At 47.3% G+C, this 63,754-nt stretch overlaps 1 protein-coding gene across 1 annotated transcript; it reads right to left on the bottom strand.

The window, feature by feature from the left end:
- Window positions 1–25,921: 25,921 nt before the first annotated feature.
- Window positions 25,922–60,380, bottom strand: LOC122923698 (sideroflexin-4-like). Its single transcript, XM_044274548.1, has 11 exons — window positions 60,366–60,380; window positions 58,735–58,789; window positions 50,783–50,808; window positions 50,657–50,710; window positions 50,525–50,584; window positions 50,396–50,452; window positions 50,229–50,319; window positions 50,036–50,151; window positions 26,967–27,040; window positions 26,150–26,267; window positions 25,922–26,060 (listed from the first exon to the last, which is right to left on the bottom strand). Exons 1-11 carry the CDS (start codon window positions 60,378–60,380, stop codon window positions 25,983–25,985), a joined length of 744 nt encoding a protein of 247 aa, XP_044130483.1. The 3' UTR covers window positions 25,922–25,982.
- Between the last annotated feature and the right edge of the window lie 3,374 nt (window positions 60,381–63,754).

A 63,754-nucleotide genomic window follows, 5' to 3' on the forward strand; every position in this document is an offset into this window, starting at 1 on the left:
ATAAAAAGTTGCAAAATCAGTTCATGAATCCCACACAGTTATTTCCTGTTACTCATTGACGCTTTTATTGCTGCAGCTTTAGAACATCTCCACGAGATGATTGTAATAAATTTCAGAATCTCCTGCTGGATTTTCCTCCTTATACCGAATTCATCACATATAATAAGGGTACTGTCTATTCTGCCTCTGGCATCGGAGACTCGCACGCGGTGCAATTATTGATATGTACCCGGTCTGCTATATAGATACAATGGCTGCTGATAGCATCGATACAGGTAAATGCTAGGAATGGTCATCAATTAATGGAACCTCTACTTTTTATCCTTGATTATTTTAATGTTTCATTATTTTTGAGTAATAAATAGTTATTTTTATTCATCTATCCCAGTGGACATTGTCTGGAAATCTCCAGGCGGCTCCAGTCAGAGGTGGGCCGATCAGTCCGCACATACAGTATAGTACAGCATATTATAGTATAGTATACTACAGTATAGTACAGCACAGTATAGTATAGTATACTACAGTATAGTACAGCACAGTCAGAGGTGGGCCGATCAGTCCGCACATACAGTATAGTACAGCATATTATAGTATAGTATACTACAGTATAGTACAGCATAGTATAGTATACTACAGTATAGTACAGCACAGTCAGAGGTGGGCCGATCAGTCCGCACATACAGTATAGTACAGCATATTATAGTATAGTATACTACAGTATAGTACAGCACAGTATAGTATAGTATACTACAGTATAGTACAGCACAGTCAGAGGTGGGCCGATCAGTCCGCACATACAGTATAGTACAGCATATTATAGTATAGTATACTACAGTATAGTACAGCATAGTATAGTATACTACAGTATAGTACAGCACAGTCAGAGGTGGGCCGATCAGTCCGCACATACAGTATAGTACAGTATATTATAGTATAGTATACTACAGTATAGTACAGCATAGTATATTATAGTACAGCACAGTCAGAGGTGGGCCGATCAGTCCACACGTACAGTATAGTACAGTATATTATAGTATAGTATACTACAGTATAGTACAGCACAGTATATTATAGTACAGCACAGTCAGAGGTGGGCCGATCAGTCCGCACGTACAGTATATTATAGTATAGTATAGTATACTACAGTATAGTACAGCACAGTATATTATAATACAGCACAGTCAGAGGTGGGCCGATCAGTCCGCACGTACAGTATATTATAGTATAGTATAGTATACTACAGTATAGTACAGCACAGTATATTATAATACAGCACAGTCAGAGGTGGGCCGATCAGTCCGCACATACAGTATATTATAGTACAGTATAGTATACTACAGTATAGTACAGCACAGTATATTATAGTACAGCACAGTCAGAGGTGGGCCGATCAGTCCGCACATACAGTATAGTACAGCATATTATAGTATAGTATACTACAGTATAGTACAGCACAGTATAGTATAGTATACTACAGTACAGTACAGCACAGTCAGAGGTGGGCCGATCAGTCCGCACATACAGTATAGTACAGCATATTATAGTATAGTACACTACAGTATAGTACAGCATAGTATAGTATACTACAGTACAGTACAGCACAGTCAGAGGTGGGCCGATCAGTCCGCACATACAGTATAGTACAGCATATTATAGTATAGTATACTACAGTATAGTACAGCATAGTATAGTATACTACAGTATAGTACAGCACAGTCAGAGGTGGGCCGATCAGTCCGCACATACAGTATAGTACAGTATATTATAGTATAGTATACTACAGTATAGTACAGCATAGTATATTATAGTACAGCACAGTCAGAGGTGGGCCGATCAGTCCACACGTACAGTATAGTACAGTATATTATAGTATAGTATACTACAGTATAGTACAGCACAGTATATTATAGTACAGCACAGTCAGAGGTGGGCCGATCAGTCCGCACGTACAGTATATTATAGTATAGTATAGTATACTACAGTATAGTACAGCACAGTATATTATAATACAGCACAGTCAGAGGTGGGCCGATCAGTCCGCACATACAGTATATTATAGTACAGTATAGTATACTACAGTATAGTACAGCACAGTATATTATAGTACAGCACAGTCAGAGGTGGGCCGATCAGTCTGCACATACAGTATAGTATAGTATACTACAGTATAGTACAGCATAGTATATTATAGTATAGTATACTACAGCATAGTATATTATAGTACAGCACAGTCAGAGGTGGGCCGATCAGTCTGCACATACAGTATAGTACAGCATAGTATATTATAGTATAGTACAGTATAGTACAGCACAGTCAGAGGTGGGCCGATCAGTCTGCACATACAGTATAGTACAGTATAGTACAGCATAGTATATTATAGTACAGCACAGTCAGAGGTGGGCCGATCAGTCTGCACATACAGTATAGTACAGTATAGTATACTACAGTATAGTACAGCATAGTATATTATAGTATAGTATACTACAGTATAGTACAGCATAGTATATTATAGTATAGTATACTACAGTATAGTACAGCACAGTCAGAGGTGGGCCGATCAGTCTGCACATACAGTATAGTACAGTATAGTATAGTATACTACAGTATAGTACAGCATACTACAGTATAGTACAGCATAGTATATTATAGTATAGTATACTACAGTATAGTACAGCACAGTCAAAGGTGGGCCGATCAGTCTGCACATACAGTATAGTACAGTATAGTATACTACAGTATAGTACAGCATAGTATATTATAGTACAGCACAGTCAGAGGTGGGCCGATCAGTCTGCACATACAGTATAGTACAGCATAGTATATTATAGTATAGTATACTACAGTATAGTACAGCACAGTCAGAGGTGGGCCGATCAGTCTGCACATACAGTATAGTACAGTATAGTATACTACAGTATAGTACAGTATAGTATATTATAGTATAGTATACTACAGTATAGTACAGCACAGTATATTATAGTATAGTATACTACAGTATAGTACAGTATAGTATAGTATACTACAGTATAGTACAGCACAGTTCTGTAAATCTCCAGGCGGCTCCAGTCAGAGGTGGGCCGATCAGTCTGCACATACAGTATAGTACAGCATAGTATAGTATACAGTATAGTACAGCATAGTATATTATAGTATAGTATACTACAGTATAGTACAGCATAGTATATTATAGTATAGTATACTACAGTATAGTACAGCACAGTCAGAGGTGGGCCGATCAGTCTGCACATACAGTATAGTACAGTATAGTATAGTATACTACAGTATAGTACAGCATACTACAGTATAGTACAGCATAGTATATTATAGTATAGTATACTACAGTATAGTACAGCACAGTCAAAGGTGGGCCGATCAGTCTGCACATACAGTATAGTACAGTATAGTATACTACAGTATAGTACAGCATAGTATATTATAGTACAGCACAGTCAGAGGTGGGCCGATCAGTCTGCACATACAGTATAGTACAGCATAGTATATTATAGTATAGTATAGTACAGTATAGTACAGCACAGTCAGAGGTGGGCCGATCAGTCTGCACATACAGTATAGTACAGCATAGAATATTATAGTATAGTATACTACAGTATAGTACAGCATAGTATATTATAGTATAGTATACTACAGTATATTATAGTATAGTATACTACAGTATAGTATACTACAGTATAGTACAGCACAGTTCTGGAAATCTCCAGGCGGCTCCAGTCAGAGGTGGGCCGATCAGTCCGCACATACAGTATAGTACAGCATATTATAGTATAGTATACTACAGTATAGTACAGCACAGTATAGTATAGTATACTACAGTATAGTACAGCACAGTCAGAGGTGGGCCGATCAGTCCGCACATACAGTATAGTACAGCATATTATAGTATAGTATACTACAGTATAGTACAGCATAGTATAGTATACTACAGTATAGTACAGCACAGTCAGAGGTGGGCCGATCAGTCCGCACATACAGTATAGTACAGTATATTATAGTATAGTATACTACAGTATAGTACAGCATAGTATATTATAGTACAGCACAGTCAGAGGTGGGCCGATCAGTCCGCACATACAGTATATTATAGTACAGTATAGTATACTACAGTATAGTACAGCATAGTATATTATAGTATAGTATACTACAGCATAGTATATTATAGTACAGCACAGTCAGAGGTGGGCCGATCAGTCTGCACATACAGTATAGTACAGCATAGTATATTATAGTATAGTACAGTATAGTACAGCACAGTCAGAGGTGGGCCGATCAGTCTGCACATACAGTATAGTACAGCATAGTATATTATAGTATAGTACAGCACAGTATAGTATACTACAGTATAGTACAGCATAGTATAGTATACTACAGTATAGTACAGCACAGTCAGAGGTGGGCCGATCAGTCTGCACATACAGTATAGTACAGTATAGTATACTACAGTATAGTACAGCATAGTATATTATAGTATAGTATACTACAGCATAGTATATTATAGTACAGCACAGTCAGAGGTGGGCCGATCAGTCTGCACATACAGTATAGTACAGCATAGTATATTATAGTACAGCACAGTCAGAGGTGGGCCGATCAGTCTGCACATACAGTATAGTATAGTATACTACAGTATAGTACAGCATAGTATATTATAGTATAGTATACTACAGCATAGTATATTATAGTACAGCACAGTCAGAGGTGGGCCGATCAGTCTGCACATACAGTATAGTACAGCATAGTATATTATAGTATAGTACAGTATAGTACAGCACAGTCAGAGGTGGGCCGATCAGTCTGCACATACAGTATAGTACAGCATAGTATATTATAGTATAGTACAGTATAGTACAGCACAGTCAGAGGTGGGCCGATCAGTCTGCACATACAGTATAGTACAGCATAGTATATTATAGTATAGTATACTACAGTATAGTACAGCACAGTCAGAGGTGGGCCGATCAGTCTGCACATACAGTATAGTACAGTATAGTATAGTATACTACAGTATAGTACAGCATACTACAGTATAGTACAGCATAGTATATTATAGTATAGTATACTACAGTATAGTACAGCACAGTCAGAGGTGGGCCGATCAGTCTGCACATACAGTATAGTATACTACAGTATAGTACAGCATAGTATATTATAGTACAGCACAGTCAGAGGTGGGCCGATCAGTCTGCACATACAGTATAGTACAGTATAGTATACTACAGTATAGTACAGCATAGTATATTATAGTACAGCACAGTCAGAGGTGGGCCGATCAGTCTGCACATACAGTATAGTACAGTATAGTATACTACAGTATAGTACAGTATAGTATATTATAGTATAGTATACTACAGTATAGTACAGCACAGTATATTATAGTATAGTATACTACAGTATAGTACAGTATAGTATAGTATACTACAGTATAGTACAGCACAGTTCTGTAAATCTCCAGGCGGCTCCAGTCAGAGGTGGGCCGATCAGTCTGCACATACAGTATAGTACAGTATAGTATAGTATACTACAGTATAGTACAGTATAGTATAGTATACTACAGTATAGTACAGCATAGAATATTATAGTATAGTATACTACAGTATAGTACAGCATAGTATATTATAGTATAGTATACTACAGTATATTATAGTATAGTATACTACAGTATAGTATACTACAGTATAGTACAGCAAAGTTCTGGAAATCTCCAGGCGGCTCCAGTCAGAGGTGGGCCGATCAGTCTGCACATACAGTATAGTACAGCATAGAATATTATAGTATAGTATACTACAGTATAGTACAGCATAGTATATTATAGTATAGTATACTACAGTATAGTACAGCATAGTATATTATAGTATAGTATACTACAGTATAGTACAGCATAGTATATTATAGTATAGTACAGCACAGTATATTATAGTACAGCACAGTATGGTATAGGACAGTATAGAATAGTATAGTACAGCACAGTATAGTATAGTACAGCACAGTATAGTATAGTACAGCATAGTATAGTACAGCACAGTATATTATAGTATAGTACAGCACAGTATAGTATAGTACAGCACAGTATAGTATAGTACAGCACAGTATATTATAGTACAGCACAGTATATTATAGTATAGTACAGCACAGTATATTATAGTACAGCACAGTATATTATAGTATAGTACAGCACAGTCAGAGGTGGGCCGATCAGTCTGCACATACAGTATAGTACAGTATAGTACAGCACAGTATATTATAGTATAGTATAGTACAGTATAGTACAGCACAGTATATTATAGTATAGTATAGTACAGTATAGTATAGTACAGCACAGTATATTATAGTATAGTATACTACAGTATAGTACAGCACAGTTCTGGAAATCTCCAGGCGGCTCCAGTCAGAGGTGGGCCGATCAGTCTGCACATACAGTATAGTACAGTATAGTATACTACAGTATAGTACAGCATAGTATATTATAGTATAGTATACTACAGTATAGTACAGCACAGTCAGAGGTGGGCCGATCAGTCTGCACGTACAGTATAGTACAGCACAGTATATTATAGTATAGTATAGTACAGTATAGTACAGCACAGTATATTATAGTATAGTATAGTACAGTATAGTACAGCACAGTATATTATAGTATAGTATAGTACAGTATAGTACAGCACAGTATATTATAGTATAGTATACTACAGTATAGTACAGCACAGTTCTGGAAATCTCCAGGCGGCTCCAGTCAGAGGTGGGCCGATCAGTCTGCACATACAGTATAGTATAGTATACTACAGTATAGTACAGCATAGTATATTATAGTATAGTATACTACAGTATAGTACAGCATAGTATATTATAGTATAGTATACTACAGTATAGTACAGCACAGTCAGAGGTGGGCCGATCAGTCTGCACATACAGTATAGTACAGTATAGTATAGTATACTACAGTATAGTACAGCATAGTATATTATAGTATAGTATACTACAGTATAGTACAGCACAGTCAGAGGTGGGCCGATCAGTCTGCACGTACAGTATAGTACAGTATAGTATACTACAGTATAGTACAGCATAGTATATTATAGTATAGTATACTACAGTATAGTACAGCATAGTATATTATAGTATACTACAGTATAGTACAGCACAGTCAGAGGTGGGCCGATCAGTCTGCACATACAGTATAGTACAGTATAGTATAGTATACTACAGTATAGTACAGCATAGTATAGTATACTACAGTATAGTACAGCACAGTCAGAGGTGGGCCGATCAGTCTGCACATACAGTATAGTACAGTATAGTATACTACAGTATAGTACAGCATAGTATAGTATAGTACAGTATAGTACAGCACAGTCAGAGGTGGGCCGATCAGTCTGCACATACAGTATAGTACAGCATAGTATATTATAGTATAGTATACTACAGTATAGTACAGCATAGTATATTATAGTATAGTATACTACAGTATAGTACAGCACAGTCAGAGGTGGGCCGATCAGTCTGCACATACAGTATAGTACAGTATAGTACACTACAGTATAGTACAGCATAGTATAGTATACTACAGTATAGTACAGCACAGTCAGAGGTGGGCCGATCAGTCTGCACATACAGTATAGTACAGTATAGTATACTACAGTATAGTACAGCATAGTATAGTATACTACAGTATAGTACAGCACAGTCAGAGGTGGGCCGATCAGTCTGCACGTACAGTATAGTACAGTATAGTATACTACAGTATAGTACAGCATAGTATATTATAGTATACTACAGTATAGTACAGCATAGTATATTATAGTATAGTATACTACAGTATAGTACAGCACAGTCAGAGGTGGGCCGATCAGTCTGCACATACAGTATAGTACAGCATAGTATATTATAGTATAGTATACTACAGTATAGTACAGCATAGTATATTATAGTATAGTATACTACAGTATAGTACAGCACAGTCAGAGGTGGGCCGATCAGTCTGCACATACAGTATAGTACAGTATAGTATACTACAGTATAGTACAGCATAGTATAGTATACTACAGTATAGTACAGCACAGTCAGAGGTGGGCCGATCAGTCTGCACGTACAGTATAGTACAGTATAGTATACTACAGTATAGTACAGCACAGTATAGTACAGTATAGTATACTACAGTATAGTACAGCATAGTATAGTATACTACAGTATAGTACAGCACAGTCAGAGGTGGGCCGATCAGTCTGCACGTACAGTATAGTACAGTATAGTATAGTACAGTATAGTACAGCACAGTATAGTACAGTATAGTATACTACAGTATAGTACAGCACAGTATAGTACAGTATAGTATACTACAGTATAGTACAGCACAGTATATTATAGTATAGTATACTACAGTATGCACGTATGTATCAGCCTTAGCATTGGCTTGGGCGCCCGTAGGAAGATCGGGGAAGCCGATACATCAATAGATTAGTAACATAACTTTTATTGTAGATTTTCACTGTGTCTGCTGTAAATCGTGTTGCGCACAACTGTATTTTTAACCCCATAGTGACATCATTCATTTTAATGATTTCCCCCTTTTGTGTTCCAGCCGTCATGACTTACATTTTTTCTTCTAAAATGTTTTATTTCGCGGGATGAGTTGTATATTTTTAGAAACCATTTTGGGGTATATAAAGTGTAATAAATAACTTTTATTATTTTATTTTTAGGGGGAAAGATAAAAAAGCAATATATACATTATTTTGTGAACGTGAAGCTAAAAATGAAAGTAAACGCAGGTTTTAGCCACCATTATTCCCGACTCGATTTCTAACAGTGATTTCTCCTCTGTTGCTTGGACTTTATCTGTCATGATGGTCGTGTATAAAAGCCTGGGATGCTTGTTGCATATTTCTAGCTGCTACCATTCAGGAGATAGCAGCATCTAAAGCAGCCCGAGCTGAGCTCCGCCAGAAGAGAAGTACTTTTCCCACAGCCCGAGCTGAGCTCCGCCAGAAGAGAAGTACTTTTCCCACAGCCCGAGCTGAGCTCCGCCAGAAGAGAAGTACTTTTCCCGCAGCCCGAGCTGAGCTCCGCCAGAAGAGAAGTACTTTTCCCGCAGCCCGAGCTGAGCTCCGCCAGAAGAGTTAAGTACTTTTCCCGCCGCCCGAGCTGAGCTCCACCAGAAGAGAAGTACTTTTCCCGCAGCCCGAGCTGAGCTCCGCCAGAAGAGAAGTACTTTTCCCACAGCCCGAGCTGAGCTCCGCCAGAAGAGAAGTACTTTTCCCACATCCCGAGCTGAGCTCCGCCAGAAGAGAAGTACTTTTCCCACATCCCGAGCTGAGCTCCGCCAGAAGAGAAGTACTTTTCCCACAGCCCGAGCTGAGCTCCGCCAGAAGAGAAGTACTTTTCCCACAGCCCGAGCTGAGCTCCGCCAGAAGAGAAGTACTTTTCCCACAGCCCGAGCTGAGCTCCGCCAGAAGAGAAGTACTTTTCCCGCAGCCCGAGCTGAGCTCCGCCAGAAGAGAAGTACTTTTCCCACAGCCCGAGCTGAGCTCCGCCAGAAGAGTTAAGTACTTTTCCCACAGCCCGAGCTGAGCTCCGCCAGAAGAGAAGTACTTTTCCCGCAGCCCGAGCTGAGCTCCGCCAGAAGAGAAGTATTTTTCCCGCAGCCCGAGCTGAGCTCCGCCAGAAGAGAAGTACTTTTCCCGCAGCTCGAGCTGAGCTCCGCCAGAAGAGTTTAGTACTTTTCCCGCAGCCCGAGCTGAGCTCCGCCAGAAGAGAAGTACTTTTCCCGCCGCCCGAGCTGAGCTCCGCCAGAACAGTTTAGTACTTTTCACACAGTCCGAGCTGAGCTCCGCCAGAAGAGAAGTACTTTTCCCACAGCCCGGGCTGAGCTCCGCCAGAAGAGAAGTACTTTTCCCGCAGCCCTAGCTGAGCTCCGCCAGAAGAGTTAAGTACTTTTCCCATATCCCGAGCTGAGCTCCGCCAGAAGAGTCAAGTACCTTTCCCACAGCCTGAGCTGAGCTCCGCCAGAAGAGTCAAGTACTTTTCCCACAGCCTGAGCTGAGCTCCGCCAGAAGAGTTAAGTACTTTTCCTGCAGCCCGAACTGAGCTCCGCCAGAAGAGTTAAGTACTTTTCCCACAGCCCGAGCTGAGCTCCGCCAGAAGAGTTAAGTACTTTTCCCACAGCCCGAGCTGAGCTCCGCCAGAAGAGTTAAGTACTTTTCCCACAGCCCGAGCTGAGCTCCGCCAGAAGAGTTAAGTACTTTTCCCACAGCCCGAGCTGAGCTCCGCCAGAAGAGAAGTACTTTTCCCACAGCCTAAGCTGAGCTCCGCCAGAAGAGTTAAGTACTTTTCACACAGTCCGAGCTGAGTTCGGGCAGAAGAGTTAGACCTCTTGCAGATAAAAGTCGCGGATTAGGTCCGGAAGCGTTGCGGGAAAATTGCGTGATTCTGCAAACAAGTTCAGTGAGTATTGTCTGCGATTGCGTTCCAGTGTTCAGTTTTTTGGACTCATCCAATATCCCCTCCATATCCCCTGAACAAAAAACAAAACTGGAAGCCCCCTTCACCTTAACTGAACTTGGTAAGGCTTTACGCCAAATGCCACCAGGGAAGAGCCCAGGCCCGGATGGCCTTCCGGTCTCATACTATAAAACCTTCCATGAACTCCTCCTCCCTTATCTTCTTAAAGTCTGCAACCTGGCGCTTCGTGGAATCCCACTATCTAGAGACATGACAGCGGCTCATATCACACTCATCCCTAAAGAAGGGAAATACCCCAAACAATGCTCTAATTATAGGCCCATATCCCTCCTAAATATAGACCTTAAGCTCCTGGCCAAAATGTTAGCCAATAGGCTGGCAAATCTTCTCCCCCATCTTGTTCACGAGGACCAGGTTGGCTTCATCTGCAACAGAGTGGGCAAAGATAACACTTCTAGAGTGATCAATACTCTGTCATGCAAGGCGTATTTCTTCCCCTCTGCTCCTCCTCAGCACTGATGCTGAGAAAGCATTCGATAGGGTCAACTGGACGTATCTAAAACATGTGCTGGTGAGGTTTGGCCTTCCTGGTCCCTTTGTCCAAGCTACCTTTGCCATGTATGAGCAGGCAACAGCCCTGGTTCTGGTTAATGGAAATCTCTCCTCTCCATTTGCTATAAGTAATGGGACTCGCCAGGGCTGCCACCTCTCCCCACTTGTATTCATCCTGGCATTGGAGCCACTCTTATCCATTATAAGGATGGATCGGGAGATTGAAGGTCTATGTTTGGGAGGCAGGGAACAAAAAATTGCAGCATTTGCAGATTATGTACTTATGATGACGGTGAACCCGTCAGTCTCTTTACCTCGCATCCAGACTCACCTCAACCTTTATAGCACAGTTTCAGACTTCAAGATCAATGCCAACAAATCCCTAGTTCTTTGCTCGGGTATTTCCCACTCAACCAAACGACAATTAATGAAGAACTCTCCCTTCCACTGGTCCTCTCCCACCATCACATACCTAGGAATCCAAAATAGCCCAAAAATAACAGACCTCTTCTCGCTTAACTACATTCCTTTGAGATCCAACATTTTTAACGCCATAGACAATCTGGCCCAATCCAACCCCACATTGTCTTGGTTTGGTCTCAGAAATTTGCTCTCATCCCTAATCCTCCCCCGCCTCACTTACAGCAAGTTCTCCCTATCCCCATCCCTAAACATTACTATACTTCACTACAAAAAAAGATTAGAACCTTCATCTGGAATGGGAGGAAAGCGAGACTCATTCTCCCTCCTCACAAAACCTAGACAAGTCGGAGGTATAGGTCTTCCAAACCCAGAACTTTATGGCAAAGCTATCCTCCTCTCCCGAGCGGTAGCCTGGCTACGCCCCTCCCCGCAACCTGCAGCAGTAGAAATCGAAATTGATATATTAAATAGTCCAGCCAGAGCACTCTTGCTTGGGCATCAAACTGTCCTACCTGGTCCGTTGACCCACTACCCAATTGTAAAAGCCACTCTAGAGGCTTGGAAGTGGCTCTCCACATCTCATTGCTCCATCCCCTTTCCCTCCCCACTCCTAACGATAAGACGTACTAGGCACATCCCCTCCTGCCTTGAGAACGTCCGCTTCCCAAGGGATACAATCCTCATTAACTTCTCTAATCTTGCTGGTGTGCCCTACTGGTGATCTGATAGATTTAGAAGCCACTAATACTCTACTTAACCCGCATCCATGTGACCTCTTCTCAGTCTTATACCTCAGAGCTTATATAAAACAGCATGTCCAATTGGGTGACTTACAACGACCCTTGGTCTGGCTCGAGCCAGTAATCTCCCAACCCACTGCCCCTAAAAGACTTATTTCACAAATCTACAGCAGGTTGCGTCTCCCACCTATCCTAGTCAAACCATCTTTCATAAAACAATGGGAACTGGACTGAAATACTACAATCCCGTTCGCTCCTCTTCATAGACTCCTTGAATCCCCCCATAGGGCCTCCCGCTGTGTCCGAACCCAAGAGAACGGATACAAAATTCTCATCCGGTGGTACAATACGCCAGATAAGGCGTCATTGTTCTCGGAGAATGCTTCGGACACCTGTTGGAGGTGCCTCCGGGAGAAGGGGACCTTTCTCCACATTTGGTGGACTTGCCCCCTTATCTATAAATGGTGGTCCGAGACATTTTCTTTGGCCAACAAGATTTGCCACACTTCCAGCCAACCTTCCCCGCAGCTAGCCCTGCTGTCTCTCTCTCAGGAAAAGGGTCATATCCAACCACCCTTTATCTTCTCACAAATGCTGATAACTGCTTGCCTCTTGCTTCCTAAATTTTGGTTGCAGACCCTAACCCCCCCAATGGAACAATGGTACCAGAAAATGGACCAACTCCATAGGTTTGAGGAGTTGTCCTCTTGGGAAACGCGCACGCACATTACATTCCTCCAAAAATGGCTCCGCTGGTCAACTCCTAGAGCTCCCAAGAACACACGTAACCCTCATTTATCATGAGATAGATATTGGATATCAGCACATTCCACTCAGGCCTCCCATGGCCATGGCCAACAGAGCAAAAGACTCCCACCCTACATCTTCATTAGCCGGTAGCTATACAACAAAGCTAGCCTGTACTACAACGCTATTACGCACCCCTTTTTGCTACCACCTCTGGATGCCGTACCCACTCACTTATTTGACTACTTAGTTCCATCATGTCTGACAGGTATCAACTTTGTATCTGATGTATACTTGCAATGTGCTTACTAGTATATCACTGAGGCCTGCGAGCCTGTGCCTTGGTACCCTGTTACCCCCTTGTTTTTCTATTGAAAATTACAATAAAAATATAAATAAAAAAACAAAAAAACATTGGGATCTGATTGCAGCGGTCAGCTGAGGTCTGATTAATATTGGGGTCTGATTGGAGCGGTCAGCTGAGGTCTGATTAATATTGGGGTCTGATTGGAGCGGTCAGCTGAGGTCTGATTAATATTGTGATCTGATTGGAGCAGTCAGCTGAGGTCTGACTAACATTGGGATCTGATTGCAGCGGTCAGCTGAGGTCTGACTAACATTGGGGTCTGATTGGAGCGGTCAGCTGAGGTCTGATTAATATTGGGGTCTGATTGGAGCGGTCAGCTGAGGTCTGATTAATATTGGGGTCTGATTGGAGCGGTCAGCTGAGGTCTGATTAACATTGGGAGCTGATTGGAGCGGTCAGCTGAGGTCTGACTAACATTGGGATCTGATTGCAGCGGTCAGCTGAGGTCTGACTAACATTGGGGTCTGATTGGAGCGGTCAGCTGAGGTCTGATTAACATTGGGATCTGATTGGAGCGGTCAGCTGAGGTCTGATTAACATTGGGGTCTGATTGGAGCAGTCAGCTGAGGTCTGACTAACATTGGGATCTGATTGCAGCGGTCAGCTGAGGTCTGACTAACATTGGGGTCTGATTGGAGCAGTCAGCTGAGGTCTGATTAATATTGGGGTCTGATTGGAGCGGTCAGCTGAGGTCTGATTAACATTGGGATCTGATTGGAGCGGTCAGCTGAGGTCTGACTAACATTGGGATCTGATTGCAGCGGTCAGCTGAGGTCTGACTAACATTGGGGTCTGATTGGAGCGGTCAGCTGAGGTCTGATTAACATTGGGATCTGATTGGAGCGGTCAGCTGAGGTCTGATTAACATTGGGGTCTGATTGGAGCGGTCAGCTGAGGTCTGATTAACATTGGGGTCTGATTGGAGCGGTCAGCTGAGGTCTGATTAACATTGGGGTCTGATTGGAGCAGTCAGCTGAGGTCTGATTAATATTGGGGTCTGATTGGAGCGGTCAGCTGAGGTCTGATTAACATTGGGATCTGATTGGAGCGGTCAGCTGAGGTCTGATTAACATTGGGGTCTGATTGGAGCGGTCAGCTGAGGTCTGACTAACATTGGGGTCTGATTGGAGCGGTCAGCTGAGGTCTGATTAACATTGGGATCTGATTGGAGCGGTCAGCTGAGGTCTGATTAACATTGGGGTCTGATTGGAGCGGTCAGCTGAGGTCTGATTAACATTGGGGTCTGATTGGAGCGGTCAGCTGAGGTCTGATTAACATTGGGGTCTGATTGGAGCGGTCAGCTGAGGTCTGACTAACATTGGGGTCTGATTGGATCGGTCAGCTGAGGTCTGACTAACATTGGGATCTGATTGGAGCGGTCAGCTGAGGTCTGATTAACATTGGGGTCTGATTGGAGCGGTCAGCTGAGGTCTGATTAACATTGGGGTCTGATTGGAGCGGTCAGCTGAGGTCTGATTAACATTGGGATCTGATTGGAGCGGTCAGCTGAGGTCTGACTAACATTGGGGTCTGATTGGAGTGGTCAGCTGAGGTCTGACTAACATTGGGATCTGATTGGAGCGGTCAGCTGAGGTCTGATTAACATTGGGATCTGATTGGAGCGGTCAGCTGAGGTCTGACTAACATTGGGGTCTGATTGGAGTGGTCAGCTGAGGTCTGACTAACATTGGGATCTGATTGGAGCGGTCAGCTGAGGTCTGATTAACATTGGGGTCTGATTGGAGCGGTCAGCTGAGGTCTGACTAACATTGGGGTCTGATTGGAGCGGTCAGCTGAGGTCTGACTAACATTGGGATCTGATTGGAGCGGTCAGCTGAGGTCTGACTAACATTGGGATCTGATTGGAGCGGTCAGCTGAGGTCTGACTAACATTGGGATCTGATTGGAGCGGTCAGCTGAGGTCTGATTAACATTGGGGTCTGATTGGAGCGGTCAGCTGAGGTCTGATTAATATTGGGGTCTGATTGGAGCGGTCAGCTGAGGTCTGATTAATATTGGGGTCTGATTGGAGCGGTCAGCTGAGGTCTGATTAATATTGGGATCTGATTGGAGCGGTCAGCTGAAGTCTGATTAACATTGGGATCTGATTGGAGCGGTCAGCTGAGGTCTGACTAACATTGGGATCTGATTGCTGGTCTGACCTCGGGTCTAATAAAAAATATTTATTCTTATTGTCCTCCTCTAATAACTAGGGGCGTCTTATGGGCGAAAAATCAGTAATTAAACATTTCCTATAGCGCCACTTATTTTGTTATTTCTTTGACCGGCTCATTAAGAAGGCCGCACATGCTCAGTTTCATCTTTCAACTGCATCCTGAGCTGTGATAGGGAGAGAGCTGCAGTACAATGGACACGCCCCCTGAGCTGCAGCGGAAAGGACACTCGCCTTGAGCTCCACGCCTCCTGAGCTGCAGCGGAAAGGACACTCGCCTTGAGCTCCACGCCTCCTGAGCTGCAGCAGAAAGGACACTCCCCTTGAGCTGGCAGCTTGATATAAATCTAGCAGAGCAATGAATGAGGAGATCTCTGGACCCATGTGAGGAAGGTACTGTCAGGTACTAGATGATACTATAAGGGGAGAGCCCCTTTAGCACCCCCTGGAGGAAGTCTCTGGTCTGCATGAATCCATTCTCTCCCTTTCCGCACGGCACAGAGACTCCATTCCACCAGTCCGCCCTCGCGCTGACCATTATGACCCAGGAAGGGGCTGGTGCTGCTGTGGCCGGTCTTGTCCTTATACTGGTGTTCCCGCCATCATACTTCCTAAAGCAGTGGGTGTCCCCCCAGGTCTGTGTGGGCGACATTCTCTTTACTGCCCACACCCTGGGGCACTTAACCCCTTCCCAACTGCCCCAAGTAAATTTAAGTCGGCAGTCGGGCATTTAAAATGGCGCCCGCTCGTGAGTGGAGCTGGATGTAGAGTGGGGCAACTTCTGTACTCAGGAGTGGGACGGGGCCTACGGAGGGCTACCTCTGGGGCAGTATATTGTGCTGCACTGTGGTATCTGGTTCTGCTGGGGCAGTATATTGTGCTGCACTGTGGTATCTGGTTCTGCTGGGGCGGTATATTGTGCTGCACTGTGGTATCTGGTACTGCTGGGGCGGTATATTGTACTGCACTGTGGTATCTGGTTCTGCTGGGGCTGTATATTGTACTGCACTGTGGTATTGTGCTGCACTGTGGGATTCGGTCCTGCTGTGCAGGTATATTGTACTGCCTGTGGTATCTGGTTCTGCTGGGGCGGTATATTGTGCTGCACTGTGTTATCTGGTTCTGCTGGGGCGGTATAATTGTGCTGCACTGTGGGTATCTGGTTCTGCTGGGGCGGTATATTGTGCTGCACTGTGGTATCTGGTTCTGCTGGGCGGTATCTTGTGCTGCACTGTGGTATCTGGTCTGCTGGGCAGGTATATTGTGCTGCACTGTGGTATCTGGATTGATGGGCGGTATATTGTGCTGCACTGTGGTATCTGGTTCTGCTGGGGCAGTATATTGTGCTGCACTGTGGTATCTGGTTCTGCTGGGGCGGTATATTGTGCTGCACTGTGGTATCTGGTTCTGCTGGGGCAGTATATTGTGCTGCACTGTGGTATCTGGTTCTGCTGGGGCGGTATATTGTGCTGCACTGTGGTATCTGGTTCTGCTGGGGCGGTATATTGTGCTGCACTGTGGTATCTGGTTCTGCTGGGGGCGGTATATTGTGCTGCACTGTGGTATCTGGTTCTGCTGGGGCAGTATATTGTGCTGCACTGTGGTATCTGGTTCTGCTGGGGCGGTATATTGTGCTGCACTGTGGTATCTGGTTCTGCTGGGGCGGTATATTGTGCTGCACTGTGTGATCTGGGTCTCTGGGGCGTATATTGTGCTGCACTGTGGTATCTGGTTTCTGCTGGGGCAGTATAATTGTGCTGCACTGTGGTATCTGGTTCTGCTGGGGCGGTATATTGTGCTGCACTGTGGTATCTGGTTCTGCTGGGGCGGTATATTGTGCTGCACTGTGGTATCTGGTTCTGCTGGGGCAGTATATTGTGCTGCACTGTGGTATCTGGTTCTGCTGGGGCAGTATAATTGTGCTGCACTGTGGTATCTGGTTCTGCTGGGGCAGTATATTGTGCTGCACTGTGGTATCTGGTTCTGCTGGGGCAGTATATTGTGCTGCACTGTGGTATCTGGTATCTGCTGGGGCAGTATATTGTGCTGCACTGTGGTATCTGGTTCTGCTGGGGCGGTATATTGTGCTGCACTGTGGTATCTGGTTCTGCTGGGGCGGTATATTGTGCTGCACTGTGGTATCTGGTTCTGCTGGGGCGGTATATTTGTGCTGCACTGTGGTATCTGGTTCTGCTGGGGCGGTATATTGTGCTGCACTGTGGTATCTGGTTCTGCTGGGGCGGTATATTGTGCTGCACTGTGGTATCTGGTTCTGCTGGGGCGGTATATTGTGCTGCACTGTGGTATCTGGTTCTGCTGGGGCGGTATATTGTGCTGCACTGTGGTATCTGGTTCTGCTGGGGCGGTATATTGTGCTGCACTGTGGTATCTGGTTCTGCTGGGGCGGTATATTGTGCTGCACTGTGGTATCTGGTTCTGCTGGGCGGTATATTGTGCTGCACTGTGGTATCTGGTTCTGCTGGGGCGGTATATTGTGCTGCACTGTGGTATCTGGTTCTGCTGGGGCGGTATATTGTGCTGCACTGTGGTATCTGGTTCTGCTGGGGCGGTATATTGTGCTGCACTGTGGTATCTGGTTCTGCTGGGGCGTATATTGTGCTGCACTGTGGTATCTGGTTCTGCTGGGGGCGGTATATTGTGCTGCACTGTGGTATCTGGTTCTGCTGGGGCAGTATATTGTGCTGCACTGTGTATCTGGTTCTGCTGGGGCGGTATATTGTGCTGCACTGTGGTATCTGGTTCTGCTGGGGCCGTATATTGTGCTGCACTGTGGTATCTGGTTCTGCTGGGGCAGTATATTGTGCTGCACTGTGGTATCTGGTTCTGCTGGGGCAGTATATTGTGCTGCACTGTGGTATCTGGTTCTGCTGGGGCGTATATTGTGCTGCACTGTGGTATCTGGTTCTGCTGGGGCGTATATTGTGCTGCACTGTGGTATCTGGTTCTGCTGGGGCGTATATTGTGCTGCACTGTGGTATCTGGTTCTGCTGGGGCGGTATATTGTGCTGCACTGTGGTATCTGGTTCTGCTGGGGCGTATATTGTGCTGCACTGTGGTATCTGGTTCTGCTGGGGCGTATATTGTGCTGCACTGTGGTATCTGGTTCTGCTGGGGCAGTATATTGTGCTGCACTGTGGTATCTGGTTCTGCTGGGGCGTATATTGTGCTGCACTGTGGTATCTGGTTCTGCTGGGGCAGTATATTGTGCTGCACTGTGGTATCTGGTTCTGCTGGGGCGGTATATTGTGCTGCACTGTGGTATCTGGTTCTGCTGGGGCGGTATATTGTGCTGCACTGGTGGTATCTGGTTCTGCTGGGCAGTATATTGTGCTGCACTGTGGTATCTGGTTCTGCTGGGGCGGTATATTGTGCTGCACTGTGGTATCTGGTTCTGCTGGGGCGGTATATTGTGCTGCACTGTGGTATCTGGTTCTGCTGGGGCGGTATATTGTGCTGCACTGTGGTATCTGGTTCTGCTGGGGCGGTATATTGTGCTGCACTGTGGTATCTGGTTCTGCGGGGGCGGTATATTGTGCTGCACTGTGGTATCTGGTTCTGCTGGGGCGGTGTATTGTGCTGCACTGTGGTATCTGGTTCTGCTGGGGCGGTAGTAATGGTGCTGCACTGGGTATCTGGTTCTGCTGGGCTATATTGTGCTGCACTGTGGTATTCTGGTTACTGCATGGGGCAGGGTATATGGCTGCACTGTGGTATCTGGTACTGCTGGGGGCGGTATATTGTGCTGCCACGGTGGTATCTGGTTCGCTTGGGGGCGGTATATTGTGCCTGCACTGTGGTATCTGGCACTGCTGGGGCGGTATATTGTGCTGCACTGTGGTATCTGGTACTGCTGGGGCGGTATATTGGGTGCTGCACTGTGGGTATCTGGTACTGCTGGGGCGGTATATTACGTGCGTCACTGTAGGGATCTGGTTCTGCTGGGGCAGGTATATTGTTGCTGCACTGGCTGGTATCTGGTTCTTGCTGGGGCAGTTATATGGTGCTGCAACTGTGGTAATCTGGTACGTGGCTGGGGCGGTATAATTGTGCTGCACTGTGGTATCTGGTTCTGCTAGGGTCGGTATACTGGTGCTGCACTGTGGTATCTGGTACTGCTGGGGCGGTATATGGTGCTGCACTGTGGTATCCTGGTACTGCTGAGGGCGAGTATAATTGTGCCTTGCACTGTGGTATCGTGGTACTGTCTGGGCAGGTCATAATTGTGCTGCAGACTGTGGTATCCTGGCACTGCTGCGGGGCGGTATGTGTGCTGCACTGGGTGGTATCTGGTTCTGCTGGGGCAAGGTATAATTGTGCCGGCACTGTGGTATCTGGTTACTGATGGTGGCGGGTATAATTGTGCTGCACTGGGGTATCTGGTTACTGCTGGGGCCGAGTATATTGTGCTGCACTGTGGTATCTGGTCTGCTGGGGCAGGTATATTGTGCTGGCACTGTAGGTATCTGCTCTGCTGGGGCAGTAAATAGTGTGCAGGTATACTGTGCTGCACTGTGTATAGTCTGGGTTCTGCTGGGGTGCGGGTATTATTGTGCTGCACTGTGGTAGCTTGCACTGCTGGGGCGATAGAATGGTGCTGCACTGTGGTATCTGGTACTGCTGGGCGGTATATTGTGCTGCACTGTGTATCGGCACTGCCTGGGGCGGTATATTGTGCTGCACTGTGGTATCTGGTTCGGCTGGGGCAGTATATTGTGCTGCACTGTGGTATCTGGTACTGCTGGGGCGGTATATTGTGCTGCACTGTGGTATCTGGTACTGGCTGGGGCGGTATATTGTGCTGCACTGGTGTATCTGGTTCTGCTGGGGGCGGTATATTGTGCTGCACTGTGGTATCTGGTTCTGCTGGGGCGGTATATTGTGCTGCACTGTGGTATCTGGCACTGCTGGGGCGGTATACTCTGCTGCACTACAATATTGCAGGTCTTGCCTACTTGTGTTGCCCCACCTTCTGTCAGTTTGGACCTGCCTCCATCATGGGGCCACTTTAACCCTTTAATGCAATTTTTCACCTGAAGGACCAGGCCACAGGACCGGGGTCACTTTACGTGGTGATCACTTTTCCTGATCCGGCCATTGTGGGATTGTCTTCTCCGGCCACATTGTACTTTATGGCCGTAGTAAATTTAAGTCAATATAAATCACCTTTATTTATAAATAAAAAATCCTAAATTTACAGAAAATTTGGAAAAATTTATAATTTTCAAAATTTGCATTTCTCTGCTTTTAAGGCAGATACACCTCACAGAAGACCAATTCCTTTACATTTCCCATGTACTTATGTCTGGATCGTTTTGTCAATGTCATTTTATAGGACGTTAGACGTTTAGAACTTTAGAAGCAAGTTCAGGTCTGAAGTCACTTTGGGGCGTACATAGTAGACACCACCAGAAACTGCGCCCCTCAAACTATTCAAAACGGATTTTACAAACTTTGTTAACCTTTTATGTGTTTCACAAGAATTAGGGTTAATGGAGATGAAATTTCTAAATGTCACTTTTTTGGCAGATTTTCCACTTACCGCTGTAGGGAATCACGGCCGGGTGCAGAAGGGAAGGAGCGCCGCATGCTTTTAGGAGAGCAGATTTTGCTGGACTGGTTTTCTGACTCCATGTCCCATTTGAATCCCCCCTGATGCCTCCTACAGTAGAAACAACCACAAAGTCACCACATTTTGGAAAGTATGGGATGAGGTGACAGTTTTATTGATACTATTTTGGGGTACATAGGATTTTTAATCACTCTATATTACGCTTTTTGTGAGGCAAGGTAGCCCAAAAATGGCTGTTCTGGCAGTTTTTATTTTTTTACAGTGTTCATCTGACGGGGTGGATCATGTGATATTATAGAGCCGGTTGTTACGGACGCAACAATACCCAATGTGTCTATTATTACAGCCTTCACCTGACGGGGTGGATCATGTGATATTATAGAGCCGGTTGTTAGGGACGCAGTGATACCCAATGTGTCTATTATTACAGCCTTCACCTGACGGGGTGGATCATGTGATATTATAGAGCCGGTTACGGACGCAGTGATACCCAATGTGTCTATTATTACAGCCTTCACCTGACAGGGTGGATCATGTGATATTATAGAGCCGGTTGTTACGGACGCAGTGATACCCAATGTGTCTATTATTACAGCCTTCACCTGACGGGGTGGATCATGTGATATTATAGAGCCGGTTGTTATGGACGCGGTGATACCCAATGTGTCTATTATTACAGCCTTCACCTGACGGGGTGGATCATGTGATGTTATAGAGCCGGTTGTTACGGACGCAGTGATACCCAATGTGTCTATTATTACAGCCTTCACCTGACGGGGTGGATCATGTGATATTATAGAGCCGGTTGTTACGGACGCAGTGATACCCAATGTGTCTATTATTACAGCCTTCACCTGACGGGGTGGATCATGTGATATTATAGAGCCGGTTGTTACGGACGCAGCAATACCCAATGTGTCTATTATTACAGCGTTCACCTGACGGGGTGGATCATGTGATATTATAGAGCTGGTTGTTACGGACGCAGTGATACCCAATGTGTCTATTATTACAGCGTTCACCTGACGGGGTGGATCATGTGATATTATAGAGCCGGTTGTTACGGACGCAGTGATACCCAATGTGTCTATTATTACAGCCTTCACCTGACGGGGTGAATCATGTGATATTATAGAGCCGGTTGTTACGGACGCAGCAATACCCAATGTGTCTATTATTACAGCGTTCACCTGACGGGGTGGATCATGTGATGTTATAGAGCCGGTTGTTACGGACGCAGTGATACCCAATGTGTCTATTATTACAGTGTTCACCTGACGGGGTGGATCATGTGATGTTATAGAGCCAGTTACGGACGCAGTGATACCCAATGTGTCTATTATTACAGCCTTCACCTGACGGGGTGGATCATGTGATATTATAGAGCCGGTTGTTACGGACGCAGCAATACCCAATGTGTCTATTATTACAGCGTTCACCTGACGGGGTGGATCATGTGATATTATAGAGCTGGTTGTTACGGACGCAGTGATAACCAATGTGTCTATTATTACAGCGTTCACCTGACGGGGTGGATCATGTGATATTATAGAGCCGGTTGTTACGGACGCAGCAATACCCAATGTGTCTATTATTACAGCGTTCACCTGACGGGGTGGATCATGTGATATTATAGAGCTGGTTGTTACGGACGCAGTGATAACCAATGTGTCTATTATTACAGCGTTCACCTGACGGGGTGGATCATGTGATATTATAGAGCCGGTTGTTACGGACGCAGCAATACCCAATGTGTCTATTATTACAGCGTTCACCTGACGGGGTGGATCATGTGATATTATAGAGCCGGTTGTTACGGACGCAGTGATACCCAATGTGTCTATTATTACAGCGTTCACCTGACGGGGTGGATCATGTGATATTATAGAGCCGGTTGTTACGGACGCAGTGATATACAAATTTGTCTATTTATTTTGGTTTTACACAATAAAAGTATGGTTGAAAAAAATACGTTTGTGTCTCCATTTTCTGAAAGCCAATTTTTTTTTATTTTTCGGCCGATTCTCTCATATCTGGGCTTTTTGCGGGATGAGGCGACTGGTACAAATTTTTGGTACATATGCATTTTTTGATCACTTTTAATACCTTTTATTGGGAAGTGAGGTGGGCAAAATTTCTATTCCATCATAGTTTTTCTTTTTTTTATAGCTTTCACCCTGAGGGGAAAGTAACGTGATCCCTTTATAGATCAGGTCGTTACAGACACGGAGATACCAAACGTGCAGTTTTTTTATTTTTAATCAATTATAAATGTGTGGCTATAGAAATTAGATTTATTTTTTGGGGGACTCTGACCCTATTGGTTCCTGGGGTTAGGGTCTGATGCCTCTACAATAGACTGGGCGGTCATTTACACTTAGCATGATCAGGCTCAGCTATAGCATTGGGGGGGGTCATCCATACCATAGATATACAAGGTTAAGAAGGTTCTGGTTCCCACAGCCCTGAAATGTGGTGATCACAACCTTCCATTATTACCGTCAGATTGTACAGACTAGCTAATCAGAGGACGGCCCTCATTGGTCCCTGGCTGTGTGTAACAGCTGGGATCTCAACGCTGCCACCATGTACATAGACATGGTGACCGTGCTCCATGACTAGTACACACGTCATATAGAACTAAGGGGTTACGTTCCCAATCCGCCCACGCTGGTGAATGTGGCGTCCCCCCAGCGATGACCTGGGGTTGGGGCGTCCTCTCCAGCACTAGCGATGACCTGCGGATGTGCTGGTCCCCTCCAGCAGCAGTGATGACCTGCAGATGTGGCGTCCCCTCCAGCAGCAGTGATGACCTGCGGATGTGGCGTCCCCTGCAGCGGCAGTGATGACCTGCGGATGTGGCGTCCCCCCAGCGATGACCTGCAGATGTGGCGTCCCCTCCAGCGGCAGTGATTACCCGCGGATGTGGCGTCCCCTCCAGCAGCAGTGATGACCCGCGGATGTGGCATCCCCTCCAGCGGCAGTGATGACCTGCGGATGTGCTGGTCCCCTCCAGCGGCAGTGATGACCTGCGGATGTGGCGTCCCCTCCAGCGGCAGTGATGACCCGCGGATGTGGCGTCTCCACCAGCACTAACGATGACCCACGGATGTGGTGTCCTGTCCAGCAACAGTGATGACCTGGGGATGTGGCGTCCCCTCCAGCGGCAGTGACGACCCGCGGATGTGGCGTCTCCACCAGCACTAACGATGACCCACGGATGTGGTGTCCTGTCCAGCAACAGTGATGATCTGGGGATGTGGCGTCCCCTCCAGCGGCAGTGATTACCTGGGGTTGGGGTCCGCTCCACAACCTCCAGCTTCACAAGCAGGGGCAGACTGACCATAGACCCTACTGGGAAATTTTCCTGGTGGGCCGATGTCCATATGGCCACAAGAGCCCTCCTCATTGCCGCTGGCCAGGTACATACTACTGGGTGGTGCTGCAGGTAGGGCTGGCTTGGTGTTGTGGCCCATATCTCACTTCATAAGCCCCCTGCTCCATGTCCATATTAGAGACAATTGGAGGAGGACAGAACGTGGCAACTACCGATGGCCGCCAGAGAGGGGAAGTTTCTGGGGCAGTATTTACTGTACTGCACTATAGGGCTGCGCATCTTCACTCGTCTCACGATTCGATGCGATTACGATTATCAAGTCCACGATTCGATTCGATTCGGCGATGCATCACGATGCATCAAGATTATTACCCAAGTCCTGTAACAGCCGTGCGGAGGCGTGCGGAATCGGATCCGTGCGGATCCGTCCAGACTTACAATGTAAGTCAATGGGGACGGATCCGTTTGAAGATGCCACAATGTGGCTCAATCTTCAAGCGGATCCGTCCCCCATTGACTTTACATTGAAAGTCTGGACGGATCCGTCCGAGGCTATTTTCACACTTAGCTTTTTTTTTGCCATTTTAATGCAGACGGATCCGTTCTGAACGGAGCCTCCGTCTGCATTATTATGCGCGGATCCGTTCAGAACGGATCCGCCCGAACGCTAGTGTGAAAGTAGCCTTAGTCTGATACACGTGTGAAGTGAACTGTGAAGGGGCTCTGATGGTGCAGGATCAGTAACTGTCAGTAAATCTGACACTCCAGCAGTTTCAGATCTCCTGAATAGTGTGAGATAAATGACTGTAGACATTCCCAGACTGGCCACTAGGGGCCGCTGTTTGACCGCCTTTCATAGACCCGGAACCTAAAGTTCCGTCCACTGTAGACGGAGGGGAAGAATAAGAGAGACACAACCGAAAAAGATAAAGAAGAAACATGGCGCGGGCGGCAATTCGGCAAAGGTATGAGAAGCGGCAATATGATCTGTGTAGGTGGCAGGCGGTAGGTGTATGTATATGCTGTGTAGTGTGTAGGTGGCAGCACTGGCAGGCGCTTTGGAGGTACTAGATATTACATACTCATAGGTGACAAAACTCACCTCGCCGCCAGCCACCGCACGTCCACTCTGCCGCCGGCTTCTGAGTGTCTGACTGGGAGCAGTGGGAGCCGGAGATGCGCGGAAAGCCGGAAACCACGCCTCCGGCTCCTCCTCACTCAGACCTGGCTCACTCAATGTTGTGGCCACCCCCTCTGACACGTCGGCGGGAGGCGGGAAAGAAGGCGCCCAAAAACTTTTTTCGACTCGGCTGCACGGCGGACGCGACGCTGACGTCATCAACATGCATCGATTATTTAAAGCAACCGCATCGATGCAGAATCGCCGGGGGTCGAATCGCGATGCATCGCTGCATCGATTATATTTGACAGCCCTACTGCACTATGGTATTGCTGACCCTGCCAACTTGTGGTGGCCCATCTACTTGTGTTGCCCCACCTTCTGTCAATTTGGAGTCACCTACAACATGGGGCCACTTATTTTATTTTTTTCAGGGCCACTTTAATTTCCAAGTCCTCCCTGGTCACAAGCCCCGGTTATAGAACAGTGTAGCTTCTGTTGTCTTCTCCTTCAGTTCTTCCTCCAGATCTTCTCGTCTTATCTGAAATACAACAGAATATGACTTGTGTGTAAAGAATGTGCCCCCTGTGTTTTTCTCAGATGCCTGGCTCCACCTCAGCAGACACGCACCGATCCTCTCTGTGGGAAGAGGGCGAAGGACACAGGAACCATCATCCCGAAGGTGACCAGAGCAGCCAGGTGTTTGAGCAAGGAGAACACACGTGGGTTCCTCAGCATATGGGGAGAACTGCAAAGAGAGGAGACGTAAGGTTAACTTATGGGAACAGTGCTGCTGCCCCAACGTGGAGAAAGGAAAGGACACCAGTCACCGCAGCAACAGGGAAGGAGAAGGCATGATACTAGTCACCATCTCAGCAGGGAAGGAGAGGACACCAGTCACCGCCGCATCAGGGAAGGAGAAGACATGATACCAGTCACCACCTAATCAGGGAAGGAGAGGGCACGACCCCAGTCACCGCCGCATTAGGGAAGGAGAGGACACCAGTCACTGCCGAATCAGCAGGGAAGGCAAGGACACCAGTCACCACCTCAGCAGGGAAGGTGAGGACACCAGTCACCACCTCAGCAGGGAAGGAGAGGACACGACACCAGTCACCGCCTCAGCAGAAAAAGCGACGACACCAGTCACTTCCTCATCAGGGAAGGAGAGGACACCAGTCACTTCCTCATCAGGGAAGGAGAGGACACCAGTCACTTCCTCATCAGGGAAGGAGAGGACACCAGTCACCACCTCAGCAGGAAAGGAGAGGACACCAGTCACTTCCTCATCAGGGAAGGAGAGGACACCAGTCACCACCTCAGCAGGAAAGGAGAAGACACCAGTCACCGACTCAGCAAGAAAGGAGAAGACACCAGTCACCGCCTCAGTAGGGAAGGAGAAGACACCAGTCACCGCCTCAGTAGGGAAGGAGAAGACACCACTCACCGCCTCAGTAGGGAAGGAACCAACGTTGTGACTCCGAACAGAGTCGACCGGGACAGCGCCGTCTCTTTCATGGCCTGAGCAAAGAGAGGAGATGATAAATAGGACGGCACATCTGGGGCAGACCCCGCTACAGGCTTCTTTATATACTGTACAGATCCCACCACAGACTGTTTATATACCGTACAGACCCCGCTACAGGCCGTATTGTATATACAGTGCTGCCCATAAATATTCCTAACCTGGGCAAATTTTGACTTGTTACTTTTATTCAACCAGCAAGTAATTTTTTGACGGGAAATGACATCGGTGTCTCCTAAAAGATAATAAGACGATGTACAAGAGGCATTATTGTGGGAAAAAAACATTTCTCAGCTTTTATTTACATTTGAGCAAAAAATACAAGATGTTCCGCACTGTGAAAAATCTCAGAGGACGTGGTCGGAAGCCAAAAGTGACCCCTGTGCTGCCAGGAGGATAGTTAGAGAGGTGAAAAAGAATCCAAGGATCGCCACCAAGGCCACCCTGGTGAATCTGGGCTCTGCTGGTGGCCATGTCTCAATGCAGACAATCCAACAGACACTGCACACTGCAGACCAAGGAGGACCCCACTTCTCCAGATAAGACACCTGCACACTGCAGACCAAGGAGGACACCACTTCTCCAGATAAGGCACAAAAGCTTGCTTGGCCTTTGCAAAAGCTCATCTGGAGAAAGAAGAAGACTTCTGATCTTCTGTGTTATGGTCAGATGAAACAAAGATTGAATTGTTTGGTCACAATGATGTTTCCTTCATTTGGCATAAAAAAGGAGAAGCCTTCAACCCAAAGATCACCATCCCCACTGTCAAACATGGTGGTGGGAACCTAATGCTTTGGGGTGTTTTTCAGCCAATGGACCAGGGAACCTAATCCCAGTAAACGGCACCATGAAAAAAAAGCAATACATGAGGATTCTCACCGACAACATCAGGCGTCTGCAGAGAAACGTGGCCTTGGGCACCAGTGGACATTTCAGCAGGACAATGACCCAAAACACACAGCAAAAGTGGTGAAGAAATGGTTAGCGAATAACAGTAACGTCTTGGAGCGGCCCGGCCAGAGTCCAGACTGGAATCCAGCGGAGAATCTGTGGAGGGATCTTAAGATCAGGGTGACGGCAAGAAGACCCTCCAACCTGAAAGAAGAAGACCCTCCAACCTGAAAGATGTGGAGCTCATTGCTGAAGATGAAAGGGCAAAACTACCTGTGGAGACCTGCAAAAAGCTGCTCTGCGGTTACAGGAAGCGTCTGATCGCTGGGACGGCCAATAACGGCTTTTCTACTGATTATTGAGAAGGGGAGGAAGAATTCTGCACTGGACACTTTGTGCTCAAATGTAAATAAAAGCTGAGAAATGTTTTTTTTCCACAATAATAATGTCTCGTGTATATGGTCTTATTATCTTCTGGGAGACACCGATGTCATTTCCCGTCAAAAAATTACTTGCTGGTTGAATAAAAGTAACTTTAAGTCAAAATTTGCCAGGAGTCTGAATAATTATGGGCAGCACTGCATATACCGCACAGATCCCGCTACAGGCCTCTTTATATACCGCACAGACCCCGCTACAGGCCTCTTTATATACCGCACAGATCCCGCTACAGGCCTCTTTATATACCGCACAGATCCCGCTACAGGCCTCTTTATACACCGCACAGATCCCGCTACAGGCCTCTTCATATACCGCACAGATCCCGCTACAGGCCTCTTTATATACCGCACAGACCCCGCTACAGGCCTCTTTATATACCGCACAGACCCCGCTACAGGCTCCTTTATATACCGCACAGATCCCGCTACAGGCCTCTTTATACACCGCACAGATCCCGCTACAGGCCTCTTCATATACCGCACAGATCCCGCTACAGGCCTCTTTATATACCGCACAGACCCCGCTACAGGCCTCTTTATATACCGCACAGACCCCGCTACAGGCTCCTTTATATACCGCACAGATCCCACTACAGGCTCCTTTATATACCGCACAGATCCCGCTACAGGCTCCTTTATATACCGCACAGATCCCGCTACAGGCCTCTTTATACACCGCACAGATCCCGCTACAGGCTCCTTTATATACCGCACAGTTCCCGCTACAGGCCTCTTTATATACCGCACAGACCCCGCTACAGGCCTCTTTATATACCGCACAGATCCCGCTACAGGCCTCTTTATATACCGCACAGATCCCGCTACAGGCCTCTTTATACACCGCACAGATCCCGCTACAGGCCTCTTCATATACCGCACAGATCCCGCTACAGGCCTCTTTATATACCGCACAGATCCCGCTACAGGCCTCTTTATACACCGCACAGATCCCGCTACAGGCTCCTTATATACCGCACAGATCCCGCTACAGGCTCCTTTATATACCGCACAGATCCCGCTACAGGCTCCTTTATACACCGCACAGATCCCGCTACAGGCCTCACCGCACAGATCCCGCTACAGGCCCTCTTTATATTACCGCACAGACCCCGCTACAGGGCTCTTTATACACCGCACAGATCCGCTACAGGCCTCTTTATATACCGCACAGACCCCGCTACAGGCCTCTTTATATACCGCACAGATCCCGCTACAGGCCTCTTTATATACCGCACAGATCCCGCTACAGGCCTCTTTATATACCGCACAGATCCCGCTACAGGCCTCTTTATATACCGCACAGATCCCGCTACAGGCCTCTTTATATACCGCACAGACCCCGCTACAGGCCTCTTTATATACCGCACAGATCCCGCTAAAGCTCCTTTATATACCGCACAGTGCCCGCTACAGGCCTCTTTATATACCGCAACAGATCCCGCTACAGGCTCTTTATATACCGCACAGATCCCACTACAAGGCCTCTTTATATACCGCACAGACCCCGCTACAGGCCTCTTTATATACCGCACAGATCCCGCTACAGGCCTCTTTATATACCGCACACGATCCCGCTACAGGCTCCTTTATATACCGCACAGATCCCGCTACAGGCTCCCTTTATATACCGCACAGATCCCGCTACAAGCTCCTTTAGATACCGCACAGATCCCACTACAGGCTCCTTTATATTACCGCACAGAATCCCGCTACAGGCCTCTTTATATACCGCACAGATCCCGCTACAGGCCTCTTTATATACCGCACAGATCCCGCTACAGGCCTCTTTATATACCGCACAGACCCCGCTACAGGCCTCTTTATATACCGCACAGATCCCGCTACAGGCTCCTTTATATACCGCACAGATCCCGCTACAGGCCTCTTTATATACCGCACAGATCCCGCTACAGGCTCCTTTATATACCGCACAGATCCCGCTACAGGCCTCTTTATATACCGCACAGATCCCGCTACAGGCCTCTTTATATACCGCACAGATCCCGCTACAGGCTCCTTTATATACCGCACAGATCCCGCTACAGGCTCCTTTATATACCGCACAGATCCCGCTACAGGCCTCTTTATATACCGCACAGACCCCGCTACAGGCCTCTTTATATACCGCACAGATCCCGCTACAGGCCTCTTATATACCGCACAGATCCCGCTACAGGCCTCTTTATACACCGCACAGATCCCGCTACAGGCCCCTTTATATACCGCACAGATCCCGCTACAGGCCTCTTTATATACCGCACAGATCCCGCTACAGGCCTCTTTATATACCGCACAGATCCGCTACAGGCCTCTTTATATACCGCACAGATCCCGCTACAGGCCTCTTTATATACCGCACAGATCCCGCTACAGGCTCCTTTATATACCGCACAGATCCCGCTACAGGCTCCTTTATATACCGCACAGATCCCGCTACAGGCTTCTTTATATACCGCACAGATCCCGCTACAGGCTCCTTTATATACCGCACAGATCCCGCTACAGGCTCCTTTATATACCGCACAGATCCCGCTACAGGGCTCTTATATACGCACAGATCCCGCGACAGGCTTCTTTATATACCGCACAGATCCCGCTACAGGCCTCTTTATATACCGCACAGTCCCGCTACAGGCCTCTTTATATACCGCACAGATCCCGCTACAGGCTCCTTTATACACCGCACAGATCCCGCTACAGGCCTCTTTATATACCGCACAGATCCCGCTACAGGCCTCTTTATACACCGCACAGATCCCGCTACAGGTTCCTTTATATACCGCACAGATCCCCGCTACAGGCCCCTTTATATACCGCACAGATCCCGCTACAGGCTCCTTTATATACCGCACAGATCCCGCTACAGGCTCCTTTATACACCGCACAGATCCCGCTACAGGTTCCTTTATATACCGCACAGATCCCGCTACAGGCCCCTTTATATACCGCACAGATCCCGCTACAGGCTCCTTTATATACCGCACAGATCCCGCTACAGGCTCCTTTATATACCGCACAGATCCCGCTACAGGCCCCTTTATATACCGCACAGATCCCGCTACAGGCCCCTTTATATACCGCACAGACCCCGCTACAGGCCTCTTTATACACCGCAACAGATCCCGCTACAGGCTCCTTTATATACCGCACAGTTCCCGCTACAGGCCTCTTTATATACCACGCACAGACCCCGCTACAGGCCTCTTTATATACCGCACAGATCCCGCTACAGGCCTCTTTATATACCGCACAGATCCCGCTACAGGCTCCTTTATATACCGCACAGATCCCGCTACAGGCTCTTTATATACCGCACAGATCCCGCTACAGGCTCCTTTATATACCGCACAGATCCCGCTACAGGCTCCTTTATATACCGCACAGATCCCGCTACAGGCCTCTTTATATACCGCACAGATCCCGCTACAGGCTCCTTTATATACCGCACAGATCCCGCTACAGGCTCCTTTATATACCGCACAGATCCCGCTACAGGCTCCTTTATATACCGCACAGATCCCGCTACAGGCTCCTTTATATACCGCACAGATCCCGCTACAGGCTTCTTTATATACCGCACAGATCCCGCTACAGGGCTCTTTATACACCGCACAGATCCCGCTACAGGCCTCTTTATATACCGCACAGACCCCGCTACAGGCTCCTTTATATACCGCACAGATCCCGCTACAGGCTCCTTATATACCGCACAGATCCCGCTACAGGCTCCTTTATATACCGCACAGATCCCGCTACAGGCCTCTTTATACACCGCACAGATCCCGCTACAGGCTCCTTTATATACCGCACAGACCCCGCTACAGGCTCCTTTATATACCGCACAGATCCCGCTACAGGCTCCTTTATATACCGCACAGATCCCGCTACAGGCTCCTTTATATACCGCACAGATCCCGCTACAGGCTCCTTTATATACCGCACAGATCCCGCTACAGGCTCCTTTATATACCGCACAGATCCCGCTACAGGCTCCTTTATATACCGCACAGATCCCTCTACAGGCTCCTTTATATACCGCACAGATCCCTCTACAGGCCTCTTTATATACCGCACAGATCCCGCTACAGGCCTCTTTATATACCGCACAGATCCCTCTACAGGCCTCTTTATATACTGTACAGATCCCTCTACAGGCTGTATATATACTGTACAGATCCCTCTACAGGCTGTGTATATATACTGTACAGTTCCCTCTACAGGCTGTATATATACTGTACAGATCCCGCTACAGGCTGTGTATATACTGTACAGATCCCTCTACAGGCTGTGTATATATACTGTACAGATCCCTCTACAGGCTGTGTATATATACTGTACAGATCTCTCTACAGGCTGTGTATATATACTGTACAGATCTCTCTACAGGCTGTATATATACTGTACAGATCCCTCTACGGCTGTATATATATACTGTACAGATCCCTCGACAGGCTGTGTATATACTGTACAGATCCCTCTACAGGCTGTATATACTGTACAGATCCCTCTACAGGCTGTATATATACTGTACAGATCCCTCTACAGGCTGTATATATACTGTACAGATCCCTCTACAGGCTGTATATATACTGTACAGATCCCTCTACAGGCTGTATATATACTGTACAGATCCCTCTACAGGCTGTATATATACTGTACAGATCCCTCTACAGGCTGTATATATACTGTACAGATCCCTCTACAGGCTGTATATATACTGTACAGATCCTCTACAGGCTGTAGTATAACGTACAGATCCCTCTACAGGCTGTGTATATATACTGTACAGATCCCTCTACAGGCTGTGTATATATACTGTACAGATCCCTCTACAGGCTGTGTATATACTGTACAGATCCCTCTACAGGCTTGTATATATACTGTACAGATCCCTCGACAGGCTGTTATATACTGTACAGATCCCTCTACAGGCTGTATATATACTGTACAGATCCCTCTACAGGCTGTATATATACTGTACAGATCCTTACAGGCTGTATATACTGTACAGATCCCTCTACAGGCTGTGTATATACTGTACAGATCCCTCTACAGGCTGTGTATATATACTGTACAGATCCCTCTACAGGCTGTGTATATATACTGTACAGATCCCTCTACAGGCTGTATATATATACTGTACAGATCCCTCTACAGGCTGTGTATATATACTGTACAGATCCCTCTACAGGCTGTGTATATATACTGTACAGATCCCTCTACAGGCTGTGTATATACTGTACAGATCCCTCTACAGGCTGTATATATACTGTACAGATCCCTCTACAGGCTGTATATATACTGTACAGATCCCTCTACAGGCTGTATATATAACTGTACAGAATCCCTCTACAGGCTGTATATATATACTGTACAGATCCCTCTACAGGCTGTGTATATATACTGTACAGATCCCTCTACAGGCGTGTATATAGACTGTACAGATCCCTCTACAGGCTGTGTATATATACTGTACAGATCCCTCTACAGGCTGTGTATATATACTGTACAGATTCCCTCTACAGGCTGTGTATATACTGTACAGATCCCTCTAGCAGGCTGTAGATATACTGTACAGATCCCTCTGCAGGCTGTATAGATACTGTACAGATCCCTCTACAAGGCTGTATATATACGGTACAGATCCCTCTACAGGCTGTATATACTGTACAGATCCCTCTACAGGCTGTGTATAGACTGTACAGATCCCTCTACAGGCTGTGTATATATACTGTACAGATCCCTCTACAGGCTGTATATAATACTGTACAGATCCCTCTACAGGCTGTATATATACTGGTACAGATCCCTCTACAGGCTGTGTATATATACTGTACAGATCCGCTACAGGCTGTGTATATACTGTACAGATCCGCTACAGGCTTGTATATAGATACCTGTACAGATCCCTCTACAGAGCTGTGATATATATACTGTACGATCCCGCTACAGGCTGTGTATATTATACCTGTACAGAGCCCTCTACAGGGCTGTACTATATATACTGTACAGATCCCTCTACAGGCTGTGTATATATACTTGTACAGAGCCCTCTACAGGCTGTAGTATATACTGTACAGATCCCTCTACAGCTGTAGTATATACGTGACAGATCCCTCTAACAGGCTGTATATATACTGTTACAGATCCCTCAGCAGGCCTTGTAATATACTGTAGCAGATCCTCTAGCAGGCTGGTATATGATACTGTATCAGATCCCCTACAGGCTGTGTATATATAACTGTAAGCAGATCCTCGACAAAGGCTGTGTTATTACTGTACAGAGTCCCTCCACAGGCTGTGTATATATATACTGTAGCAGATCCCCTAGACAGGGCTGTAGTATATATACTGTACAGATCCCTCTACAGGCTGTGGATATACTGTACAGATCCCTCTACAGGCTGTGTATATATACTGTACAGACCCCTCTACAGGCTGTGTATATACTGTACAGATCCCTCTACAGCTGTGTATATACTGTACAGATCCCTCTACAGGCTGTGTATATACTGTACAGATCCCTCTACAGGCTGTATTATACTGTACAGATCCCGCTACAGGCTGTATATATACTGTACAGATCCCTCTACAGGCTGTATATATACTGTACAGATCCCTCTACAGGCTGTGTATATACGTACAGATCCCTCTACAGGCTGTATATATACTGTACAGATCCCTCTACAGGCTGTGTATATATACTGTACAGATCCCTCTACAGGCTGTATAATACTGTACAGATCCCTCTACAGGCTGTATATACTGTACAGATCCCTCTACAGGCTGTGTATATACTGTACAGATCCCTACAGGCTGTATATATACTGTACAGATCCCTCTACAGGCTGTGTATATATACTGTACAGATCCCTCTACAGGCTGTGTATATACTGTACAGATCCCTCTACAGGCTGTATATATACTGTACAGATCCCTCTACAGGCTGTGTATATATACTGTACAGATCCCTCTACAGGCTGTATATTACTGTACAGATCCCTCTACAGGCTGTGTATATATACTGTACAGATCCCTCTACAGGCTGTATATATACTGTACAGATCCCTCTACAGGCTGTGTATATCTGTACTGTACAGATCCCTCTACAGGCTGTGTATATACTGTACAGATCCCTCTACAGGCTGTATATTACTGTACAGATCCCTCTACAGGCTGTGTATATACTGTACAGATCCCTCTACAGGCTGTATATATACTGTACAGATCCCTCTACAGGCTGTGTATATACTGTACAGATCCCTCTACAGGCTGTATATATACTGTACAGATCCCTCTACAGGCTGTATATATACTGTACAGATCCCTCTACAGGCTGTATATACTGTACAGATCCCTCTACAGGCTGTGTATATACTGTACAGATCCCTCTACAGGCTGTGTATATACTGTACAGATCCCTCTACAGGCTGTGTATATACTGTACAGATCCCTCTACAGGCTGTGTATATATACTGTACAGATCCCTCTACAGGCTGTATATATACTGTACAGATCCCTCTACAGGCTGTGTATATATATACTGTACAGATCCCTCTACAGGCAGTGTATATACTGTACAGATCCCTCTACAGGCTGTATATATACGTACAGATCCCTCTACAGGCTGTGTATATTACTGTACAGATCCCTCTACAGGCAGTGTATATATACTGTACAGATCCCCTACAGGCTGTATATATACTGTACAGATCCCTCTACAGGCTGTGTATATACTGTACAGATCCCTCTACAGGCTGTGTATATATACTGTACAGATCCCTCTACAGGCTGTGTATATATACTGTACAGATCCCTCTACAGGCTGTGTATATATACTGTACAGATCCCTCTACAGGCTGTGTATATATACTGTACAGATCCCTCTACAGGCTGTGTATATATACTGTACAGATCCCTCTACAGGCTGTATATATACTGTACAGATCCCTCTACAGGCTGTATATATACTGTACAGATCCCTCTACAGGCTGTATATACTGTACAGATCCCTCTACAGGCTGTATATATACTGTACAGATCCCTCTACAGGCTGTGTATATACTGTACAGATCCCTCTACAGGCTGTGTATATACTGTACAGATCCCTCTACAGGCTGTGTATATACTGTACAGATCCCTCTACAGGCTGTATATATACTGTACAGATCCCTCTACAGGCTGTGTATATACTGTACAGATCCCTCTACAGGCTGTTATATACTGTACAGATCCCTCTACAGGCTGTGTATATATACTGTACAGATCCCTCTACAGGCTGTATATATATACTGTACAGATCCCTCTACAGGCTGTATATAACTGTACAGATCCCTCTACAGGCTGTGTATATACTGTACAGATCCCTCTACAGGCTGTATATACTGTACAGATCCCTCTACAGGCTGTGTATATATACTGTACAGATCCCTCTACAGGCTGTGTATATACTGTACAGATCCCTCTACAGGCTGTATATATCTGTACATGTACAGATCCTCTACAGGCTGTGATATACTGTACAGATCCCTCTACAGGCTGTATATATACTGTACAGATCCCTCTACAGGCTGTGTATATATACTGTACAGATCCCTCTACAGGCTGTGTATATATACTGTACAGATCCCTCTACAGACTGTATATATACTGTACAGATCCCTCTACAGGCTGTGTATATCTGTACAGATCCCTCTACAGGCTGTATATATACTGTACAGATCCCTCTACAGGCTGTGTAATATACTGTACAGATCCCTCTACAGGCTGTATATATATACTGTACAGATCCCTACAGGCTGTATATATACTGTACAGATCCCTCTACAGGCTGTATATATATACTGTACAGATCCCTCTACAGGCTGTATATATACTGTACAGATCCCTCTACAGGCTGTATATATACTGTACAGATCCCTCTACAGCTGTATAATACTGTACAGATCCCTCTACAGGCTGTATAATACTGTACAGATCCCTCTACAGGCTGTATATATATACTGTACAGATCCCTCTACAGGCTGTGTATATACTGTACAGATCCCTCTACAGGCTGTATAATACGTACAGATCCCGCCACAGGCTGTATATATATACTGTACAGATCCCTCTACAGGCTGTGTATATATACTGTACAGATCCCGCCACAGGCTGTGTATATATATACACTGTACAGATCCCGCTACAGGCTGTATATATACTGTACAGATCCCTCTACAGGCTGTGTATATATACTGTACAGATCCCTCCACAGGCTGTGTATATATACTGTACAGATCCCTCTACAGGCTGTATATATATACTGTACAGATCCCTCTACAGGCTGTGTATATACTGTACAGATCCCCTACAGGCTGTGTATATACTGTACAGATCCCTCTACAGGCTGTGTATACTGTACAGATCCCTCTACAGGCTGTGTATATACTGTACAGATCCCTCTACAGGCTGTGTATATATATATCTGTACAGATCCTCTACAGGCTGTGTATATACTGTACAGATCCCTCTACAGGCTGTGTATATACTGTACAGATCCCTCTACAGGCTGTGTATATACTGTACAGATCCCTCTACAGGCTGTGTATATATATATATACTGTACAGATCTCCTACAGGCTGTGTATATACTGTACAGATCCCTCTACAGGCTGTATATACTGTACAGATCCCCTACAGGCTGTGTATATACTGAGATCCCTCTACATCTGTACAGATCCCTCTACAGGCTGTGTATATACTGTACAGATCCCTCTACAGGCTGTGTATATACTGTACAGATCCCTCTACAGGCTGTGTATATACTGTACAGATCCCGCTACAGGCTGTGTATATATATACTGTACAGATCCCTCTACAGGCTGTATATATATACTGTACAGATCCCTCTACAGGCTGTGTATATACTGTACAGATCCCTCTACAGGCTGTATATATACTGTACAGATCCCTCTACAGGCTGTATATATACTGTACAGATCCCTCTACAGGCTGTATATATATACTGTACAGATCCCTCTACAGGCTGTGTATATACTGTACAGATCCCTCTACAGGCTGTATATACTGTACAGATCCCTCTACAGGCTGTATATATATATACTGTACAGATCCCTCTACAGGCTGTGTATATACTGTACAGATCCCTCTACAGGCTGTATATATATACTGTACAGATCCCTCTACAGGCTGTATATATATACTGTCAGATCCCTCTACAGGCTGTGTATATATACTGTACAGATCCCTACAGGCTGTATATATACTGTACAGATCCCTCTACAGGCTGTATATATACTGTACAGATCCCTCTACAGGCTGTGTATATACTGTACAGATCCCTCTACAGGCTGTATATACTGTACAGATCCCTCTACAGGCTGTATATACTGTACAGATCCCTCTACAGGCTGTATATATACTGTACAGATCCCTCTACAGGCTGTATATATACTGTACTGTACAGATCCCTCTACAGGCTGTATATACTGTACAGATCCCTCTACAGGCTGTATATACTGTACAGATCCCTCTACAGGCTGTGTATAATACTGTACAGATCCCTCTACAGGCTGTATATACTGTACAGATCCCTCTACAGGCTGTATATATACTGTACAGATCCCTCTACAGGCTGTATATATACTGTACAGATCCCTCTACAGGCTGTGTATATATACTGTACAGATCCCTCTACAGGCTGTGTATATATACTGTACAGATCCCTCTACAGGCTGTGTATATACTGTACAGATCCCTCTACAGGCTGTATATATACTGTACAGATCCCTCTACAGGCTGTTATATACTGTACAGATCCCTCTACAGGCTGTGTATATATACTGTACAGATCCCTCTACAGGCTGTGTATATATACTGTACAGATCCCTCTACAGGCTGTGTATATACTGTACAGATCCCTCTACAGGCTGTGTATATATACTGTACAGATCCCTCTACAGGCTGTGTATATACTGTACAGATCCCTCTACAGGCTGTATATATACTGTACAGATCCCTCTACAGGCTGTATATACTACTGTACAGATCCCTCTACAGGCTGTATATATACTGTACAGATCCCTCTACAGGCTGTGTATATATACTGTACAGATCCCTCTACAGGCTGTGTATATACTGTACAGATCCCTCTACAGGCTGTATATATACTGTACAGATCCCTCTACAGGCTGTGTTATATACTGTACAGATCCCTCTACAGGCTGTATATATACTGTACAGATCCCTCTACAGGCTGTATATATACTGTACAGATCCCTCTACAGGCTGTATATATATACACAGATCCCTCTACAGGCTGTATATATACTGTACAGATCCCTCTACAGGCTGTGTATATATACTGTACAGATCCCTCTACAGGCTGTATATATACTGTACAGATCCCTCTACAGGCTGTATATATACTGTACAGATCCCTCTACAGGCTGTGTATATATACTGTACAGATCCCTCTACAGGCTGTATATATACTGTACAGATCCCTCTACAGGCTGTGTATAATACTGTACAGATCCCTCTACAGGCTGTATATATACTGTACAGATCCCTCTACAGGCTGTATATATACTGTACAGATCCCTCTACAGGCTGTGTATATACTGTACAGATCCCTCTACAGGCTGTATATATACTGTACAGATCCCTCTACAGGCTGTATATATACTGTACAGATCCCTCTACAGGCTGTATATATACTGTACAGATCCCTCTACAGGCTGTATATATACTGTACAGATCCCTCTACAGGCTGTGTATATACTGTACAGATCCCTCTACAGGCTGTGTATATACTGTACAGATCCCTCTACAGGCTGTATATACTGTACAGATCCCTCTACAGGCTGTATATACTGTACAGATCCCTCTACAGGCTGTATATATACTGTACAGATCCCTCTACAGGCTGTATATATACTGTACAGATCCCTCTACAGGCTGTGTATATATACTGTACAGATCCCTCTACAGGCTGTGTATATACTGTACAGATCCCTCTACAGGCTGTATATATATGTACGTACAGATCCCTCTACAGGCTGTATATATACTGTACAGATCCCTCTACAGGCTGTGTATATATACTGTACAGATCCCTCTACAGGCTGTGTATATACTGTACAGATCCCTCTACAGGCTGTATATATACTGTACAGATCCCTCTACAGGCTGTATATATACTGTACAGATCCCTCTACAGGCTGTATATATACTGTACAGATCCCTCTACAGGCTGTATATATACTGTACAGATCCCTCTACAGGCTGTGTATATTACTGTACAGATCCCTCTACAGGCTGTATATATATACTGTACAGATCCCTCTACAGGCTGTATATATACTGTACAGATCCCTCTACAGGCTGTGTATATATACTGTACAGATCCCTCTACAGGCTGTATATATACTGTACAGATCCCTCTACAGGCTGTGTATATACTGTACAGATCCCTCTACAGGCTGTATATATACTGTACAGATCCCTCTACAGGCTGTGTATATACTGTACAGATCCCTCTACAGGCTGTATATATACTGTACAGATCCCTCTACAGGCTGTATATATATACTGTACAGATCCCTCTACAGGCTGTATATATACTGTACAGATCCCTCTACAGGCGTGTATATACTGTACAGATCCCTCTACAGGCTGTATATATACTGTACAGATCCCTCTACAGGCTGTATATACTGTACAGATCCCTCTACAGGCTGTATATATACTGTACAGATCCCTCTACAGGCTGTATATATACTGTACAGATCCCTCTACAGGCTGTGATATATACTGTACAGATCCCTCTACAGGCTGTATATATACTGTACAGATCCCTCTACAGGCTGTATATATACTGTACAGATCCCTCTACAGGCTGTATATATACTGTACAGATCCCTCTACAGGCTGTATATACTGTACAGATCCCTCTACAGGCTGTGTATATCTGTACAGATCCCTCTACAGGCTGTATATATACTGTACAGATCCCTCTACAGGCTGTATATATACTGTACAGATCCCTCTACAGGCTGTATATATACTGTACAGATCCCTCTACAGGCTGTATATATACTGTACAGATCCCTCTACAGGCTGTGTATATATACTGTACAGATCCCTCTACAGGCTGTGTATATATACTGTACAGATCCCTCTACAGGCTGTATATATACTGTACAGATCCCTCTACAGGCTGTATATACTGTACAGATCCCTCTACAGGCTGTATATATACTGTACAGATCCCTCTACAGGCTGTATATATACTGTACAGATCCCTCTACAGGCTGTATATATACTGTACAGATCCCTCTACAGGCTGTGTATATATACTGTACAGATCCCTCTACAGGCTGTATATACTGTACAGATCCCTCTACAGGCTGTATATATACTGTACAGATCCCTCTACAGGCTGTATATATACTGTACAGATCCCTCTACAGGCTGTATATATATACTGTACAGATCCCTCTACAGGCTGTGTATATATACTGTACAGATCCCTCTACAGGCTGTATATATACTGTACAGATCCCTCTACAGGCTGTGTATATATACTGTACAGATCCCTCTACAGGCTGTGTATATATACTGTACAGATCCCTCTACAGGCTGTATATATATACTGTACAGATCCTCTACAGGCTGTATATATACTGTACAGATCCCTCTACAGGCTGTGTATATATACTGTACAGATCCCTCTACAGGCTGTGTATATACTGTACAGATCCCTCTACAGGCTGTATATATACTGTACAGATCCCTCTACAGGCTGTGTATATACTGTACAGATCCCTCTACAGGCTGTGTATATACTGTACAGATCCCTCTACAGGCTGTGTATATATACTGTACAGATCCCTCTACAGGCTGTGTATATATACTGTACAGATCCCTCTACAGGCTGTGTATATACTGTACAGATCCCTCTACAGGCTGTATATATACTGTACAGATCCCTCTACAGGCTGTGTATATATACTGTACAGATCCCTCTACAGGCTGTGTATATATACTGTACAGATCCCTCTACAGGCTGTGTATATACTGTACAGATCCCTCTACAGGCTGTTATATACTGTACAGATCCCTCTACAGGCGTGTATATATGTACAGATCCCTCTACAGGCTGTATATTACTGTACAGATCCCTCTACAGGCTGTATATATACTGTACAGATCCCTCTACAGGCTGTATATACTGTACAGATCCCTCTACAGGCTGTATATATATACTGTACAGATCCCTCTACAGGCTGTATATATCTGTACAGATCCCTCTACAGGCTGTGTATATACTGTACAGATCCCTCTACAGGCTGTGTATATACTGTACAGATCCCTCTACAGGCTGTATATATACTGTACAGATCCCTCTACAGGCTGTATATATACTGTACAGATCCCTCTACAGGCTGTATATATACTGTACAGATCCCTCTACAGGCTGTATATATACTGTACAGATCCCTCTACAGGCTGTATATATATACTGTACAGATCCCTCTACAGGCTGTGTATATACTGTACAGATCCCTCTACAGGCTGTATATATACTGTACAGATCCCTCTACAGGCTGTGTATATACTGTACAGATCCCTCTACAGGCTGTGTATATACTGTACAGATCCCTCTACAGGCTGTATATATATATACAATATATATATATATATATACTGTACAGATCCCTCTACAGGCTGTATATACTGTACAGATCCCTCTACAGGCTGTATATATACTGTACAGATCCCTCTACAGGCTGTGTATATATACTGTACAGATCCCTCTACAGGCTGTATATATACTGTACAGATCCCTCTACAGGCTGTATATACTGTACAGATCCCTCTACAGGCTGTATATACTGTACAGATCCCTCTACAGGCTGTGTATATACTGTACAGATCCCTCTACAGGCTGTGTATATACTGTACAGATCCCTCTACAGGCTGTATATATACTGTACAGATCCCTCTACAGGCGTGTATATATACTGTACAGATCCCTCTACAGTGTGTATATATACTGTACAGATCCCTCTACAGGCTGTATATACTGTACAGATCCCTCTACAGGCTGTGTATATACTGTACAGATCCCTCTACAGGCTGTGTATACTGTACAGATCCCTCTACAGGCTGTGTATATACTGTACAGATCCCTCTACAGGCTGTATATATACTGTACAGATCCCTCTACAGGCTGTGTATATAACTGTACAGATCCCTCTACAGGCTGTATATATACTGTACAGATCCCCTACAGGCTGTGTATATACTGTACAGATCCCTCTACAGGCTGTGTATATACTGTACAGATCCCTCTACAGGCTGTGTATATACTGTACAGATCCCTCTACAGGCTGTATATACTGTACAGTCCCTCTACAGGCTGTATATATACTGTACAGATCCCTCTACAGGCTGTGTATATATACTGTACAGATCACTCTACAGGCTGTATATACTGTACAGATCCCTCTACAGGCTGTATATATACTGTACAGATCCCTCTACAGGCTGTGTATATACTGTACAGATCCCTCTACAGGCTGTATATATACTGTACAGATCCCTCTACAGGCTGTGTATATATACTGTACAGATCCCTCTACAGGCTGTATATACTGTACAGATCCCTACAGGCTGTATATATGTACAGATCCCTCTACAGGCTGTGTATATACTGTACAGATCCCTCTACAGGCTGTGTATATACTGTACAGATCCCTCTACAGGCTGTATATATATACTGTACAGATCCCTCTACAGGCTGTATATATACTGTACAGATCCCTCTACAGACTGTATATATATACTGTACAGATCCCTCTACAGGCTGTTATATACTGTACAGATCCCTCTACAGGCTGTATATATACTGTACAGATCCCTCTACAGGCTGTATATATACTGTACAGATCCTCTACAGGCTGTTATATACTGTACAGATCCCTCTACAGGCTGTATATATACTGTACAGATCCCTCTACCGGCTGTGATATATACTGTACAGATCCCTCTACAGGCTGTATATATACTGTACAGATCCCTCTACAGGCTGTATATATACTGTACAGATCCCCTCTACAGGCTGTATATATATACTGTACAGATCCCTCTACAGGCTGTATATATACTGTACAGATCCCTCTACAGGCTGTATATATACTGTACAGATCCCTCTACAGGCTGTAATATACTGTACAGATCCCCTCTACAGCTGTATATATACTGTACAGATCCCTCTACAGGCTGGTATATATACTGTACAGATCCCTCTACAGGCTTTGTATATATACTGTACAGATCCCTCTACAGGCTGTATATATACTGTACAGATCCCTCTACAGGCTGTGTATATATACGGTACAGATCCCTCTACAGGCTGTGTAATATACTGTACAGATCCCTCTACAGGCTGTGTATATACTGTACAGATCCCTCTACAGGCTGTATATATCTGTACAGATCCCTCTACAGGCTGTGTATATACTGTACAGATCCCTACAGGCAGTGTATATACTGTACAGATCCCTCTACAGGCTGTGTATATATACTGTACAGATCCCTCTACAGGCTGTGTATATACTGTACAGATCCCTCTACAGGCTGTGTATATACTGTACAGATCCCTCTACAGGCTGTGTATATACTGTACAGATCCCTCTACAGGCTGTGTATATATACTGTACAGATCCCGCCACAGGCTGTATATATACTGTACAGATCCCTCTACAGGCTGTATATAACTGTACAGATCCCTCTACAGGCTGTATATATACTGTACAGATCCCTCTACAGGCTGTATATATATATATACTGTACAGATCCCTCTACAGGCTGTGTATATACTGTACAGATCCCTCTACAGGCTGTATATATACTGTACAGATCCCTCTACAGGCTGTATATATACTGTACAGATCCCTCTACAGGCTGTATATATACTGTACAGATCCCTCTACAGGCTGTATATATATACTGTACAGATCCCTCTACAGGCTGTATATATACTGTACAGATCCCACTTACAGGCTGTATATATACTGTACAGATCCCTCTACAGGCTGTGTATATACTTGTACAGATCCCTCTACAGGCTGTATATATACTGTACAGATCCCTCTACAGGCTGTATATATACTGTACAGATCCCTCTACAGGCTGTATATATACTGTACAGATCCTCTACAGGCTGTATATATTACTGTAAGATCCCTGCTACAGGCTGTGTATATATACTGTACAGATCCCTCTACAGGCTGTGTATATACTGTACAGATCCCTCTACAGGCTGTGTATATATACTGTACAGATCCTCTACAGGCTGTCTATATACTGTACAGATCCCTCTACAGGCTGTTATATATACTGTACAGATCCCTCTACAGGCTGTATATATACTGTACAGATCCGCTACAGGCTGTGTATATACTGTACAGATCCCTCTACAGGCTGTATATCTACTGTACAGATCCCTCTACAGGCGTGTATATACTGTACAGATCCCTCTACAGGCTGTGTATATACTGTACAGATCCCTCTACAGGCTGTGTATATATACTGTACAGATCCCTCTACAGGCTGTGTATATATACTGTACAGATCCCTCTACAGGCTGTGTATATACTGTACAGATCCCTCTACAGGCTGTATATATACTGTACAGATCCCCTCTACAGGCTGTATATATACTGTACAGATCCCTCTACAGGCTGTGTATATATACTGTACAGATCCCTCTACAGGCTGTGTATATACTGTACAGATCCCTCCTACAGGCTGTATATATACTGTACAGATCCCTCTACAGGCTGTGTATATATACTGTACAGATCCCTCTACAGGCTGTGTATATATACTGTACAGATCCCTCTACAGGCTGTATATATACTGTACAGATCCCTCTACAGGCTGTATATATATACTGTACAGATCCCTCTACAGGCTGTGTATATATATACTGTACAGATCCCTCTACAGGCTGTGTATATACTGTACAGATCCCTCTACAGGTGTGTATATACTGTACAGATCCCTCTACAGGCTGTATATATACTGTACAGATCCTCTACAGGCTGTGTAATATACTGTACAGATCCCTCTACAGGCTGTTATATATACTGTACAGATCCTCTACAGGCTGTGTATATATACTGTACAGATCCCTCTACAGGCTGTTATATATACTGTTACAGATCCCTCTACAGGCTGTGTATATACTGTACAAGATCCCTCTACAGGCATGTATATCTTACACACTGTACAGATCCCTTACGGCTGCTATATACTTACAGATCCCTCTCACGGCTGTATATTACTGTACAGATCCCTCTACAGGCTGTGTAATATACTGTACAGATCCCTCTACAGGCTGTGTTATATACTGTACAGATCCCTCTACAGGCTGTATATATACGTACAGATCCCTCTACAGGCTGGATATATACTGTACAGATCCCTCTACAGGCTGTATATACTGTACAGATCCCTCTCACAGGCTGTATATATACTGTACAGATCCCTCTACAGGCTGTATATATATACTGTACAGATCCGCTACAGGCTGTGTATATATACTGTACAGATCCTCCTACAGGCTGTATATATACTGTAAACAGATCCCTCTACAGGCTGTGTAAAATATATACTGTACAAAAAGAAAAAAAAAAAAATCCCTCCTTACAGGCTGTATAATTATACTGTACAGATCCCTCTACAGGCTGTATAGATCTGTACAGATCCTCTACAGGCATGTATATATACTGTAGCAGATCCCTTCTACAGGCTGTGTATATATACTGTACCAGATCGCCTCTACAGGCTGTATATATACGGTACAGATCCTCTACAGGCTGTATATATTACAACTGTACAGATCCCTCTACAGGCTTGAATATTACCTGACAGATACCTATACAGGCTGGGTATATATACTGTACAGATCTCTACAGCTGTGGTAGATATACTGTACAGATCCTCTACAGGAGTGTAAATATACTGTTACAAGATCCTCTACAGGCTGTGTATATATACTGTACAGATCCCTCTACAGGCTGTGTATATATACTGTACAGATCCCTCTACAGGCTGTATATATACTGTACAGATCCCTCTACAGGCTGTATATATACTGTACAGATCCCTCTACAGGCTGTATATATATACACTGTACAGATCCCTCTACAGGCTGTATATATACTGTACAGATCCCTCTACAGGCTGTATATATACTGTACAGATCCCTCTACAGGCTGTATATTACTGTACAGATCCCTCTACAGGCTGTATATATTACTGTACAGATCCCTCTACAGGCTGTGTATATATACTGTACAGATCCCTCTACAGGTCTGTATATATACTGTACAGATCCCTCTACAGGCTGTATATATACTGTACAGATCCCTCTAACAGTCTGCTATATATACTGTACAGATCCCTCTACAGGCTGTGTATATACTGTACAGATCCCTCTACATGGCTGTATATATACTGTACAGATCCCTCTACAGGCTGTATATATATACTGTACAGATCCCTCTACAGGCTGTATATATACTGTACAGATCCCTCACAGGCTGTATTATACTGTACAGATCCCTCTACAGGCTGTGTATATACTGTACAGATCCCTCTACAGGCTGTGTATATATACTGTACAGATCCCTCTACAGGCTGTGTATATACTGTACAGATCCCTCTACAGGCTGTATATATACTGTACAGATCCCTCTACAGGCTGTGTATATACTGTACAGATCCCTCTACAGGCTGTAATATACTGTACAGATCCCTCTACAGGCTGTATTATACTGTACAGATCCCTCTACAGGCTGTGTATATATACTGTACAGATCCCTCTACAGGCTGTATATATACTGTACAGATCCCTCTACAGGCTGTGTATATACTGTACAGATCCCTCTACAGGCTGTATATATACTGTACAGATCCCTCTACAGGCTGTGTATATACTGTACAGATCCCTCTACAGGCTGTGTATATACTGTACAGATCCCTCTACAGGCTGTGTATATATACTGTACAGATCCCTCTACAGGCTGTGTATATACTGTACAGATCCCTCTACAGGCTGTGTATACTGTACAGATCCCTCTACAGGCTGTGTATATATACTGTACAGATCCCTCTACAGGCTGTATATAGACTGTACAGATCCCTCTACAGGCTGTATATATACTGTACAGATCCCTCTACAGGCTGTATATATACTGTACAGATCCCTCTACAGGCTGTATATATACTGTACAGATCCTTCTACAGGCTGTGTATATACTGTACAGATCCCTCTACAGGCTGTGTATATATACTGTACAGATCCCTCTACAGGCTGTGTATATATACTGTACAGATCCCTCTACAGGCTGTATATATACTGTACAGATCCCTCTACAGGCTGTGTATATACTGTACAGATCCCTCTACAGGCTGTGTATATACTGTACAGATCCCTCTACAGGCTGTGTATATACTGTACAGATCCCTCTACAGGCTGTGTATATACTGTACAGATCCCTCTACAGGCTGTATATATACTGTACAGATCCCTCTACAGGCTGTGTATATACTGTACAGATCCCTCTACAGGCTGTATATATACTGTACAGATCCCTCTACAGGCTGTGTATATATATACTGTACAGATCCCTCTACAGGCTGTGTATATATATACTGTACAGATCCCTCTACAGACTGTATATATATACTGTACAGATCCCTCTACAGGCTGTGTATATACTGTACAGATCCCTCTACAGGCTGTGTATATATACTGTACAGATCCCTCTACAGGCTGTATATATACTGTACAGATCCCTCTACAGGCTGTATATATACTGTACAGATCCCTCTACAGGCTGTGTATATACTGTACAGATCCCTCTACAGGCTGTATATATATACTGTACAGATCCCTCTTCAGGCTGTGTATATACTGTACAGATCCCTCTACAGGCTGTATATATACTGTACAGATCCCTCTACAGGCTGTGTATATACTGTACAGATCACTCTACAGGCTGTATATATACTGTACAGATCCCTCTACAGGCTGTATATATATACTGTACAGATCCCTCTACAGGCTGTGTATATATACTGTACAGATCCCACCACAGGCTGTATATATACTGTACAGATCCCTCTACAGGCTGTGTATATATACTGTACAGATCCCGCCACAGGCTGTGTATATATATATACTGTACAGATCCCTCTACAGGTTTTGGCCCACACACCTATATAACTGCTTTTCTGGCCGGGATCCTCCATCTTGGATATCTGATACTTTTCGGTACTTCTCATTGCGCCCCTCCACTCTTAATGCCGCAGGATCCCTCTGTTGGCTGCTGCATTTCGGTAGGTACCCCATTGGGTGAACTATTGCAGTGTCGAGACAGAGGCGGCCTTAATATCCCAGAGGGATGGCGCTGGACGTCTTTCTCCGTGACTAGCCGCGGCGGTCCGCGCACACATGACATTCAGTCTGCCAGAAGTGAATGAAGTCGGACGCTTGCGCTGCATTACTGGCTGCGGTGTTCCACCCAGAGAGCCGCTAGCCTGGCACACGATGTTCGGGGAGTTACTGGCAGGATTTACCTTTTGTGCGGCGTTCCGAGAAGCCCCGACCACGTTTCCCTCTTGATCCACAACCTGAACCCCATGATCCACTTCAGGAAACCTCATCAATACAACGCTCAGTCCTCCGAGCAGCGCTGCAAAATACACAGAGAGTGCATGAGCCCCCCCCCCTTACTCCGAAACTGGGGAGGATGAACCCTGCGTTACTAACCGTACAGCGGGGGTGGGAGGATTCTACCAAAGACGCTGTGGCCAGACGGACTGCGGATCCCCAGCTTCTTCATAGCGAGCACGGGCGCTGCCTGCAGGAGGAGAGCAATGGCAGCACTGCAGACAAGAGTAGACTACTCCCAGGGTCTGCCTGGCACGGATACATACCCCCAGACAGGTGAGGTAGAGAACGGCGGCAGAAGTGTAGAGCGGATGCTGGGACTTCTGCAAGGAAAGTCAGCCATTTACTGCATGTCCTTCACACACTCGGCCCCTCCACACCAGACGGCCACTTACCTGCTGGGAGCGGTTCCCGTTCGCCAGGGTGAATCCGGCATTGTACGTCTGGAGGGGAAGCTGTGGGACAATAACATGATTATAGGATGTAGCAGAGCCGAGCACAGCAGCCTGGAGCCAGAGCAATCTTACCTGGAAAACAAAGGCGGATGCAACAGTCGCATGTGGAACCAGCGTCGCCACCACCTGTAAAAAACACAACACGTGTCAACCAGTGTGGTCTCCCCAGTGGTGAGACCCCCCAGCCATATCACTCACCAGCGGTGCGCCCAGCAACACATACGCTGCAAAGCAGAAAAAACCTGATTACAATCCATCACCACGCCAAAGTAACAGGAGAGAAGCGGCTACACATGGCGGACGGAGCCAACATCTGCCCACGGACCCCAGGTTTATTCTGGATGACAACCTCCATCATCTCCTGCATGATGCCATATCCCACTCAGGATAAGCAGGGTGTGCACTGCAGCTGCTCGTCTCGCTGCTCAGCCTCCTGTAAATAATGGCCCCCAATCTGCATCAGACATGATATAGATGTATTTACCGCTCCTGACCACGCTCTTCCTGCACTCGCCACTCTCTGTTCTTCTGCTGGGCCCCACGCTGCACAGCTTTAGGTTCTAGCGTGCGCACTACATCCCTGAGATTACACGCAGTCAGGACGCGGTACCTGGAAGACCAGGGAGCGGTGAGTACAGCCAATGTTACTTCCCACACCTCCCGCATACTAGTGAGCGCTTCCATAATGATATTTTACTCCCACTTTTTCTTATAAAGTGAAAAACAGGATATACACTCTCAATAAAGGTGGCAGAGGGAACATACATGGCCGTGGTGGCATACGCCATGATGGCGTCAGACACCGCCACTGAGGGAGGGTCACAATTCATCCTGAAGTGATGATGATGACAACCTCCTCGCAGTTGGGTTCACTGCTCAGGATAATTGGCGGCCCCCAGACGCCACCAGAGTTCACTGCAGCAGGCACCAAGGTTATCAGAAATCACGTTGTTCAAGTCGTTCCTTCTGATGACCTGGTCCAAACCCACATAAATGCCCAACAATTTACTTCAGCAAACCCAAATTCATTTATCCGTACAGGTGGAAGCCCACCAATAGGGCGAAATCCTGCAATATCGGGGAGGGGTCTTGAATATGGGACTAACAAGCTTTGGTGGGGGCCTGCTGCTCCACTGCCCTGTGTCCTGCCTACAATGCCCAGGGCTCGCTTTCAGCATCCCAAAATCTATTAATTACCATGAAGACACCAATTTTGAAATCAGACCCCTAATTTAATTTAAGACCCAGAAATTGTCTGAAATTTATACCCCTTACCAACAAATCTCAATTAATCAATTCCGGGTGCATTTCAAGGGGTGGGTGAATTGAGGCACCAGGTAATAAAATGTGCGAGTCGGAATCAGATTTATGAGGGGACAGGCACACTGAACCCCCAGACTGTCCGCCCTTCCTGTACCTGTACCCATTGCTTAAAGGTTATGTTCAACTTTGGGGCATTTTTTTAATTATTGCATTATACTCATTATAAGCTAAAATCATTTTTTTTCAATTGGTCTTTATTAACAATATGGAATCCTTTTTTCTGTACAGAGCTGAGATGCTCTACTAGCTGCCTGTGGATTTTTTGTCTGCTCTGTCACAGCGGGAGCAGGCGGGCTCCTCGCCTCTGCTCTGTCACAGCGGGAGCAGGCGGGCTCCTCGCCTCTGCTCTGTCACAGCGGGAGCAGGCGGGCTCCTCGCCTCTGCTCTGTCACAGCGGGAGCAGGCGGGCTCCTAGTCTCTGCTCCGTCACAGCGGGAGCAGGCGGGCTCCTCGCCTCTGCTCTGTCACAGCGGGAGCAGGCGGGCTCCTCGCCTCTGCTCTGTCACAGCGGGAGCAGGCGGGCTCCTCGCCTCTGCTCTGTCACAGCGGGAGCAGGCGGGCTCCTCGTCTCTGCTCTGTCACAGCGGGAGCAGGCGGGCTCCTCGCCTCTGCTCTGTCACAGCGGGAGTAGGCGGGCTCCTCGCCTCTGCTCTGTCACAGCGGGAGCAGGCAGGCTCCTCGCCTCTGCTCTGTCACAGCGGGAGCAGGCGGGCTCCTCGCCTCTGCTCTGTCACAGCGGGAGCAGGCGGCTCCTCGCCTCTGCTCTGTCACAGCAGGGAGCAGGCGGGCTCCTCGCCTCTGCTCTGTCACAGCGGGAGCAGGCGGGCTCCTCGCCTCTGCTCGTCACAGCGGGAGCAGGCGGGCTCCTAGTCTCTGATCCGTCACAGCGGGAGCAGGCGGGCTCCTCGCCCTCTGCTCCGTCACAGCGGGAGCAGGCGGGCTCCTCGCCTCTGCTCCGTCACAGCGGGAGCAGGCGGGCTCCTCGCCTCTGCTCCGTCACAGCGGGAGCAGGCGGGCTCCTCGCCTCTGCTCCGTCACAGCGGGAGCAGGCGGGCTCCTCGCCTCTGCTCCGTCACAGCGGGAGCAGGCGGGCTCCTCGCCTCTGCTCCGTCACAGCGGGAGCAGGCGGGCTCCTCGTCTCTGCTCCGTCACAGCGGGAGCAGGCGGGCTCCTCGCCTCTGCTCTGTCTGTCCACAGCGGAGCAGGCGGGCTCCTCGCCTCTGCTCTGTCACAGCGGGAGCAGGCGGGCTCCTCGCCTCTGCTCTGTCACAGCGGGAGCAGGCGGGCTCCTCGCCTCTGCTCTGTCACAGCGGGAGCAGGCGGGCTCCTCGCCTCTGCTCTGTCACAGCGGGGGAGCAGGCGGGCTCCTCGCCTCTGCTCTGTCACAGCGGGAGCAGGCGGGCTCCTCGCCTCTGCTCTGTCACAGCGGGAGCAGGCGGGCTCCTCGCCTCTGCTCTGTCACAGCGGGAGCAGGCGGGCTCCTCGCCTCTGCTCTGTCACAGCGGGAGCAGGCGGGCTCCTCGTCCTCTGCTCTGTCACAGCGGGAGGCAGGCGGGCTCCTCGTCTCTGCTCTGTCACAGCGGAGGCAGGCGGGCTCCCTCGTCTCTGCTCTGTCACAGCGGGAGCAGGCGGGCTCCTCGCCTCTGCTCTGTCACAGCGGGAGCAGGCGGGCTCCTCGCCTCTGCTCTGTCACAGCGGGAGCAGGCGGGCTCCTCGCCTCTGCTCTGTCACAGCGGGAGCAGGCGGGCTCCTCGCCTCTGCTCTGTCACAGCGGGAGCAGGCGGGCTCCTCGCCTCTGCTCTGTCACAGCGGGAGCAGGCGGGCTCCTCGCCTCTGCTCTGTCACAGCGGGAGCAGGCGGGCTCCTCGCCTCTGCTCTGTCACAGCGGGAGTAGGCGGGCTCCTCGCCTCTGCTCTGTCACAGCGGGAGCAGGCAGGCTCCTCGCCTCTGCTCTGTCACAGCGGGAGCAGGCGGGCTCCTCGCCTCTGCTCTGTCACAGCGGGAGCAGGCGGGCTCCTCGTCTCTGCTCTGTCACAGCGGGAGCAGGCGGGCTCCTCGCCTCTGCTCTGTCACAGCGGGAGCAGGCGGGCTCCTCGTCTCTGCTCTGTCACCGCGGGAGCAGGCGGGCTCCTCGCCTCTGCTCTGTCACAGCGGGAGCAGGCGGGCTCCTCGCCTCGCTCTGTCACAGCGGGAGCAGGCGGGCTCCTCGCCTCTGCTCTGTCACAGCGGGAGCAGGCGGGCTCCTCGCCTCTGCTCTGTCACAGCGGGAGCAGGCGGGCTCCTCGCCTCTGCTCTGTCACAGCGGGAGTAGGCAGGCTCCTCGCCTCTGCTCTGTCACAGCGGGAGCAGGCGGGCTCCTCGCCTCTGCTCTGTCACAGCGGGAGCAGGCGGGCTCCTCGTCTCTGCTCTGTCACAGCGGGAGCAGGCGGGCTCCTCGCCTCTGCTCTGTCACAGCGGGGAGCAGGCGGGCTCCTCGCCTCTGCTCTGTCACAGCGGGAGCAGGCGGGCTCCTCGCCTCTGCTCTGTCACAGCGGGAGCAGGCGGGCTCCTCGCCTCTGCTCTGTCACAGCGGGAGCAGGCGGGCTCCTCGCCTCTGCTCTGTCACAGCGGGAGTAGGCAGGCTCCTCGCCTCTGCTCTGTCACAGCGGGAGCAGGCGGGCTCCTCGCCTCTGCTCTGTCACAGCGGGAGCAGGCGGGCTCCTCGTCTCTGCTCTGTCACAGCGGGAGCAGGCGGGCTCCTCGCCTCTGCTCTGTCACAGCGGGAGTAGGCGGGCTCCTCGCCTCTGCTCCGTCACAGCGGGAGCAGGCGGGCTCCTCGCCTCTGCTCCGTCACAGCGGGAGCAGGCGGGCTCCTCGCCTCTGCTCTGTCACAGCGGGAGCAGGCGGGCTCCTCGCCTCTGCTCTGTCACAGCGGGAGCAGGCGGGCTCCTCGCCTCTGCTCTGTCACAGCGGGAGCAGGCGGGCTCCTCGTCTCTGCTCTGTCACAGCGGGAGCAGGCGGGCTCCTCGCCTCTGCTCTGTCACAGCGGGAGTAGGCGGGCTCCTCGCCTCTGCTCCGTCACAGCGGGAGCAGGCGGGCTCCTCGCCTCTGCTCTGTCACAGCGGGAGCAGGCGGGCTCCTCGCCTCTGCTCTGTCACAGCGGGAGCAGGCGGGCTCCTCGTCTCTGCTCTGTCACAGCGGGAGTAGGCGGGCTCCTCGCCTCTGCTCCGTCACAGCGGGAGCAGGCGGGCTCCTCGCCTCTGCTCTGTCACAGCGGGAGTAGGCAGGCTCCTCGCCTCTGCTCTGTCACAGCGGGAGCAGGCGGGCTCCTCGCCTCTGCTCTGTCACAGCGGGAGCAGGCGGGCTCCTCGTCTCTGCTCTGTCACAGCGGGAGCAGGCGGGCTCCTCGCCTCTGCTCTGTCACAGCGGGAGTAGGCGGGCTCCTCGCCTCTGCTCCGTCACAGCGGGAGCAGGCGGGCTCCTCGCCTCTGCTCTGTCACAGCGGGAGCAGGCGGGCTCCTCGCCTCTACTCTGTCACAGCGGGAGCAGGCGGGCTCCTCGTCTCTGCTCTCTGATGTTATATAGCTCAGGTCTTATCTTACTGATAAGAATTTGGCTTATATAAGTAAGTGTTTGATCTCTCAGTAGTTTACACATAAGGTTATTAGATGAACGGCACAAAGTGGAAATATCAGTCACACAACTAGAAAAGCAGTTAACCCTTTGAGACAGAAAAGCTCAATATTTTTAATAAGGCGAGTTGAAAATATGATTTTTAGCCAAAAATAAGTTAAAGCAAAATCTTTCAGCAAATCTAACTATATGTGCCCAGTCCAGGGCTACACAGTGCGGCCTGACAATGCAGAACTCCAGTCATATTTATGCGCAAGTATGGTGAGGCCGATGCCCACCGCAGGGTATTCAATACGCAAGCGCCAACAATGCTTACCCCGATGCTACACGCCCGGGAATACTCCTGTAAACTCTTCTGGGGGATGACACTACACATCTGTCTCTGGATGGACCTCACACCCACCAGGGGCAATGGGCCTTTACGCCACCTCCGTAGGTTTCTGCTGCACGCACACCTAGGTCACAGCTCATGCTCTTGCCCAGTGAGCTCGCACTTCACTACTAAACACTTGACCAACTTTACCATTAGACCTGATGTGGGGCAGCGGTAAATTACTACAAATCACGGCGACCGCGGCCACAAAGCCAGTATTACAGCCTTGAACACATCTGTCCACATCCCCTTTTTGCTTATTTCTAGATAAAATGTCCTTCATCCTAAAAAAAGGATTGGGCTGCACAGAGAAACAAACAAGGGAAGCTTAACTCCTACGTCACCACCGGAAAACAACGGGCCACAGGGGAAAGCCTTCCCGACAACCTGGTGCCAGGACACTCCCCAGCCTGACAACCATCCTGCAGCTCTGCTGGAGGTGTCGGAGGACTCCACGCACATATTCTCACCACACGGACCAATGTATAGGGTACATTACCTAAAGAAAGTACGTACTAGCTGAGGAGCACGCCCTCCTTTTCTATTACTATATACATATTGCTTAGAATGATCTAAATGGCAGCTGAAGGCGTCTGTGTTGGTCCCATGTTCATCCTGCACTGCTGGAAAAAAAGGAGGTTTTAATTAATGCAAATGAGCCCCTAGGAGCATTGGGGGCGTTACCATTACACCTTCAGGCTCTACACTCTCTGCAGCTGACGCACACTCAGCACTTCAACAGGACCCGTCAAAGGGCAGAGGGTGTGGACGGAAATCAAATTTATTTGGGTCCAAGACTGAACCCAACGTGTGTGAAGAGGGAGGACGTGTTGTGGTGAAGTTTTCTGCAGCAGGAGTTAGGGACCTCATGGCAGGTGTTTATCAAAACATATGGTCCCTTCCCTGCACTCAATCGGCCAGAAGTCCCCCCCGTCACACAGGAAAACTGGTCAAGCAGGTCCTGGAAACATTGAAATAATAAAAAAGGCTGACCCAGATCCCGATCTGAAGCCAGGAAAACACCTCCGGCCAAGAAACCCACCCCAGTCTCCTCAGCAGAGTCCCAGCAGAGACAAGCAAGGTCCTCCACCAAGAAACCCACCCCAGTCCCCACAGCAGAGACAAGCGATGTCCGCTGCCAAGAAACCCACCCCAGTCCCTGCAGCAGAGTCCCAGCAGAGACAAGCGATGTCCCCTGCCAAGAACCCACCCCAGTCTCCTCAGCGCAATCCCAGCAGAGACAATCGATGTCCTCCACCAAGAAACCCACCCCAGTCTCCTCAGCAGAGTCCCAGCAGAGACAAGCAAGGTCCTCCACCAAGAAACCCACCCCAGTCCCCACAGCAGAGACAAGCGATGTCCTCCGCCAAGAAACCCACCCCAGTCTTCTCAGCGCAGTCCCAGCAGAGACAAATCGATGACCTCCACCAAGAAACCCACCCCAGTCTCCTTAGCAGAGTACCAGCAGAGACAAGCAATGTCCTCCGCCAAGAAACACACCCCAGACCCCACAGCAGAGACAAGCAAGGTCCTCCGCCCAGAAACCCACCCCAATCTTCTCAGAAGAGTCCCAGCAAGGTCTCTGCCAAGAAACCCACCCCAGTCCCCACAGCAGAGACAAGCTAGGTCCTCCACCAAGAAACCCACCCAGTCCCTACAGCAGAGACAAGCAATATCCTTCGCCAAGAAACTCACCCCAGTCTCCTCAGCAGAGACAAGCGATGTCCCCTGCCAAGAAACCCACCCTAGTCTCCTCAGCGCAGTCCCAGCAGAGACAATCGATGTCCTCCACCAAGAAACCCACCCCAGTCTCCTCAGCAGAGTCCCAGCAGAGACAAGCAAGGTCCTCCACCAAGAAACCCACCCCAGTCCCCACAGCAGAGACAAGCTATGTCCTCCTCCAAGAAACCCACCCCAGTGTCCTCAGAGTCCAGCGAGGTCCTCCACCAAGAAACCCACCCCATTCATCACATCATTTCTGGACAAATCAAGTGTCCCAAAATTCTTCTCCAATTTCGATCTCCAGTGTACATACCAGTGTGACACCTCGACTGCTCCAGATCTATCACACCGCTCTACAATATTAATTAAGTTAAGTTTTATTTTGTGATTGCGCTGGATTATGGAAAGTTCTTGTTTTTCAAACTACAACCCAAAAGGACATGCCCCTGAGCTATGATGAAAGGCAGCAAAAGGGACACCATCCTGAGCTGTGAACAGAAGAGAGCAGTAGCAGAACGGACACACCCCTAGACTGCAATAAGGAGAGAGCTGCAGAAGAAAGGAACCCCCGAGCTGTGGTAAGGAGAGCAGCAGCAGAAAGGACACCCCCACCCTCGAGTTGTGATTAGGAGAGAGCCGCAGCAGAAACGACGCGCCTCCTGGGTTGCCAGCATGAAAGAACTTTAGCAGAACAATTGGAGCAATGAATGGGGAGAGCTCTGGGTCCATGTGAGATACAGGGCTGGTTCTGGGTGTTCAGTCAGTGATTGTGAGCCACAACCAGGTGCAGACCCTTCCCATCTCTAAGGAGCCTCCACTCCAGGTACAATCACCGATGTGTCGCAATCTACGAGAAGTCTGACTCATTGTAGACATCAATCATGGTACCTCACGTCACACCCACTTCCAATACCTCCACCTATGGGAGCAAGGTCCCCTGACTCCCATTCTGTATGTCGGAGGAGGCTGCCGCTGCTCTGCACACTGATATCTATGAGCTGGTTCACAGAAGCGGAGCCCCATTAAGCTTCACATATATAAGAATGGAAAAAGGCCCTGAAGATATGCCCAGTCACATGACCGATATCCAAAACCTCCAGAGATATCACATTGTGCTCACCTGGTGGTCTGAAGATTATGGGGAGGACGTGGCCGGAGTCTGGGTGCACAGAGGCCTTAGGATGGAGAGAGAGAGAGAGAGAGAGAGAGATCAGCGGCAAACAAAAGGCACAACGAGGCTGAGCACAAACAAAAAAATACTAAAAACACAGAAGGTTCCAGAGGCCTCAGATATCCTGAGACGTGCCCCATCCCTAGAGAACTGTCGATCCCTAGGGAACGTCTACTACATACCGAGAACTGCCCCATCCCAAGAGAACGCCTACTACATACTGAGAACTGCCCCATCCCTAGAGAACCTCTACTACATACCGAGAACTGCCCCATCCCTAGAGAACCTCTACTACATACCGAGAACTGCCCCATCCCTAGAGAGAGAACGCCTACTACATACCGAGAACTGCCCCATCCCTAGAGAGAGAACGCCTACTACATACCGAGAACTGCCCCATCCCTAGAGAGAGAACGCCTACTACATACCGAGAACTGCCCCATCCCTAGAGAGAGAACGCCTACTACATACCGAGAACTGCCCCATCCCTAGAGAGAGAACGCCTACTACATACTGAGAACTCTCCCATCCCAAGAGAACGCCTACTACATACAGAGAACTGCCCATCCCTAGAAACGCCTACTACATACAGAGAACTGCCCCATCCCAAGAGAACGCCTACTACATAGTGGGAACTGCCCCATCCCTACAGAGAGAATGCCTACTACATACCGAGAACTGCCCCATCCCTAGAAAACGCCTACTACATACCGAGAACTGCCCCATCCCTAGAGAGAGAATGCCTACTACAGACTGAGAACTGCCCCATCCCTAGAGAGAGAATGCCTACTACAGACTGAGAACTGCCCCATCCCTAGAGAGAGAATGCCTACTACAGACTGAGAACTGCCCCATCCCTAGAGAGAGAATGCCTACTACAGACTGAGAACTGCCCCATCCCTAGAGAGAGAACACCTACTACAGACTGAGAACTGCCCCATCCCTAGAGAGAGAACGCCTACTACATACCGAGAACTGCCCCATCCCTAGAGAGAACGCCTACTACATAGTGAGAACTGCCCCATCCCTAGAGAAAGAACGCCTACTACAGACTGAGAACTGCCCCATCCCTAGAGAGAGAACGCCTACTACAGACTGAGAACTGCCCCATCCCTAGAGAGAACGCCTACTACATAATGAGAACTGCCCAATCCCTAGAGAGAGAACGCCTACTACATAGTGGAAGAGAAACTGCTACTACATAGTGAGAACTGCCCCATCCCTAGAGAAAGAACGCCTACTACATACTGAGAACTGCCCCATCCCTAGAGAACCTCTACTACATACCGAGAACAGCCCCATCCCTAGAGAGAGAATGCCTACTACATACTGAGAACTGCCCCATCCCTAGAGAGAGAACGCCTACTACATACCGAGAACTGCCCCATCCCTAGAGAACGCCTACTACATAGTGAGAACTGCCCCATCCCTAGAGAACGCCTACTACAGACTGAGAACTGCCCCATCCCTAGAGAGAGAACGTCTACTACATACTGAGAACTGCCCCAACCCTAGAGAGAGAACGCCTACTACATACTGAGAACTGCCCCATCCCTAGAGAGAGAACGCCTACTACATACCGAGAACTGCCCCATCGCTAGAGAGAGAACGCCTACTACATAGTGAGAACTGCCCCATCCCTAGAGAGAGAACGCCTACTACATAGTGAGAACTGCCCCATCCCTAGAGAGAGAACGCCTACTACATACTGAGAACTGCCCCATCCCTAGAGAGAGAACGCCTACTACATACCGAGAACTGCCCCATCCCTAGAGAGAGAACGCCTACTACATAGTGAGAACTGCCCCATCCCTAGAGAGAGAACGCCTACTACATACTGAGAACTGCCCCATCCCTAGAGAACCTCTACTACATACCGAGAACTGCCCCATCCCTAGAGAACCTCTACTACATACCGAGAACTGCCCCATCCCTAGAGAGAGAATGCCTACTACAGACTGAGAACTGCCCCATCCCTAGAGAGAGAATGCCTACTACAGACTGAGAACTGCCCCATCCCTAGAGAGAGAACACCTACTACAGACTGAGAACTGCCCCATCCCTAGAGAGAGAACGCCTACTACATACCGAGAACTGCCCCATCCCTAGAGAGAACGCCTACTACATAATGAGAACTGCCCCATCCCTAGAGAGAGAACGCCTACTACATAGTGAGAACTGCCCCATCCCTAGAGAGAGAAGCCTACTACAGACTGAGAACTGCCCCATCCCTAGAGAGAGAACGCCTACTACATACTGAGAACTGCCCCATCCCTAGAGAGAACGCCTACTACATACTGAGAACTGCCCCATCCCTAGAGAGAGAACCTCTACTACATGAGAACTGCCCCATCCCTAGAGAGAACGCCTACTACATACGAGAACTGCCCCATCCCTAGAGAGAACGCCTACTACATATGAGAACTGCCCCATCCCTAGAGAGAACGCCTACTACAGACTGAGAACTGCCCCATCCCTAGAGAGAGAACGCCTACTACAGACTGAGAACTGCCCCATCCCTAGAGAGAACGCCTACTACATAGAGAACTGCCCATCCCTAGAGAGAGAACGCCTACTACATATGAGAACTGCCCCATCCCTAGAGAGAACGCCTACTACATACGAGAACTGCCCCATCCCTAGAGAACCCTACTACATACGAGAACTGCCCCATCCCTAGAGAGAGAACGCCTACTACATACTGAGAACTGCCCCATCCCTAGAGAACCTCTACTACATACCGAGAACTGCCCCATCCCTAGAGAGAGAATGCCTACTACAGACTGAGAACTGCCCCATCCTAGAGAGAGAACGCCTACTACATACCGAGAACTGCCCCTACCCTAAGAACGCCTACTACATCTGAGAACTGCCCCATCCCTAGGGAACGCCTACTACAGACTGAGACTGCCCCATCCCTAGAGAGAGAACGTCCTACTACATACTGAGAACTGCCCCACCCTAGAGAGAAGAACGCCTACTACATACTGAGAACTGCCCCATCCCTAGAGAGAGACGCCTACTACATACCGAGAAACTGCCCCATCCCTAGGAGAGAACGCCTACTACTAGTGAGAAACTGCCCATCCTAGAGAGAGAACGCCTACTACATAGTGAGAACTGCGCCATCCTAGAGAGAGACGCCTACTACATACTGAGAACTGCCCATCCCTAGAGAGAGAACGCCTACTACATACCGAGAACTGCCCCATCCCTAGAGAGAGAACGCCTACTACATAGTGAGAACTGCCCCATCCCTAGAGAGAGAACGCCTACTACATACCTGAGAACTGCCCCATCCCTAGAGAACCTCTACTACATACCGGAGAACTGCCCCATCCCTAGAGAACCTCTACTACATACGAGAACTGCCCCATCCCTAGAGAGAGAATGCCTACTACAGACTGAGAACTGCCCCATCCCTAGAGAGAGAATGCCTACTACAGACTGAGAACTGCCCCATCCCTAGAGAGAGAACACCTACTACAGACTGAGAACTGCCCCATCCCTAGAGAGAGAACGCCTACTACATACCGAGAACTGCCCCATCCCTAGAGAGAACGCCTACTACATAATGAGAACTGCCCCATCCCTAGAGAGAGAACGCCTACTACATAGTGAGAACTGCCCCATCCCTAGAGAAAGAACGCCTACTACAGACTGAGAACTGCCCCATCCCTAGAGAGAGCGCCTACTACATACCTGAAAACTGCCACATCCCTAGAGAGAGAGCGCCTACTACATACTGAAACTGCCCCATCCCTAGAGAGAAAACGCCTATACTGAGAACTGCCCCATCCCTAGAGAACCTCTACTACATACCGAGAACTGCCCCCTCCCTAGAGAGAGAACGCCTACTACATACTGAGAACTGCCCCATCCCTAGAGAGAGAACGCCTACTACATACCGAGAACTGCCCCATCCCTAGAGAACGCCTACTACATAGTGAGAACTGCCCCATCCCTAGAGAGAGAACGCCTACTACATACTGAGAACTGCCCCATCCCTAGAGAACCTCTACTACATACCGAGAACTGCCCCATCCTTAGAGAACCTCTACTACATACCGAGAACTGCCCCATCCCTAGAGAACCTCTATTACATACCGAGAACTGCCCCATCCCTAGAGAACCTCTACTACATAACGAGAACTGCCCCATCCTTAGAGAGAGAACGCCTACTACATACTGAGAACTGCCCCATCCCTAGAGAACCTCTACTACATACCGAGAACTGCCCCATCCCTAGAGAACCTCTACTACATAACGAGAACTGCCCCATCCCTAGAGAGAGAGCGCCTACTACATACCGAGAACTGCCCCATCCCTAGAGAACCTCTACTACATACCGAGAACTGCCCCATCCCTAGAGGACGCCTACTACATAGTGAGAACTGCCCCATTCCTAGAGAGAGAACGCCTACTACATACTGAGAACTGCCCCATCCCTAGAGAACGCCTACTACATGAGAACTGCCCCATCCCTAGAGGAACGCCTACTACATAGTGAGAACTGCCCATCCCTAGAGAGAACGCCTACTACATACTGAGAACTGCCCCATCCCTAGAGAGAGAACGCCTACTACATACTGAGAACTGCCCCATCCCTAGAGAACGCCTACTACATACCGAGAACTGCCCCATCCCTAGAGGACGCCTACTACATAGTGAGAACTGCCCCATCCTAGAGAGAGAACGCCTACTACATACTGAGAACTGCCCCATCCCTAGAGAACGCCTACTACATACCGAGAACTGCCCCATCCCTAGAGAGAGAACGCCTACTACATAGTGAGAACTGCCCCATCCCTAGAGAGAGAGTGCCTACTACATACCGAGAACTGCCCCATCGCTAGAGAGAGAACGCCTACTACATAGTGAGAACTGCCCCATCCCTAGAGAAAGAACGCCTACTACAGACTGAGAACTGCCCCATCCTAGAGAGAGAACGCCTACTACATACTGAGAA

The sequence above is a fragment of the Bufo gargarizans genome, unplaced genomic scaffold (assembly GCF_014858855.1).
Source record: "Bufo gargarizans isolate SCDJY-AF-19 unplaced genomic scaffold, ASM1485885v1 original_scaffold_1816_pilon, whole genome shotgun sequence".
NCBI lineage: Eukaryota > Metazoa > Chordata > Amphibia > Anura > Bufonidae > Bufo > Bufo gargarizans.

Coding starts and splice junctions, on each gene's coding strand:
- LOC122923698 (XM_044274548.1), bottom strand. Junction 50,152..50,228: donor CCTCCCACCCCCGCTGTACG/GTTAGTAACGCA, acceptor TGTATTTTGCAG/CGCTGCTCGGAGGACTGAGC. Junction 27,041..50,035: donor CTCGGAACGCCGCACAAAAG/GTAAATCCTGCC, acceptor CTCTTTGCTCAG/GCCATGAAAGAGACGGCGCT.